The sequence below is a fragment of the Bufo bufo genome, chromosome 9 (assembly GCF_905171765.1).
Source record: "Bufo bufo chromosome 9, aBufBuf1.1, whole genome shotgun sequence".
Classification (NCBI taxonomy): domain Eukaryota; kingdom Metazoa; phylum Chordata; class Amphibia; order Anura; family Bufonidae; genus Bufo; species Bufo bufo.
This window is the reverse complement of record NC_053397.1, coordinates 226,052,176-226,103,710: the sequence shown is the minus strand read 5'-3', so window position 1 is coordinate 226,103,710 and position 51,535 is coordinate 226,052,176. Positions and strand designations below refer to the sequence as shown.

General features: G+C 51.0%; 4 protein-coding genes across 5 annotated transcripts; 2 read left to right on the top strand and 2 right to left on the bottom strand.

The window, feature by feature from the left end:
- Nucleotides 1-12,707: 12,707 nt before the first annotated feature.
- LOC120979436 (uncharacterized protein PB18E9.04c-like) lies at nt 12,708-20,662 on the top strand. The gene is made up of 5 exons (XM_040408203.1): nt 12,708-13,095; nt 18,146-18,466; nt 18,574-18,825; nt 19,118-19,281; nt 19,905-20,662. Exons 1-5 carry the CDS (start codon nt 13,023-13,025, stop codon nt 19,947-19,949), a joined length of 855 nt encoding a protein of 284 aa, XP_040264137.1. The 5' UTR covers nt 12,708-13,022; the 3' UTR covers nt 19,950-20,662.
- Nucleotides 20,663-20,750: 88 nt separating this feature from the next.
- Nucleotides 20,751-26,367, bottom strand: MMACHC (metabolism of cobalamin associated C). Its single transcript, XM_040408204.1, has 4 exons — nt 26,248-26,367; nt 24,658-24,852; nt 23,366-23,518; nt 20,751-21,999 (listed from the first exon to the last, which is right to left on the bottom strand). The coding sequence occupies exons 1-4, from the start codon at nt 26,323-26,325 to the stop codon at nt 21,688-21,690; spliced, it is 738 nt and encodes a 245-aa protein (XP_040264138.1). The 5' UTR covers nt 26,326-26,367; the 3' UTR covers nt 20,751-21,687.
- A 147-nt stretch (nt 26,368-26,514) lies between these two features.
- Nucleotides 26,515-31,040, top strand: LOC120979431. 2 transcript variants are annotated; one of them, XM_040408195.1, is made up of 11 exons: nt 26,515-26,809; nt 27,224-27,257; nt 27,605-27,753; nt 27,870-27,951; nt 28,105-28,288; nt 28,472-28,539; nt 28,612-28,688; nt 28,769-28,869; nt 29,082-29,164; nt 29,975-30,130; nt 30,377-31,040. In XM_040408195.1, exons 1-11 carry the CDS (start codon nt 26,744-26,746, stop codon nt 30,481-30,483), a joined length of 1,107 nt encoding a protein of 368 aa, XP_040264129.1. In that variant the 5' UTR covers nt 26,515-26,743; the 3' UTR covers nt 30,484-31,040. The 2 variants fall into 2 exon arrangements, with proteins under 2 accessions (XP_040264129.1, XP_040264128.1); XM_040408194.1 differs by lacking the exon at nt 30,377-31,040 and having other exon boundaries at nt 29,975-30,277.
- Nucleotides 31,041-37,483: 6,443 nt separating this feature from the next.
- PRDX1 (peroxiredoxin 1) lies at nt 37,484-47,600 on the bottom strand. Its single transcript, XM_040408210.1, has 6 exons — nt 47,496-47,600; nt 42,414-42,530; nt 41,647-41,800; nt 41,099-41,221; nt 40,753-40,883; nt 37,484-37,733 (listed from the first exon to the last, which is right to left on the bottom strand). The coding sequence occupies exons 2-6, from the start codon at nt 42,517-42,519 to the stop codon at nt 37,648-37,650; spliced, it is 600 nt and encodes a 199-aa protein (XP_040264144.1). The 5' UTR covers nt 42,520-42,530; nt 47,496-47,600; the 3' UTR covers nt 37,484-37,647.
- Between the last annotated feature and the right edge of the window lie 3,935 nt (nt 47,601-51,535).

The window sequence follows — 51,535 nt, the reverse complement described above, 5'->3', positions numbered from 1 at the left end:
CAGCTCAGCAGACTGTATCACACAGGGTAGGATTAGATACACAGCTCAGCAGACAGTATCACACAGGGTAGGATTAGATACACAGCTCAGCAGACAGTATCACACAGGATAGGATTAGATACTCAGCTCAGCAGACAGTATCACACAGGATAGGATTAGATACAGCAGACAGTATAACACAGGATAGGATTAGATACACAGCTCAGCAGACAGTATCACACAGGATAGGATTAGATACACAGCTCAGCAGGGTGTATCACACAGGATAGGATTAGATACACAGCTCAGCAGACAGTATCACACAGGAGAGGATTAGATACACAACTCAGCAGACAGTATCATACAGGACAGGATTAGATACACAGCTCAGCAGACAGTATCATACAGGATAGGATTAGATACACAGCTCAGCAGACAGTATCACACAGGATAGGATTAGATACACGGCTCAGCAGACAGTATCACACAGGATAGGATTAGATACACAGCTCAGCAGACTGTATCACACAGGGTAGGATTAGATACACAGCTCAGCAGACAGTATCACACATGACAGGATTAGATACACAGCTCAGCAGACAGTATCACACAGGATAGGATTAGATACACAGCTCAGCAGACAGTATCACACAGGATAGGATTAGATACACAGCTCAGCAGACAGTATCACACATGACAGGATTAGATACACAGCTCAGCAGACAGTATCACACAGGATAGGATTAGATACACAGCTCAGCAGACAGTATCACACAGGATTAGATACACAGCTCAGCAGACTGTATCACACAGGACAGGATTAGATACAGCAGCTCAGCAGACGGTATCACACAGGATAGGATTAGATACACAGCTCAGCAGACAGTATCACATAGGATAGGATTAGATACATCCTCTGAGCAGTATCGTGGCCTTGGCAGTTCCTCTATGACCGGGATCAGCAACCTTCGGCACTCCAGATGCTGTGATACTACAACTCCCAGCATGCAAACATGCTTGGCTGTTCTTGTACCTCCCGCAGAAGTGAATGGTGCACTCTGGGAGTTGTAGTTTCAGAACAGCTGGAGGTGAGCGGTCACTGCTCTGTGAGGTTGCGCTGACCTCTGGTGGACGTTCTTGGTATTTCCTCTGTTGCTGTTGTTGAGCTGATGCTTCGTCACATTTGACGTTCAGACTCTTTCTGTTCGTAGTTATTACAGATCGCCGTCCGGAGCCCTCGCCTCGTCGCTGAGCGCCGGCCGACACTGTGTGTGTAAAGCAATGGACTATGATGGGATTCGGTGAGAACTGGTCACACCCCGGTATTTATGCCGGATCGCTTCAACGCTCATGTGAATGTAGCCGTAAGGTTTTGGACTTCGGGACACGGTGATGCTTTTTTGTTTTTAACCCTTTTATTTTGTTGGTGTGACGTCACAGGACGCGGTGTGATATTAACGCCGCTCTAATGTCATTCTCGTGGTGCTCTCGAGCGGTGTCAGGGACCTTCTCGGCGATTCGAGATCCACATCGTTCCTTATGTTCTTCCACTTTTTTAGAATAAAAAAACATTTGGAGGGGAGTGTCCAGGGTGCACGGAGCTGCTAAGCCCCACCCTTGGTGCACTTAAACCCTAATTTGCATACTTTTAGAAAATATTTATTTCTTCTATATGTAGAAAGGTGTTAATCAGCAGGGTGCGCCCTATGAGGCCTCATGACGGCTCTAAAGGGATTCTGTCACCAGGATGTCACTTACATCAGTCTCCATGATTTATATTACAATCCCCTAGTGTTACTGCCGGGTCTTGTGATCTAGTACATAAAGCTGAGTGTGTGTCCGCCAAAGGAACCCGCACCCTCGCATTTACAATCACCATATTTGGCGCACAGGTCCATCAGGTGTCCGGGGAGGTTGTAGACCGGGTCTCAGCTCTCTAGGACCTACCGTTCCTGAGATAGTCCCAAAAAATACATCAGCCAATAGAAGCCTGGTCACATGACCCTCATCAGCCAATAGAAGCCTGGTCACATGGCCCTTATCAGCCAATAGAAGCCTGGTCACATGACCCTTATCAGCCAATAGAAGCTCTCAGGTCCTTCAGCCTCCACATACAGTTTTACTTCAGGTTTCCTTAACCCCTTAAGGACTCGGCCCTATTTCACCTTACGGACTTGGCCATTTTTTGCAAATCTGACCAGTGTCACTTTAAGTGCTGATAACTTTAAAACGCTTTGACTTATCCAGGCCGTTCTGAGATTGTTTTTTCGTCACATATTGTACTTCATGACACTGGTAAAATGGAGTCAAAAAAAATCTTTTTTATTTATAAAAAAATACCAAATTTGCCCAAAATTTGGAAAAATTAGCAAATTTCCAAGTTTCAATTTCTCTACTTCTATAATACATAGTAATACCTACAAAAATAGTTATTACTTTACATTCCCCATATGTCTACTTCATGTTTGGATCATTTTGGGAATGATATTTTATTTTTTGGGGATGTTACAAGGCTTAGAAGTTTAGAAGTAAATCTTGAAATTTCTCAGAAATATTCAAAAACCAACTTTTTAAAGACCAGTTCAGGTCTGAAGTCACTTTGCGAGGCTTACACAATAAAAACCACCCAAAAATGACCCCATTCTAGAAACTACACCCCTCAAGGTATTCAAAACTGATTTTACAAACGATGTTAACCCTTTAGGTGTTCCACAAGTATTAATGGAAAATAGAGATACAATTTCAAAATTTCACTTTTTTGGCAGATTTTCCATTTTAATATTTTTTTTTCCAGTTACAAAGCAAGGGTTAACAGCCAAACCAAACTCATTATTTATGGCCCTGATTCTGTAGTTTACAGAAACACCCCATATGTGGTCATAAACCGCTGTACGGGCACACGGCAGGGCGCAGAAGGAAAGGAATGCCATACGGTTTTTGGAAGGCAGGTTTTGCTGGACCGGTTTTAGACACCATGTCCCATTTGAAGCACCCCTAGAGTAGAGACTCCAAAAAAGTGACCCCATCTAAGAAACTACGGGATAGGGTGGCAGTTTTGTTGGTACTATTTCAGGGTACATATGATTTTTGGTTGCTCTATATTACACTTTTTGTGAGGCAAGGTAACAAGAAATAGCTTTTTTGGCACAGTTTTTTTTTGTTATATACAACATTCATCTGACAGGTTAGATCATGTGGTATTTTTATAGAGCAGGTTGTCACGGATGTGGCGATAGCTAATATGTATACAACTTTTTTATTTATGTACGTTTTACACATTGATTTCATTTTTGAAACAAAAAAAATCATGTTTTAGTGTTTCCATATTCTGAGAGCCATAGTTTTTTCAGTTTTTGGGCGATTATCTTAGGTAGGGTATGATTTTTTGTGGGATGAGATGACGGTTTGATTGGCACTATTTTGGGGTGCATATGACTTTTTGATCGCTTGCTATTAGACTTTTTGTGATGTAAGGTGACAAAAAATTGTTTATTTAGCTGTTTTTTTACGGTGTTCATCTGAGGGGTTAGGTCATGTGATATTATTATAGAGCCGGTCGATACGGACGTGGTGATACCTCATATGTATACTTTTTTTTTATTTATGTAAGTTTTACACAATAATATCATTTTTGAAACAAAAAAAATAAATCATGTTATAGTGTCTCCATAGTCTGAGACCCATATTTTTTTTATTTTTTTGGGCCGTCACAGAGCTGGAGCGCCGAAACCTCGCGATGCGCGAGCTAGCGCATGCGCAGTGTCGGCATCATGTTCATTCCCTGTGCTGGCATCAGCTCAGGGAACGAACTATGCATGCGCTAGCTCGCGCATCGCGAGATTTTGGCGCTCCAGCTCTGTGACGTCAGCCAGCAAGGAGGAGATTCGGAGGACGCGGGGCGGTGCTGGGCTCCTTTCCGCTTGACTCATCTCCGGACACAGGACTCATATCAGGTTCATTTGCATATGGATCAAAACGGTTTTTTAACACAATAAAAGCACAGAGAGCTGTGGGGACTTGGTATTGCGGATGTGCTAGCGGCCATCTAGCAGCCCATGTCCTCAGCTCTATGCACAAAATCCTGGTGACAGGTTCCCTTTAAAGTTTCTGATCCCCGCGATCAGGAACTGCAGAAAGCGCTGCAAACCGCGGCATCCTGTTCCGATTAACCCCCGCCGCAATCGCATTTTAAACCCATGACGTACCGGTACGTCATGTGTCCCTAAGGGGTTAAAGGGTTTCTACCACCAGATTTTGAAATTTTTCGCTGACTAAGACTAGCGAATCGATCTGCTAGTGTCTGCACTACCTAACACTGCTCCTGTATCACCTCTGTCTGCACTACCTAACACTGCTCCTGTATCACCTCTGTCTGCACTACCTAACACTGCTCCTGTATCACCTTTGTCTGCACTACCTAACACTGCTCCTGTATCACCTGTGTCTGCACTACCTAACACTGCTCCTGTATCACCTGTGTCTGCACTACCTAACACTGCTCTTGTATCACCTGTGTCTGCACTACCTAACACTGCTCTAGTATCACCTCTGTCTGCACTACCTAACACTGCTCCTGTATCACCTCTGTCTGTACTACCTAACACTGCTCCTGTATCACCTCTGTCTGCACTACCTAACACTGCTCCTGTATCACCTCTGTCTGCACTACCTAACACTGCTCCTGTATCACCTCTGTCTGCACTACCTAACACTGCTCCTGTATCACCTCTGTCTGCACTACCTAACACTGCTCCTGTATCACCTGTGTCTGCACTACCTAACACTGCTCTTGTATCACCTCTGTCTGCACTACCTAACACTGCTCCTGTATCACCTGTGTCTGCACTACCTAACACTGCTCTTGTATCACCTGTGTCTGCACTACCTAACACTGCTCTTGTATCACCTCTGTCTGCACTACCTAACACTGCTCCTGTATCACCTGTGTCTGCACTACCTAACACTGCTCTTGTATCACCTGTGTCTGCACTAACACTGCTCCTGTATCACCTGTGTCTGCACTACCTAACACTGCTCTTGTATCACCTCTGTCTGCACTACCTAACACTGCTCTTGTATCACCTGTGTCTGCACTACCTAACACTGCTCCTGTATCACCTGTGTCTGCACTACCTAACACTGCTCCTGTATCACCTGTGTCTGCACTACCTAACACTGCTCCTGTATCACCTCTGTCTGCACTACCTAACACTGCTCCTGTATCACCTCTGTCTGCACTACCTAACACTGCTCTTGTATCACCTGTGTCTGCACTACCTAACACTGCTCTTGTATCACCTGTGTCTGCACTACCTAACACTGCTCCTGTATCACCTCTGTCTGCACTACCTAACACTGCTCTTGTATCACCTGTGTCTGCACTACCTAACACTGCTCCTGTATCACCTGTGTCTGCACTACCTAACACTGCTCCTGTATCACCTGTGTCTGCACTACCTAACACTGCTCCTGTATCACCTGTGTCTGCACTACCTAACACTGCTCCTGTATCACCTGTGTCTGCACTACCTAACACTGCTCTAGTATCACCTGTGTCTGCACTACCTAACACTGCTCCTGTATCACCTGTGTCTGCACTACCTAACACTGCTCCTGTATCACCTGTGTCTGCACTACCTAACACTGCTCTAGTATCACCTGTGTCTGCACTACCTAACACTGCTCTAGTATCACCTGTGTCTGCACTACCTAACACTGCTCCTGTATCACCTGTGTCTGCACTACCTAACACTGCTCCTGTATCACCTGTGTCTGCACTACCTAACACTGCTCTAGTATCACCTCTGTCTGCACTACCTAACACTGCTCTTGTATCACCTGTGTCTGCACTACCTAACACTGCTCCTGTATCACCTGTGTCTGCACTACCTAACACTGCTCCTGTATCACCTGTGTCTGCACTACCTAACACTGCTCTAGTATCACCTCTGTCTGCACTACCTAACACTGCTCCTGTATCACCTGTGTCTGCACTACCTAACACTTGTACAAGAGCAGTGTTAGGTAGTGCAGACACAGGTGATACAAGAGCAGTGTTAGGTAGTGCAGACACAGGTGATACAGGAGCAGTGTTAGGTACTGCAGACAATGGTGATACAGGAGCAGTGTTAGGTAGTAGACACAGGTGATACTAGAGCAGTGTTAGGTAGTGCAGACACAGGTGATACAGGAGCAGTGTTAGGTAGTGCAGACAATGGTGATACAAGAGCAGTGTTAGGTAGTGCAGACAATGGTGATACAAGAGCAGTGTTAGGTAGTGCAGACAATGGTGATACAAGAGCAGTGTTAGGTAGTGCAGACACAGGTGATACAGGAGCAGTGTTAGGTAGTGCAGACACAGGTGATACAGGAGCAGTGTTAGGTAGTGCAGACAATGGTGATACAAGAGCAGTGTTAGGTAGTGCAGACAGAGGTGATACAAGAGCAGTGTTAGGTAGTGCAGACACAGGTGATACAGGAGCAGTGTTAGGTAGTGCAGACAGAGGTGATACAAGAGCAGTGTTAGGTAGTGCAGACAGAGGTGATACAAGAGCAGTGTTAGGTAGTGCAGACAATGGTGATACAAGAGCAGTGTTAGGTAGTGCAGACAGAGGTGATACAAGAGCAGTGTTAGGTAGTGCAGACACAGGTGATACAGGAGCAGTGTTAGGTAGTGCAGACAGAGGTGATACAAGAGCAGTGTTAGGTAGTGCAGACAGAGGTGATACAGGAGCAGTGTTAGGTAGTGCAGACACAGGTGATACAGGAGCAGTGTTAGGTAGTGCAGACAGAGGTGATACAGGAGCAGTGTTAGGTAGTGCAGACACTGGTGATACAGGAGCAGTGTTAGGTAGTGCAGACACAGGTGATACAAGAGCAGTGTTAGGTAGTGCAGACAGAGGTGATACAAGAGCAGTGTTAGGTAGTGCAGACAGAGGTGATACAGGAGCAGTGTTAGGTAGTGCAGACAGAGGTGATACAAGAGCAGTGTTAGGTAGTGCAGACAGAGGTGATACAGGAGCAGTGTTAGGTAGTGCAGACAGAGGTGATACAGGAGCAGTGTTAGGTAGTGCAGACAGAGGTGATACAAGAGCAGTGTTAGGTAGTGCAGACAGAGGTGATACAAGAGCAGTGTTAGGTAGTGCAGACAGAGGTGATACAGGAGCAGTGTTAGGTAGTGCAGACAGAGGTGATACAAGAGCAGTGTTAGGTAGTGCAGACAGAGGTGATACAAGAGCAGTGTTAGGTAGTGCAGACACAGGTGATACTAGAGCAGTGTTAGGTAGTGCAGACACAGGTGATACAGGAGCAGTGTTAGGTAGTGCAGACAGAGGTGATACAGGAGCAGTGTTAGGTAGTGCAGACACAGGTGATACTAGAGCAGTGTTAGGTAGTGCAGACACAGGTGATACAGGAGCAGTGTTAGGTAGTGCAGACAGAGGTGATACAGGAGCAGTGTTAGGTAGTGCAGACACAGGTGATACAAGAGCAGTGTTAGGTAGTGCAGACAGAGGTGATACAGGAGCAGTGTTAGGTAGTGCAGACACAGGTGATACAGGAGCAGTGTTAGGTAGTGCAGACAGAGGTGATACAGGAGCAGTGTTAGGTAGTGCAGACACAGGTGATACAGGAGCAGTGTTAGGTAGTGCAGACACTGGTGATACAAGAGCAGTGTTAGGTAGTGCAGACACAGGTGATACTAGAGCAGTGTTAGGTAGTGCAGACAGAGGTGATACAGGAGCAGTGTTAGGTAGTGCAGACACAGGTGATACAAGAGCAGTGTTAGGTAGTGCAGACACAGGTGATACAGGAGCAGTGTTAGGTAGTGCAGACACAGGTGATACAGGAGCAGTGTTAGGTAGTGCAGACACAGGTGATACAGGAGCAGTGTTAGGTAGTGCAGACACAGGTGATACAGGAGCAGTGTTAGGTAGTGCAGACAGAGGTGATACAGGAGCAGTGTTAGGTAGTGCAGACACAGGTGATACAGGAGCAGTGTTAGGCAGTGCAGACAGAGGTGATACAAGAGCAGTGTTAGGTAGTGCAGACAGAGGTGATACAGGAGCAGTGTTAGGTGGTGCAGACACTATCAGATCGCTAGTGTCAGTCAGCGAAAAATCTCAAAATCTGGTGGTAGAAACCCTTTAACAGTCCAGACATTTATCTTCACTGCTGTAGGAGAGCTTTAAAGGAAATCTGTCACCAGGATAATCACTATTGCAGTAAAGCCGTGGCCTAGTAGCACTTAGCACCTTATTTCCAGATGGGCCATTGTTCCAGCAATAGATGTTTTTATCATCTGAAAATCCAGTTTATTTGATATGCAAATGAGCCAGTAAGGTGCCCAGAGGGGCGTCACTCTTGCAGGAAGGAGCCCAGACACGCCCCCTGCCACAATGTGTCCACACTCGAAAGACTTAAAACCCCGCCCCCAGGTCCCACTAAGCCACGCCCCTGGTCCGGTTAGGTCACGCCCCCTAGCCTAAGAGGATTGAAAAAATGAAGGTAAAAATCCACTTCTATCAGCTGCAGAGGTGGGAGGGACGGTGACTTTCTCCCTGCAGCTCACACTCAGACAGCACAGTGCTGCTGTTTGAGAGTGAGCAGTTCAAAAGGACACGCCCCTGATCCAGTAAAGGCCACTGTTAAGGGGGCGGGCCCCTGTGGAGGTCACTTTCAAGGGGGTAGTATGCTGTGAAAGTTACTGTTAAAGGGAAAGGCTGCTGTAAAGTTCAAAGTGAAGGGAGTGGGCTGCTGTAGAGGTCCAATTTTAAGGAGTGGGGCACTGTGGGGGGGTCACTGTTAAGGGGCGGGGGGCTGTAGAGGTCACGGTTATAGCGGATAGTGTTGATATCTGTTAACGACACACACAAACATTAAATTAAATATACCCGAGCGAAGCCGCGTCCTTCTGCTAGTTTGTCTATAAAATTGCTTTTATTAATATGCAAATTACCTAAATAAGGAGCCCAAGTGGCTGTCCCTCTGTCCGTTGACGCCCAGCCGCGCCCCTTCTCCTTCAGCCCAGCACCGCCCCACTGCTAATTTATTCACTCCTCATCGCCGACCTCATATGCCTGGTGCCGGGTAATCTTGCGCATGCGCTGTGGAAAGACCTGTCAGCGCATGTGCAATGTGTTCTGTGAGGCCGATGCCAGGACACCGCGCGGGCGCTGACAGAGGTCGGCGATGAGGAGTGAATAAATTAGCAGTGGGGCGGTGCTGGGCTGAAGGAGAAGGGGCACGGCTGGGCGTCAACGGACAGAGGGACAGCCCCTTGGGCTCCTTATTTAGGTTATTTGCATATTAATAAAAGCGATTTTGAAGACAAATTACAAGACCCGGCAGTAACACTAGTGGATTGTAATATAAATCATGGAGACTGATGTAAGTGACATCCTGGTGACAGAATCCCTTTAATAGGGCTGATCCTACCAGTGACCAGCAGGTGGCGCTGTGAGACCAGGCGCCGGAGCCACATCCATTATATATCAGCCTGGACCATTATAACCATATGTTCTCCGGACAGAAAGGACACAGAACACCACACCCCCGGACAGCGAAGACACAGAACACCACACCCCCGGACAGCGAAGACACAGAACACCACACCCCCGGACAGCGAGGACACAGAGCACCACACCCCCGGACTGCGAGGACATAGAGCGTCGCCCCCCCCCCCCCCCCCCCCCCGGACTGCGAGGACATAGAGCGTCGCCCCCCCCCCCCCCGGACTGCGAGGACATAGAGCGTCGCCCCCCCCCCCCCCCCCGGACTGCGAGGACATAGAGCGTCGCCCCCCCCCCGGACTGCGAGGACACAGAGCACCGCCCCTCGGACTGCGAGGACATAGAGCGTCGCCCCCCCCCCCCCGGACTGCGAGGACACAGAGCACCGCCCCTCGGACTGCGAGGACACAGAGCACCGCCCCTCGGACTGCGAGGACATAGAGCGTCGCCCCCCCTGGACAGCGAGGACACAGAGCGCCGCCCCCTGGACAGCGAGGACATAGAGCGTCGCCCCCCCTGGACAGCGAGGACACAGAGCGCCGCCCCTCGGACAGCGAAGACACAGATCGCCGCTTCAGACAGCGAGGACACAGAGTGCCGCCCCCCGGACAGCGAGGACACAGAACACCACACCCCCGGACAGCGAGGACAAAGAGCGCCACTTCAAACAGCGAGGACAGAGCGCCGCCCCCCCCCCCCGACAGCGAGGACACAGAGCGCCGCCCCCCCCGACAGCGAGGACACAGAGCGCCGCCCCCCCGACAGCGAGGACACAGAGCGCCGCCCCCCCCCGACAGCGAGGACACAGGGCCCCCCCCCCCCCGACAGCGAGGACACAGAGCGCCGCCCCCCCCGACAGCGAGGACACAGAGCGCCGCCCCCCCCGACAGCGAGGACACAGAGCGCCGCCCCCCCCCGACAGCGAGGACACAGAACGTCGCCCCCCCCCCCCCCGACAGCGAGGACACAGAACGTCGCACCCCCGGACTGCGAGGACATAGAGCGTCGCCCCCCTGGACAGCGATCACACAGAGCGCACCCCCCCCCCGGACAGTGAGGACACAGAGCGGCGCCTCGGACAGCGAGGACGCTCGGAGGTCAGTCTGGGGGACGCTATGGCCGACATTATGAGGGGGGGGGGTCTTCTCCCGTATCCATGGTTGTGTATGCATCGCTCATGTATACAGATCAGGTGGTGGCCATGACACCTCCGTCCCGGTAACCATGTGGTCGCCGGGTAACTCCACGATCAGCTCTGTGGTGAGGCTTCAGGCCCGTATACCTCCTGTGACCGGGGTGAATATGGCCGCCTCTGGGAAATCAGCAGGTTAAAACGCCCCCCGCGGACAATGATCTGGTCCTGAACCGGTTAACGGACGATATTCTATAGGTTATCTCCGGTAACGCTGAGGTTTTTCTCTCGGTCATAGGGACGTTATGCTTGCTCTGGGGTTGCCATGGTGACATCAACAAAACTTCTGTTCATTGACTTCCTGTTACCTCCACTCTCCAGGATGAGCTCACGATCACATGACAGGAAGTTCACGTATTAAACCGGTTGATGTTTCCACGGTAACCCCAGAGCCAGCACAACATCCCGGGAACTGCGGCAGCAGGAGGAGGAGATGTGAGAAATGTCTACATCTGAAAATGAGGGGAAAAGAAACGGAAACCGCGGGACACAATCCATGCATATTCCTTCCGTGTTTTTTAATTGGAACGCCGAGCCCCGCTTGTGGTTTAGCCCCATTACATCCGGAGGGTGAGAGGTTGTGTCCCGTTTTGGTGCCTTCAGGCCGCCTGCACAAGTTACGGAATACGTGCGCGTTTTTTTTCCGTGCGGATTCCCGTGTAGTACAGAACCAGCAGAGAAAACGCTAATCTCACGGACACTTTGCAGATTTTTTCTGTGCGGAAATAGACCGCATCAAATCCGCAAGAAAACTTCTGTTACACTGCGGATTTTGGTGCGGATATGCTGCAGAAACGCACAGAAATCCACACGAAAATTTTTGGGCGGATCTTATGTGCGTTCACCCTCCTTAAAGGGGTTTTGCCATCACATACAATGGGGGCATATCGCTAGGATACGCCCCCATTGTCTGATAGGTGCCGGTGGTCCCACCCCTGGGACCCTCACCTAGCCAGAACAGAGCGGGGAAATAAATGGAGGGCGCACTGCGCATGCAGATTTCTCCCACCCACCGCTGGATTTTTGGCACAGAATCTTCACCAAAATGTGAGTGTCAAAATCGTGGTGTGAACAGCGCCAAAGACGCATGAAAGGTTTCTTGCTGCAGTTGCAGCTTACAGGTGGCACAACCGGAGGCCAAGGCTGCGCACACTGGGGATCGGCACTCAGGGGGTCGGGACTCCGCACGCAGGGGGTCGGGGCTCCGCACGCAGGGGGTCGGGGCTCCGCACGCAGGGGGTCGAGGCTCCGCACGCAGGGGGTCGGGGCTCCGCACGCAGGGGGTCGGGGCTCCGCACGCAGGGGGTCGGGGCTCCGCACGCAGGGGGTCGGGGCTCCGCACTCAGGGGGTCGGGGCTCCGCACGCAGGGGGTCGGGGCTCCGCACGCAGGGGGTCGGGGCTCCGCACTCAGGGGGTCGGGGCTCTGCACGCAGGGGGTCGGCACTCAGGGGGTCAGGGCTCCGCACTCAAGGGGTCAAGGCTCCGCACGCAGGGGCTTCGCACGCAGAGGATCGAGGCACCGCACTCAGGGGGTCGGGGCTCCGCACGCAGGGGGTCGGGGCTCCGCACTCAGGGGGTCGGGGCTCCGCACTCAGGGGATCAAGGCTCCGCACTCAGGGGGTCGGGGCTCCGCACTCAGGGGGTCGGGGCTCCGCACGCAGGGGATCGAGGCTCCGCACTCAGGGGGTCGGGGCTCCGCACTCAGGGGGTCGGGGCTCCGCACGCAGGGGGTCGGGGCTCCGCACTCAGGGGGTCGGGGCTCCGCACGCAGGGGGTCGGGGCTCCGCACGCAGGGGGTCGGGGCTCCGCACTCAGGGGGTCGGGGCTCCGCACGCAGGGGGTCGGGGCTCCGCACTCAGGGGGTCGGGGCTCCGCACTCAGGGGGTCGGGGATCCCTCCTCTGGGACATTCCTAAATTTCCTCTAAACCCCTAGAATAAATCCACCAATCACAAGGCCGGTTGAAGCAGAGGGCGGGGCGGACGTCGCGTCTCGCCCTATCAGCGCGCAGTGGGCGTGGCCGTTGAGTGCAGTCTTTTGTTGGCCGCCGATAAAGAAACAATAGTGTCCGATCGGAGAGAGCGGCCGTGACGTCACATGCGGGGGTCCTGCTTCATCGTGACGTCACACTCGGCTTCTCAGGTCAGGAGGAGGCAGCAGCAGGACCTGAGAGTTTCTGAGCCTCCGATATCACATGACTGAAGTACAAACTGCTCCCCGTTTAGTGACGTCATAGTAGAGGGGGGATTCCGTGACGTCACAGAACACTCTGGGACTCCGCACACTCGAGTTAGGACCTTGGCTTCGTTCACACGTGGCAACTCCGAGACTTGTCTGCTGGGATGGGAGGAGGACGGTGGGTGAGCGCCCTGCTACTGGGGCTCCTGTGCCTGCTCTCAGGGGCTCTGACTCCAGGTAAGTGCCTCTCTCTGGGATGCAAGGGGTTACACTTAGGACACAAAGGGTTAAGTGTCAGTCACAGCTCTGCACACGATTGGAGTGTATGGGGTTAATTGTAGGGGATGGGTTTGCATGTAACTGGGATACAAAGAGTTAATCGGGTGTTGACAACACCCCCCATTATTCTGTGCTTGCAGCATACAAGGGGTTAATCGGGTGACAGCTCTGGGGGGGTTCGCCGTATCTCAGCTGTGTACTGGGGGGGTTCGCCGTATCTCAGCTGTGTACTGGGGGGGTTCGCTGTATCTCAGCTGTGTACTGGGGGGGTTTGCCGTATCTCAGCTGAGTACTGGGGGGGTTTGCCGTATCTCAGCTGTGTACTGGGGGGGGTTGCCGTATCTCAGCTGTGTACTGGGGGGGTTTGCCGTATCTCAGCTGTGTACTGGGGGGGGTTGCCGTATCTCAGCTGTGTACTGGGGGGGTTTGCCGTATCTCAGCTGTGTACTGGGGGGGTTTGCCGTATCTCAGCTGTGTACTGGGGGGGTTTGCCGTATCTCAGCTGTGTACTGGGGGGGTTTGCCGTATCTCAGCTGTGTACTGGGGGGGTTTGCCGTATCTCGGCTGTGTACTGGGGGGGTTTGCCGTATCTCGGCTGTGTACTGGGGGGGTTCGCAGTATCTCAGCTGTGTACTGGGGGGTTTGCCGTATCTCAGCTGTGTACTTGGGGCTTTATGGTGACGCCCGCCTGTCACATCGGAGGACTCCCCTTATCACCGGGGTGGGTGACACTGGGTGACGTCACTGTGTACGATAGGATTAACCTCTTCACTGCTGGACGCGCCAGTCATATGCAGCTTACAGAGAATGACCCCCACCCGCCGAGTCCTCCTCTGGGGGGGAGGGGCAGACACGAGCGCCTCACTCTGCGCCAAAGTTCTGAAGTTTAGGAATAGAAACCGCAGGCTCCGCCCACCGCGGCCGTAGAGTATAGGAGGCTGCACTTAAAGGGGCAGTCCACCCTGCAGGCAGTTCAGGGGGAGTGCACGTCCCATTAACCCTTCATCTTCCTGCCCATATTTTGGAAACTTTTTTTTATTTTAGGAAAACATTTACCCCATAAAGTGGGTGATGTCTCCGGGGCGACCACCAATATGGCCGATGCGCATCGACTGCTCACCGCGCACGTACAGCGGCTGCTGGGAGTATTGGTTGTCACTCAGCTTTCCCAGAGACAGATAGGAGTCAGAAACGGTCCCGCAGCCGTCGTTCAGGCGGATGATGTAACGGGAGGGACACGCGGCGAAGGTACCCGGGCGCTGGACGGGCGGCTGCAATGTGCACATTGTCAGTAATGAGAGGGTTAACGCGGCAGAGATTAGTGGGCGCAGAGAAGCGTCCGGCGTGTGTGAACCTGCAGTGTGAGCGCTGCTCCTGAGGGAGCTGCTGCAGTGTATCACCAGAGACATGGAAGCCGATCATCATCACACTGCATTGTCTTCTGCGGGGGTCTGACCAGAGGCTCAGGCTGCTGATCTGCCCCCCATACTTTACACTACAGCTCTTCCTGCTTTGGCTGCGGTGTATAACCATGAGCTCAGCAGAAAGTCAGCACGTGAGGATCTGGGAGGAGCCTTGAAAAGGGGGAGGAGCTTCATCAGTGTGGAACTACAAGTCTCAGTATTTTGCACTCTAATACTACTAAGGCTGTGCTGGGACTTGTAGTTCTGCAGCGGCTGCACTGGGATGCAGGATTAAAGGGCTCCTAGTTGTCTCTGGGAAAGCTGGGTGACAACCCCCCCAGTATATATCTCACACATAGCTTTCTGCTGCTCCAAGCCCCGACCTGCCGGATAATCGCCTGCCGGGCGTGAAATCTGCGAGTTCCTGCGAAGCAGCGTCTCCCCCCCCCCCCCCCCATGACAGATCCAGGGGCCGGAACAACAGTTCACAACTCCCTGCTAAAGCTGCAAGAAAACACTCTTTAGAGACCGCGAGAGGAAAGGTGTCCGCAGGAAGACTGCAAGGTGGGCACTTACCTCTCCCCTGTAGATGAACCGCTGTATCTAATCCTATCCTGTGTGATACTGTCTGCTGAGCCGTGTATCTAATCCTATCCTGTGTGATACTGTCTGCTGAGCTGTGTATCTAATCCTATCCTGTGTGATACTGTCTGCTGAGCTGTGTATCTAATCCTATCCTGTGTGATACAGTCTGCTGAGCTGTGTATCTAATCCTGTGTGATACAGCCTGCTGAGCTGTGTATCTAATCCTACAGTGTGTGATACAGTCTGCTGAGCTGTGTATCTAATCCTATCCTGTGTGATACTGTCTGCTGAGCTGTGTATCTAATCCTATCCTGTGTGATACTGTCTGCTGAGCTGTGTATCTAATCCTATCCTGTGTGATACTGTCTGCTGAGCTGTGTATCCAAACCTATCCTGTGTGATACTGTCTGCTGAGCTGTGTATCTAATCCTCTCCTGTGTGATACTGTCTGCTGAGCCGTGTATCTAATCCTATCCTGTGTGATACTGTCTGCTGAGCCGTGTATCTAATCCTATCCTGTGTGATACTGACTGCTGAGCTGTGTATCTAATCCTATCCTGTGTGATACTGTCTGCTGAGCCGTGTATCTAATCCTATCCTGTGTGATACTGACTGCTGAGCTGTGTATCTAATCCTATCCTGTGTGATACTGCCTGCTGAGCTGTGTATCTAATCCTATCCTGTGTGATACTGTCTGCTGAGCTGTGTATCTAATCCCATCCTGTGTGATACAGTCTGCTGAGCCGCGGTACACTCTGGATCCCCCGGTTTCGGATACATTCTTTATCGGGTGGCGCTTCCTCTCGTTCCCTGTGGACGGTGGCGTTGACGCTCTGCGCCTCCAGCGATGACATCACAGTCCGAGGAGGTGAGATTTTTCACAGCTGTCCCACCAGTCCACCACGCGCCTCCAAATCTGGGTCATGGCACAAAGGATCCGTGTGAAATCCAGGTCACTGCAAAGCGTCATGTATGTAATTCCCTGAGATTTCATCCAAAATAAACCCGTTTAAAGGGCCAGTTCTTTTTTTCCACCTTTTGCTCTGCCTGATCTCTAGCCCCGTTCTCACTGAATGACCCCCAAACTGTACAAAACTAAAACTAACCATCCAGTGATGGGGAGAGGAATACTGCCGTGTGATAAACCAATATCAGCCGCTCCTCTTATAACGCTCCAGTACTGATATAACCTCCAGAGACATTACATCATATGTGGCTGATATCAGCCGCTCTTCTTATAACGCTCCAGTACTGATATAACCTCCAGAGACATTACATCATATGTGACTGATATCGGCCGCTCCTCTTATAATGCTCTAGGTCTAGAACGTTTATGGGGGGGTTTATACTATGACTCTCATCATCTGTCTGGTCTCTGAGCAAATGTTTATCCCATCTTCCCGCCTGCGTCGGTGCCGGAGCCGAGTGCTTCCTAATAGGGTCTGGAGCCGCTCCTGGAATCTGACTCATCTCTTCGGAGATTCCTCCCTCAATCACAGGACGACTGAGGTGTAAATTGTATAACGTGTGAAAATCCGAGCCGCAGAAACGTCCTCGCACCTCCGAGCTTCAGAGGCAGCGATACATTTATTCGTGTGGCGCTGACATATTGCACAGCACTTTACTGACATTAGCATCGCACTGTCCCCAGGAGCTCACAATCCAAGTTCCCGATCAGTCCGCCTGTGGAGTGTGGGAGGAAACACGGGGAGAACATACAAGCTCCTTGCAGATTCTGTCCTTGGTCGGATTCGAACCTAGAACCCCAGCGCTGCAGCCACCGCACGGCCCTGTATGGGGCTCGCACTGGGTCCCTGCACCCCCTCCACTCTGCTACAGGAGTGCAGTTTCATTTTTAGGGAGCACACTCCTGTCCTGAAATCCTCTGTGCTGCTGGGACCCTGCCCCTTCCAGTATGTAACGCTAATCCTCTGACCTCCACAAGATCAGCACACTCCTCTCCTGAAATCCTCTGTGCTGCTGGGACCCTGCTCCCTCCACTATGTAACTCTCAGCCTGTGACCTCCACAAGATCAGCACACTCCTCTCCTGAAATCCTCTGTGCTGCTGGGACCCTGCTCCCTCCACTATGTAACGCTAATCCTCTGACCTCCACAAGATCAGCACACTCCTCTCCTGAAATCCTCTGTGCTGCTGGGACCCTGCTCCCTCCACTATGTAACTCTCAGCCTGTGACCTCCACAAGATCAGCACACTCCTCTTCTGAAATCCTCTGTGCTGCTGGGACCCTGCCCCTTCCACTATGTAACTCTAATCCTCTGACCTCCACAAGATCAGCACACTCCTCTCCTGAAATCCTCTGTGCTGCTGGGACCCTGCCCCTTCCACTATGTAACTCGAATCCTCTGACCTCCACAAGATCAGCACACTCCTCTCCTGAAATCCTCTGTGCTGCTGGGAGGACCCTGCTTCTTCCACTATGTAACTCTCAGACTGTGACCTCCACAGGATCAGCACACTCCTCTCCTGTAATCCTCTGTGCTGCTGGGGGCCCTGCTCCTTAGAGATGAGAGGGGTTTCTGGTGTTTGGTTATTTCCTGGTCTCCTTCTCCTTGTGAGCTCCGCGCTCTCTTAAGGGGGCGGTGTTGTGGCTGGCACGGCGCCCTCCATGGCACGGGGCAGAGCTGAACGGCTGCAGTGTCTTGTGGTCGGGGGCAGGATATTGCTGTGTTTACCCGGCTGCTCTTATGAATGGCGCAGTGTGTGTGACCCCGGAGCAGAGCGTCATGGAGCTTTCCTGCAGACCCCCGCTCATAATCCTCTTTTCATGGGGGGTGGAGGAACAGGAGAGGTCATCAGGATTCTGACACCGCGCAGCCCCTTTAAATGGAGTAGCCGCTGATATGCTCTCAGACAGGGATCATGTGTCGGACCCCCGCCCATAAGTGTTCTTTCATGGGAAACCCCTTTAAGTCTGCCCTGGAACAGCTGATACCAGGGGACAATAGGCAGCCTGTCCCTCTATTCCTCCTCCTGTCATCTGTTGTATTTTCTTCCAGGAGACGCCCAGGAGGAGACGAGCCCCCCGCCCACTGCCAGCCCACCCCCTGTGAGTGTCAGCTCCAGTATCTCGGGACCCCCAGACACAACGTCCGGGCCGCCAGGTAATGACATAATCGCAGATACCGAGCGCCCGTCCGCTCCGCCCTCATCCACAGTCAGCGTGGCGGAATCTGACGGCGCAGGAAGCAGCGTTACCGCCGCATCGGGAGCTAGTGATGAGATGGCGTCTGACCCCACCGGGACCCCCCCTGTGACCGACGGCAACAGGACAACCAGTGCAGACGTCACCGAGCCGCCAGCACACAACGTGACAGCAGGTGGGGCGAGCAGCGCACTTATGGAGACCGTCAGTAAGTTGTCACTGTAGAGGAGACCGTCAGTATGCGCTCTCGCTGTCATCATTGCTTCCCCTCCTCCCCCGCAGACACCGCGACAGAGACGCCCTCGCTCCTCGCCACCCTCAGGACCTCCGCAGCAGCCGAGACGCAGCCCAGCGAGGACTCCATGTCTGTCCACTCCACCTGGATGTCCGCCATCACCATCAGCCTCTTTGTCAGCACCACAGTGACCGCCCAAGAACCGCGCAGCCCAGCCACGCAGAGCGCCACCGCGCCGCACACATCCAGGGCGGAGGTGCAGCGGGAGCCGTCAGTGCTGGAAGTGGGGGACGAGAAAGGTCAGTATGAACGGAATATCGAGGGGTTGTTACAATGTATCGGTGCAGATAAAAGTTCAGCCTGGGGTTCAGAAGAGGAAGAATTGTTTACAATGTTGCACTGGAAACAGTCAGCAAGCAATGATGCACTGGAGACCCTGAACCAGCAGAAATGCTGGAAGATTTCAGCTCTGAAGCTGCAGAATTGCTACTAATGTATCGACTGCTGTTTATCCTTTATGGATATTGTATATGTGGTCGAGGGGCTGTTGACGGATCCTGTCATCTGATGCCATGTTCCCTTCTGTTGCAGATCTGACTGGTTATCCCTCCGGGAACAGCTCCAACCCCCTGTTTGTGATGATCGTCTCCGTCTTCACCATCATGGTGGTGATGGTGGTGGTTGTAGTTGGTTTCCATCGATACAAGAAAAGGAACAGCCGCACCGAGTTCAGACGCCTGCAGGATCTGCCAATGGTGAGACCCGGAGAACAGCGCGCGGCCTCCGCCATTACTGTCCCAGCATGCGACTGGAAACCATCAACAAGTGGGCTGCTGCTGATGGATCTTATATTGCCCACCTGGGACACTCCAAGTGCTAAATGGAAAAACAGAAACAACGGATCCATCAACAGCAGCTCGTTGACAGATTCCAGTTGGCAACAAAAAAAAAAGTGAAAACCACAACAATGTTCGGACCGATCCCTTTAAAGATCCCGCCCCCGCTGGCTGACCACTGAGGCAATCATTTAATTCTCCGATTTTACTTGGTGGTGGGGGATGGGTTCATAGTATATGATATCTGTAGGGGGCCCCCACACAGTTTTGCGGGTCTCTATAGCTTTCTAATAATAATTTATGTTTCAGTTATTCACTTTTTTCCCAGACCTCTGCTTGCTGTCAGTGAGTGGAATTGCTGGCCTCGTCCCGCTCGCACAGCTGCAGGTTGTCACACTGTATAGGGTCCTGCACGCTGTACCCTGTACTGATACATTGTAACTACACCTCAGATGTGTGAGGATTAGATCAGGGATTGTTTCTATTCACTGACAACAAGCAGAGCTGACCAGCTGTTGCTGAATTCTCTCTTTCCTTTGCAGGATGACATGATGGAGGACACCCCGCTCTCCCTGTACAGCTACTAGCGGGGCGGGCAGCGCGGCGCACTCTCCGTGCCGTCGCTCAGATGCACTTTTGGGGGGGACTTTTGCGGACACTATGTGATACAAACACGATCCAGACACTACTGAAGATCCCTCCACGCCGCGGCGCGCCCCCTCGGTGTCTGCGCTGGTCTGTCAGCTGCCCTCCGCTCTGCGAATGACGCCGCCATCAAAAACGCCAGAGCACGGTGACATTATTATTTATGTTAAGATTAGTGCCGGAGAAGCTAAAACCTGGGGGGCACCCCCCCCTCCCCCAATAAAACGACGGACCTGGAGAGGCTGCCACAGATTTCCACATTCCTAAATAACGTCCCATCCAGCGCCTTGCCCGCGAAATCTCCAATTAAGACAATCAATCCGGAAATATTGTAAATTGCGTTATCAGTCGGGGTGTGTTCACCATCACATGGTCGTTTCCGTAGACGCCGCACTCGTAGATTACTAACCCCTCGTCTGCACTCAGGGTAACAAGTCTGGTGGGGGCGTGGCCCTGCCTCACCGGATAGACGCCATAGCACAGGGTATCGCCCTACAGGACCCGGCTGGAGTCACCGCCATACTGCGCCATTGTTGAACAGAAGGAGCAGGAAGTTTCCCGCTTGTCAGGCGAATCCAACCGTGGTGAGAATTGTACGGAAATAGTTTTCTTGTTCATTTTATTAATTGAGGAATAAAGTTTTATTTTCCCCATTTTCCTGTCTTTTTTTTTTTTTGCGCCGTCCCAGATACGGTGGTAGCATCCGTGGGGCCGATCGCAAGTCGTCTCATATAGAGTCATGTAGCTGCACATAAAACCCGTGAGATCTACTCTAGTCACACCCAAAGCTGCATTCACAGTTCTGCTGGCTTCTTGTTAACAGAGAGCAGTGGCTGGTGGGAGATCAGATGAGTTTGCCATAGTTAAAGCTTTTCTGAGTGGAGCTAAACCATTCATTGCTATCTGCAGAATTTTGAAAGCAGCTCTGGATGTGAATGGAGAAAACACCTCCACACTGCTGTTTGTAAACAGTAAAGCAAAAAGTATCTACAAAGTAACTAAACCGAAATGTAGCTACATTTATTTACATGAAAATTCCTTAAAGGGGCCACATCCTTCCATCCTCCCCTATTAGTCACCTCTGGTGGCCCCGGGCCATGCATACGTTATAAACTGCACATCAGGTTTAGATTTTGTTAGGATCTAATTATAAAAATAAAAGTTTCCATCGTTTAATAAAATCTCCAGATAATAAATAAATCACAAAATAACTTAAAATCAGAAATCACTTAAATATGGAATCCCAGAAGCTTTAAGTGCATACAGTATCTTATTATTGTGATATCCCTCTGTTATTCCTTCTGGAAATCTGGATGTTATGAGGAGTGTACCCTACATGGTCAGCACTGATTGGACTGTGCAGGGACCCCCCCCCCCCCCCCCCCTATTTGGCAAATTAGTCATACATTCCCAGGAGGAATAACAGAGGGAAGTTATTTCTATAACAGAGGGGAAGATGTCAGGGGGGGGGGGGGGGCGCTCTTTTTCCTGTAAAACACACCGTATGTTCCTGCGTTCGGGGGCGCCATAAAAAAAAAAATGTAAGTGCGCTACTAAAAATTGCGCTTATTAATTGTGGAGCACAGAAGTGACGGGGACGGTCCTTTTTAGATCAGTGACCACCGGAAGCTCCAGCTGAGACAACTCCTGATGATACAGAGCAGAGGAGCCGTCACAGTCTCAGCAGGGGGGGATGGGGTGTATCTGACCCCAGAGTTCCAGCAGCTTCAGTCTCTCCGCAGGTGGAGTAGCAAAGTACAGAGTCTGCTCAGCCGAATACTTCTCCTCTGCCGGCAGCACGTCCCGGTACCTCCCGTCCCTCCAGTTACAGTTGAAGTTCTCCAGGAGGCTGATCCTGTCCTCCCTGCTGGGCACACAGTCTATGGGCCGGGTCTGCTCCAACCCCGGGGCCTGGACATCGGCAAACACCAGCACCGCGCGGATGGCGAACCAGCCCCCGAAGCGTGGGTGAATGCAGACCCCGAACATCTTCTGCAGGAGCAAGAGACACAGAGGAAAGCAGCATTAGGAATAGGTGCTGGTACTATACTGCCACCCGGTGGCCATGACGGGGAACTGCAAGACTGGATGAAAAGAAGGGGAGAGGGGCGATTCACTAGGTCTAAACGTTACCCCAATGTGGGCGACAACTGCTACACAGTCTCCTATAGCAGTTGTCACCCAGCTGAATGACCGTGGATGTTTTTAGATCTCCACTTTTTTTCAGGTATCAGTATCCACTGTAGTTCTAGCATTCTATTCCTGAACCAGGTGGCTCAGGATGAACAGAATCCAGGCACGCACAGTCTCCTGACAGATGAAGAAGCAGAAACTCCGACCCGTGGACTCTGCCCCCGGCTTCTCCACTAATCTTCAGGAGGAGGATGGGGGGAGTAATCCGATAAACCTGCACAAGACGGCTGAGACTCACCCAGGGGTCCCCTCATCACCTCAGACCTTCCCCCATCCTGACAGAAACTTCCCATGTCCAAGATGTTCTGCAGCAGCTGGGGCAGCACAGCTTATGACTCACCCGTCAGCTGCTGCAGAACCTCCGCCCAGTTCCCTGTCCTCTCAGTGACTGATGTGATCCCTTCCCTCCTATTTAAAGAGGTTCTGCAGCAGCTGAGTAATAACAGTCACACTGTATATGACGATGCAGTCCACCAAGCCGCACACAGATCCGAGCAGGGGCCCCTCCCCCACGTGCCTGTGGAGTACCCCTTTAATAATTTCCGGGGCCCCCTGTACTGTCACGCCTGGCAGGTGCTGATCCCTCATCGCCTCCTCCTGTCACAGCCAGACAGCTGAGAAGCGCTGACAGGAGCTTCTCAGATCCTCCTCCTTGAATTTCTTTGTTTTGGTTTAGTTTCTCATCTCGTTAGTCTATCTCAGCTGTCATGCAGTTGGACTGATTGCTACCCTTTAAGTTCCTCCCCATAATGCAGTAGTGTGCGGCTGATACAACCTCCTGGAGTGTGTGTGTGCATGCAGTCCCCAGTCCCCAGTCCCCAGTCCCCAGTCCCCTGCAAGATAAGTGCTGTTTATGTATTTATGATTTTGTCTTTTCTGGATCCAGGTGACCCTGACTCCCTCCGTGTCAGTGTAGGGAGCCGGTGGTCGTGTCCCTTCACTATTGTAGGGTCTTCAGGTAATAGATAGCCGAGGAACGTGGATATGCGGCCATCCACCCTTGGGGTGTTCGCATAGGCTGAGCAGTGAGGGAGAGCGGCAGGTCTATTGCAGGGGACTCCCTTTGTTCCTTAGCTGTGGATCCAGAGAGACATTGTTTATATGGTATTGTCTTGTTTCCTGTACACCATCCGTGACACCTCCTGGCAGCCAGTGTTGCTCTCACCTTTCCCCCCCAGGGATCGCTTTCCACGTCTTTCCTCTGGTAGTAGTACGCCGCTCCGGACACGTGCGCCGCCGTCTGCATCAGAGCCTTTGGCCGCCGATTGGGATGAAGCTCGTAGTCGTAGATGACGTCAATCCTGTGCGAGGAAAATCTCTGCGGAAGAAACCAGGGACCAATCAGATCGCTGTGCCATGTGAGGTCACTGTCAGACTGGCCCGCCCACCTATTCAGGACCCACCCATGCACAACTGTCTACCTCCAAGCCCAACCCCTTCCAGACCCTGCCCATGCAGAACAGTCTGCCTCAAGCCCAACTCCTTCCTCCAGACCTCACCCATGCCTAACTGTCTACCTCCAACCCCTTCTTCCAGAACCCGCCCATGCAGAACGGTCTACCTCAAGCCCAAACCCTTCCTCCAGACCCCGCCCATGACCAACTGTCTACCTCCAAGCCCAACCCCTCCCTCCAGCCCCCGCCCATGCAGAACTGTCTACCTCAAGCCCAACCCCTCCCTCCAGCCCCCGCAGAACTGTCTACCTCAAGCCCAACCCCTCCCTCCAGCCCATGCAGAACTGTCTACCTCAAGCCCAACCCCTTCTTCCAGACCCTGCCCATGCAGAACTGTCTACCTCAAGCCCAACCCCTTCTTCCAGACCCTGCCCATGCAGAACTGTCTACCTCAAGCCCAACCCCTCCCTCCAGCCCATGCAGAACTGTCTACCTCAAGCCCAACCCCTTCTTCCAGACCCTGCCCATGCAGAACTGTCTACCTCAAGTGCAACCCTTCCTCCAGACCCCGTCCATGACCAACTGTCTACCTCAAAGCCCAACCCCTCCCATGCAGAACTGTCTACCTCAAGCCCAATCCCTCCCTCCAGCCCATGCAGAACTGTCTACCTCAAGCCCAACCCCTTCTTCCAGACCCTGCCCATGCAGAACTGTCTACCTCAAGCCCAACCCTTCCTCCAGACCCCGTCCATGACCAACTGTCTACCTCCAACCCCTTCTTCCAGAACCCGCCCATGCAGAACGGTCTACCTCAAGCCCAAACCCTTCCTCCAGACCCCGCCCATGACCAACTGTCTACCTCCAAGCCCAACCCCTCCCTCCAGCCCCCGCAGAACTGTCTACCTCAAGCCCAACCCCTCCCTCCAGCCCCCGCAGAACTGTCTACCTCAAGCTCAACCCCTCCCTCCAGCCTATGCAGAACTGTCTACCTCAAGCCCAACCCCTTCTTCCAGACCCTGCCCATGCAGACCTGTCTACCTCCAAGCTCGGCTGCCCCCCTCACCTCCTGTGCCAGCGTCATATAGTGTGACACGCACTGGTCGATCGGGTCCTGGAGACTCTGCAGCTTTTGCTGAGCAAGGAAAGGCTTAAATGACTTCTCAAACATGGCGGGCGCGCTCAGCACGACAAACGCCAGTGTGTCAGGAGGGTAAGAGAGATGGAAGACGGGCTCCAGGACGCCATTGTACCAACCGACCTGCAGCCGAAACATGGGGGAGGGGGTACAAATCCAGAATGTGGGGTCAGCTGTATTATAATGGCTCAGTACAGAGTGCTCTGCAGTCTCTTACCCACTGAGCCACATCCTCAGGTGCATCCAGCTGTCATAACTGCTTTCCAGTCTCTTAACTTCTGAGTCTCTGATATCATGCTTGTTCTACATGGTCTTATCCACTGAACCTAGACCTAAGAGACCCTCCACCTCTGACATATACCTTTCTCAGACATTTACTCACTGATCCACCAAAACAGCCATACACGTTCTGTGTTCTCCTACCCACTGAGTATCCACCTCAGACATACACCATCCTCGGTCTCTTACCCACTGAGCCACATCCTCAATCATTTATGTCTATTCCTTCTGTAATAAATGCTTTCCAGCCTCAACTTACGTCATGCTTGCTCTACAATCTCTTACCCTCTGACCCTCCACAACAGCCATATACCTTTGTCTCTTACCTACTAAGCCTCATCCTTGGTCTTTTTGAATGCGCATTCCTTCTTTGCATCCACCTGTCATATATGCTTACACGTCTCTTAATTACTGAGCCTCTTATGTTATGCTTGTTCTACAGTCTCTAATACACGTATATATCCTCCGCCTCCTGTGGTCTCTTACCCACTGATCCTCCGCCTCCTGTGGTCTCTTACCCACTGATCCTCCGCCTCCTGTGGTCTCTTACCCACTGATCCTCCGCCTCCTGTGGTCTCTTACCCACTGATCCTCCGCCTCCTGTGGTCTCTTACCCACTGATCCTCCGCCTCCTGTGGTCTCTTACCCACTGATCCTCCGCCTCCTGTGGTCTCTTACCCACTGATCCTCCGCCTCCGGGGGTCTCTTACCCACTGATCCTCCGCCTCCGGGGGTCTCTTACCCACTGATCCTCCGCCTCCTGTGGTCTCTTAACCACTGATCCTCCGCCTCCTGTGGTCTCTTAACCACTGATCCTCCGCCTCCTGTGGTCTCTTAACCACTGATCCTCCACCTCCTGTGGTCTCTTACCCACTGATCCTCCACCTCCTGTGGTCTCTTACCCACTGATCCTCCACCTCCTGTGGTCTCTTACCCACTGATCCTCCTCCTCCTGGGGTCTCTTACCCACTGATCCTCCACCTCCTGTGGTCTCTTCCCCACTGATCCTCCGCCTCCTGTGGTCTCTTACCCACTGAGCCCCCTGGTATCTCTATTGCTGATGGCTCCCTGTACCGAGCCTCTTACTCACTGCACCACAGTCTGGCCATGATTAGCCTCCAGCTGTCATCCAGGCTGCCCAGACTCACTCACTTTGCCACCTTCAGGCTCTTACACACTGAACTTCCTGTCGGGTCAGTCATATCCACCAGGTGACTCTCCTGATGCCGGGCCGGTTACCTGGAAAGGGTGCACCTCGAACCCCTGCGGCTGTAGCGCCCCCCGCAGCTTCTCCAGGATCTCCACGTGTGATCCCATGACACCGCCACCAGTCACCTCTAGCCGCGGCGCCTCCTGGGACTTGTAGTACGGGGGCGGGGCTGATGACGTCTACAAACAATACGGCGCGGTGATCCTTGGGACTTGTAGTCTCCATCTGCCGGCGCTGTAGTCCACACTAAGCAAAGAGAACTACACATCCCGGCGTCCTCCGCGGCATCTGCCGTTACCGAGAGCTGGACGCTGCTGGTGCCCGGGAGACGGTTTGAATGATCAGCGGAGGTGAGAGGAGCCGGGGCCCCGCTCTATGTGTGGTCTGTACCCCCCAGCTGAAGCTTTGTTACAGTGTATCAGTGCAGATAGTGCTCCGATTATCTGGACCGGGTACACTGTAACGACCCCTCAGCTCCTCACGTTCTCTCCTGTTTCCATCGTTCACTCCTGAGGATCTGCCGCCATGAACTGGGACTCTAAGCTGGAGCAGGTCCTCACGGCCGCCGACGACAGCATGGCGAAGATCAAGGTGAGGACTATGTGGCCCCCGAGCTACGGGCCCCTGGATGTAACGAGGTGGGGGGCCAGTCTGCCACAGATCCTTGTATAATGGAAGCTCTGGAACTTCCTAATAGCCTTTGTGTTCCTCTGCTTGCTGTCAGTGGATGGGAACATTGCTGAGAACCAGTTCACAGCAGAGGGTTTGTTACAACTGTATTCAGACTGATACATGTAACAAACTCTGTACAGAGCCTCCTGTCTGCACTGTAACAAACCCTCAGCTGTGAGAAGGATGTTTTCATTCGCTGACAGCATGCAGGGGTCTTGCAGTATCGGGCAGCACTACCTGACATAACTGATGTCGGCCATGTAACGTCCAAGGGCCCGGGGCCCCCCATTGCGGTTGGTGTTTTGCGCCCGCCTGATGCTCTGTTCTTTGCAGGAGCGGCTGAACACCCGGGGAGACCTCGCCAAAGGTAAGACCACAGCGTAGTTAAAGGGGCGGCGCCCCCCCCCCCCCCCCCAATATGACGAAAAGTTATGCAACGCTCTAATAAATCTTTGATTTCTTCTTAGATCTCTGCTTGCTGTCAGTAAGTCAGAACTTCCTTATTTTACATCTGGTAGCTGAGGGTTCGTTCCTGTGTATCAGTGTGGACCTTTCTCCCTGATCTCTCTCCTGTCCTGGACTCCAGTAATTACATTGTCACTATTCCTTGACAGCAAGCAGAGATATTGAAGAATTCAGAGTCTGTAAGAGCCATTTCCGACACGCGGATGGTCCGTGTATTATGATGGTGATTTTATTTTATATTTTTTTCAGATTTCCGCTTTGATTTTCCTCCTGTCAGGCGAGCGCTGTACGTCGACACAGCGGCCATTAAAGCCGCGGCACCGTGCCCGCCGCCCCCCGCGCTGGCGTCCTCGGAAGACATGGTGAATCTGAGCAGTCAGCTGCTGTCACAGGCCAAGGTGTGATGTCATCGGCTCGCGAGCTCCGGAGTGGGTGACCCCCCCCCCCCACATTGATGACCCCGGGGGGCCCTTGTTTTTCATTCTCCTGATCTCCGTCTCCTCTTTACCGCCAGATGATAACCTCCTTGCATCACGCCATTGGACGCCTGGAGCGGGACCGCGACCTTCATGTCCAGCGCATTCAGAGCCTGGAAGGTAATACGCTTATAATCACCGGATAATCGGATCGGTAACGACCTTCCCGCCATAGAAATCCGAAGTCCCCGTTCTGGGATTAGTCTGCGCCCCGGCGTGATGTGGGTGTCGTGCGTCCGTTCGCGCCCCAGTAATGTTTCACATGTTGCACAGATGAGGTGCGGCGGCTCGGCGCCTCGCGTGGACTGGACGCGTCGGAGTCTCTGCTGGAGAGGAAGATGGAAGGACTGCGGCAGGAACTGTCCGGCGAACTGCGCCACCTGGAGGACAGAGTGAGGGATTCCGCCAGCCCCTCGCTGCGCTCTGCCGCCAGCATCTTACAGGAGGTGAACGAAACGTGAGTGAAGGCGACTCGCCGCCGTCCGCGTTAATTTCACACAATTCAGCTCGCGGTTCTGACTGGTCCAAGTAACAGAATTATGAATGCAGCTCTGGAGTGGAAGCGAAGATGGTCGATGCCGCAGAGCAGTAGTGAGATTTCAGCTCCGCAGGTTGTCTTTTATATTTCTGTCACTTGCAGGAAGCGGTTAATATGGAAAGAGTACGAGAGTCTGCGGCGAGACACCGACTACATGCACCAGCGGCTACGTGAGTGTCTCCTGCGGGGGAGGGGGTCATGTCCTGGAACCCCCCGTCACCATGATTGCCTCTTTCCTATAGGCCGACAAGAGGACGACTTACTGCGGCAAATCTCAGGTGGGCAGGAACTGAAGCGGGCGCAAGAGAAAAACGCCACGGTAGGTGGGAGAGGGGCAGGATCCGGTGGCGGCTGCGCCGCTGATCGCTGCCGCTCGTGTGACGTCTATGATCTCCCCAGGAGCTGGAGAGGATACGGAGCAGCCATCAGGCGCAGACCCAGGAGCTGGACCGGGTGCGGTCAGACGCGCAGGGAATGCAGCGAGATCTGCTGCAGATCAGGTACCGTATGTCTCCAACACGCCGGGCTCCGCCTCCACCGCGGTAATTAGCGCTGACAGCCCGCGTTCTGCTGAGCTGTACCGCCATATAGTGTCCCCCTAACTATAACCTCTCCTGATAACCTGGGAGGTCCGGCACCAGATTATCAGATGAGGGGTCCGCACCCCCCCCCCTAATGGAAACTGTGATCGTTTATTGAGAATCCTCCGCAGATCAGCGATTGGAGACCTGAAAGAGAACGTGCGGATCCTGGAGGGGGAAGTGTCAGCCCCCAGAGCGAGGAGCGAGCGGCCCGGTGCGTGTGATATATCTGGAGAGCAGTGATGTCACCTCCTGTATAATATAACTGATATCTGGAGAGCGGTGATGTCACCTCCTGTATAATATAACTGATATCCGGAGAGCGGTGATGTCACTTCCTGTATAATATAACCGATATCTGGAGAGCGGTGATGTCACCTCCTGTATAATATAACTGATATCTGGAGGGTGGTGATGTCACCTCCTGTATAATATAACTGATATCTGGAGAGCGGTGATGTCACCTCCTGTATAATATAACTGATATCTGCAGAGCGGTGATGTCACCTCCTGTATAATATAACTGATATCTGCAGAGCGGTGATGTCACCTCCTGTATAATATAACTGATATCTGCAGAGCGGTGATGTCACCTCCTGTACAATATAACTGATATCAGGAGAGCGGTGATGTCACTTCCTGTATAATATAACTGATATCTGGAGGGTGGTGATGTCACCTCCTGTATAATATAACTGATATCTGGAGAGCGGTGATGTCACCTCCTGTATAATATAACTGATATCTGGAGAGCGGTGATGTCACCTCCTGTATAATATAACTGATATCTGGAGAGCGGTGATGTCACCTCCTGTATAATATAACTGATATCTGTACAGCGGTGATGTCACCTCCTGTATAATATAACTGATATCTGGAGGGCGGTGATGTCACCTCCTGTATAATATAACTGATATCTGGAGAGCGGTGATGTCACTTCCTGTATAATATAACTGATATCTGGAGGGCGGTGATGTCACTTCCTGTATAGTATAACCGCTGTACCTCTCTTGACTCTCCACAGCCCATAGACGATCTGGGCGCAGACAGGAGCTCAGCCGCTCGGCCTCCTCTTCCTCCGCGGAGGACGCGCGCTCGTGGATCAGTCTGGCCGACATCAGCTCTGAGGACTCGTCGTCGTACAGCCTTAGCGCTGCTGCTGCTGCGGAGGTCTCCAGAGGTATCTGCCCCCCCCAAATGATCACTGCCAGAAAGCAATCTTCCCCTCAGGATACACTGGCACATTGTAACAAGCTCCCCCCTCTGGGCGCAGTTCTCGGTTTCCATTTACAGCCATGAAGAGGAGAACTGACCCCCTCTAGGGGGAGCACCATTGGAGCTGGATGTAGAGCTCCCCCTAGTGGTGGCACAGTAGTAGTAGCTTCCATTGCCTGTTCTCACATTATTTATTTTTTTCCTCCTGCAGCGTCCAGAGAAAAGTCCAGCGCAAGCGGCGATGGGAGGAGCCAGCACAACCATGACCTGGACGACCTTTCAGACAGCGCCCCGGAGCTCAATTTCAGTGACCTCTGAATGTTGGGGGGGGGGGGGGGGGGGGTCATCGGCTAAAATAATCAGGACCGGAGGAGTCATTGAAAAATGCTCGACTGGGAGAGTTGTTTTTTTTTTTTTCGGTATCTTGTAACATTTCAGCTGCTGCTCGGGGGCAGGGCCGCCATCTTATCACAATTATGAACTTAAAGAACACGGACGATGATTGCAGCGCCGTTCTGTGCGCCTTAGCCATGATGCTACAGCCCAAAGACTTATATACAAGCTGAAGTACTCTGTGCTGCTCTGTAATTTGCTGCTATGCTCAGATTTTATTGTATTTTATTTTTTTAACTGTTTCTTGACTTTAGAGAACAATTTGTCTTCATGAGATGTTAAATTTTTTATTTTATTTTTTGAGGGGGGGGGGGGGGGACACTGAATGTATCCTGACATACTCAGGACTGTGCTAATTTAAAGGGCCATACAGCGTGATGATTGTCAGTGTGAACTGATTTGCTAACTTTACGGTTCGTTTCGTGACAGTTTTTTTTTTATTTTTATATAGAAATGTTGAGAGATGTCGTCATTTTATAATATACACCTTATTTCTACTTCTCCTTGTCCAGTTCTGTGACTACAGCCTGCAGTGTAAAGTATGGAGGTTCTCTCGCTGGTAACCATGCTACATTCAGCCCGATAATCTTTATTTATTTTTTGTCCTGGCCTATGGTGTAGATAACCTAGATTGAGCAGAGCTGACCCTGCAGGGTAACGTATAGTAGGAATCCTGATGTCCTCTGCTGCGTATCCCACGCTGCCATTGATCAGTATATACTCCAATCACATCCAGAGCTGGTTTCCCGTTGCATCCCTGTTCGGCCCCGGGTCTGTAGGTGCCGTTATCAGAGGATTTCACCGATTATCCTTCATAAAACATAACCTTCATGATGATCTACATTGATAATAACAGCCAGACAGTTTATCGCGGTCCATTACGGTACGGTCCGCCGTCTTGTAGGTAGGGCGATGATGAGATCTATCTCGGGCACTGTCCCTACGACGGAATAGTCTCTCCGCTAGGGGTGATCCCGTATCAGGAACCCCCGAATTACCCTAGAAAGGCCCTAATTCGGGATGGTCTTCTTGTGGAGATGACCTGTCATAATAAACAAGAATGTGCAATTGTGAGAAGTGACCGCAGTGTATACGAAGAAAACCGCAACTCAAGCTACAATGGTAAAACCGCGCAGTGCGAGCCGTCCGTCCGTAGTGATGAGGGTTGTTGGTGAGATGATATCATTTATTCAGATACAAAATTCTCTTCCTATATGGTCCCGAAGCGTTTTTAGGTCCTCGGATATAAGGAGATGTGAGGAACTTGAACCCAGTGATCTTGGCTTTACTGGATGAGAGAGAACGCCCAGGGGGACAGCGCCCGTTCACTAACCTCAGGGACAAAAGCAACAAAATGCCCCCCAAAACATTGGGGGAGGAGAATATTAATTGAGATCTAGACGTCAGAAAGCCAGAGCGCTGTAATCTGGCGATGCGCGAGCTAGCGCATGCGCAGTGTCCTCAGTGTTCCTTCCCTGTGCTGGCATCAGCCTCAGGGAAGGAACTGCGCATGCGCATCACAAGATTACGGCGCTCTGGCTTTCTGACGTCGGGGAGGCGATTCGGCGGTGCTGGACTCATCTCAGGGTAATCTGCATATGGATCAAATCAGTGTTTTTTTACAGAATAAAAGCACACAGAGCTATGGGGACTGGGTATTGCGGATGTGCTAGCGGCCATCTAGCAGCCCATGTCCTCAGCTCTATGCACAAAATCCCGGTGACAGGTTCCCTTTAAATCTTCAATATAAAAAATAAAAGTGTTAATCATTATTATCGGATTCAAAAAGTTATGGATTACTTAAATGGGACATTTTTACAAGAACTGGCCCAGATCCGAGGGGAGACTCATTGACCATAAGGAGTAGGATTTTGTGCTACCTTTTACGGTCTTCCCAAGATTCATACAGGGACGGACCCCTCAAGGGCCGACCTATAGTATCGGGCACAGGGAGCCTCACCCCGGGCGCCGGCTCGTATATCGGACCCTTCGTCCCTTTGTGCCGGCTCTACCGTCCCTCCTGCGAGACACCACTGACTTACTGAGGCGGCTGGAGGATAGAACCATTGAACCCAACACGTGGCTAGCCTCAACTGATGTGGAGGAGGCCCCCACACTGCGATGCCCCGTGGCAAAGGCCTGGCAGCGGTGAAGTGTGTCTTCTACTAGATCCATCCAATCATTTTGTGATCCTCCTTTACCCTTTCGTACTTCCTTTGTATTTGACGGTTGTTTTTACCACCAGCTCAGGGGCACCGCGATGGGCAGCCCATGTGCGCCCACCTATGCCAATCTGCTGGGGGGAAGACAACGTCGTGCTGTCGGAGTCTATGACCACTGGACCAAATACAAGGTTTATGGACGATGTTATTGTGGTCCGGAACGGAGGAAGAATTTGCATTGTTTATGGAGGCGTTAAATGGGAACCGTAAAGCTTTATCTTTTACTTTTGATCAATTTTCTTGATACACGGATTCAAAGGGGCGACAACTGTATTAAAACGACCCTATACCGTAAAAAAAAAACGTCGACGAACATCCTACTAGGATGGGGGAGTTTGCACCCAAACCCGAAAGGGCAGTTTCTCAGAATTCGGAGAAACGGCTCTGATGGTAATGATTCCACCGATACAAAGAGGGGGTCCGGGCTCGTGTCTCTGCGAGGCGTGCGGAAACGCTAACATCCTAGATGGAGGCCGACGACTCCAACCCAAAGACAAGGAGAAGCAAACCGAGGTGGTTCGAATAATAGGGACTTTTGATACGACATCCCATCAAATCCGGGAAATTCTTGGCCGGTATTGGTCCCTGTAAAAACGGATCCAGATCTGGAGGAAGTTCCCGGCCATCACCTTTAGACGTGGATGGAGTATAGGGGATACAATAGTGCAGAGTCGCCTTGAAACCCTCCAAAAGTTCTTGGTTGACCAAAAGAAAACTTGGTACATTTAAAGGTGGTAACGGTAAAGCCTCCCAATATATCCATACGGCGATACCTTCACGGACAGCAAACCAAGCTCTTCGGGGGCCGCAACACGAGTGCTGGCGCTTATCTGGCCCAGTGTGACTGTGGGCAAAACTAGCAGAATATTCAAGAAAAGGATTTTGGAACATATAGGAGATATCCGGAATAAACGCGATAAGCCATTTTCCAGACATGTGGTACTTTGCCATTCGGGTGACCCCAAAACAGTACGTTTTTCAATGATTGAGACCATCAGACCATCTATAAGAGGGGGCTGCTAAAACAAAGAGTCTAAATGGACCTTTCCCCTTAATACGGTCACCGCTTCAGGCCTCAATGAGAAGATGGATTTTTCTTGCTTCCTGTGATAAACCGGACGATTTATTCTCTTTCTTTTTATATTGAAACTAATATTAATGTACTGCTAATCTATGCAATAAAATCTCCACTTCATATCTTGTAAACTTCCACCATCTTCAAATAACCGAACAATTAGAGAACTTTACAGTCCATTATGGATGTGATAAATAATATCAATAGGAAAACTAGAGGAATGGTCAGAAATCTGGCAACTAAAATGTAATGTTGATAAGTGCAAGATAATGCACCTGGGACGTAAAAACCCAAGAGCAGAATATACAATCAGTGATACAGTCCTGACCTCAGTATCTGAGGAAAGGGATTTAGGGGTTATTATTTCAGAAGACTTAAAGGTAGGCAGACCATGTCATAGAGCAGCAGGAGATGCCAGCAGAATGCTTGGGTGTATAGGGAGAGGCATTACCAGTAGACAGAGGGGGGCGCTCATGCCGCTCTACAGAGCACTAGTGAGACCTCATCTGGAGTATTGTGCGCAGTACTGGAGACCATATCTCCAGAAGGATACTGATACTTTGGAGAGAGTTAAGAGAAGAGCTACTAAACTGGTACATGGATTGCAGGACAAAACTTACCAGTAAAGATTAAAGGACCTTAACATGTAGAGCTTGGAAGAAAGACGAGACAGAGGGGAGATGAGAGAAACTGCTAAATACATAAAGGGAATCAACAAGGTAAAAGGGGAGAGAAGATTTAAAAGAAGAAAAACTGCTACAAGAGGACATAGTTTTAAACTAGAGGGGCAAAGGTTTAAAAGTAATATCAGGAAGTATTACTTTACTGAGAGAGTAGTGGATGCATGGAATAGCCTTCCTGCAGAAGTGGTAGCTGCAAATACAGTGAAGGAGGTTAAGCATGCATGGGATAGGCATAAGGCCATCCTTCATATAAGATAGGGCCAGGGGCTATCCATAGTATTCAGTATATTGGGCAGACTAGATGGGCCAAATGGTTCTTATCTGCCGACACATTCCAGGTTTCTAATATATAACAGATGTGCCGGCTGATTTTACCCTCCTCCGATTCGCCCTCCAATAATATGATTCGAACTGGATACCTTATCTCCTATATGATGTCATGGTTGCCATGACGCCAACTCTCCGGTCTTGTGACCACTGGTCACCAGATCAAGAAGTCTCGCGGCACTTGGCCCGCTCAATGGCGGGTCATGTGATTTTGGTTTGTGCATTGGCACTAATCAGCCCCGCCCTCCATTCGATCCTACATGCGGGTAGCACCGCGACTCTGGGGTCCTCATGAGGGACTTCCGCTGTAAAGTCTCCCGCTGTTACAACATGGATTCCTCTCTGGCGGCACGCAAGTAATCTGCCGTGTTTGGCCGAAATGAGCATCATCTGCATAAATAGCATTGTCTATTGCTCACAGTTTGGGCCCAGGCCATTATTACACAGCGTATCTACTACTCATGTGATATATCTGCGCGGTATTACAGCAGGCGTCTGTGTAAGGCGTATATCTGCCAATACGGGGTTGTATCTGTGAGGCGACACCCCATGATCCTTCCGTTTGTGTATCATCCCTGGACATTCAGCACTTGCCTTCGTGTCTTTACCGGACCCGGCTTCGATTCCTTCATTCGGAGGAGGTCGGATATTTATGTGACAAACGTGATGCTTATAATCAGAGCTCATTAGATCTTATACAGTCACTTCGTCAATCATTGGAGGACAAAGTGTATATATATATATATTCTATACCGCCGGGAGCGGCGTTCTAGTCCTGTAACTTTTACTGATCACAAATATGTAATCCGGTTACGGAGAAGACACCGGGTGTAGGTGATTAAGGCTCGGTCTACACTGCAACATTGGTCATGCAAATATTTTTATAATGGCCGTCTATGGTGTCGCACTGCATCTCTAACGGATTTTCTGCGACTGTTGCGTTGTGACACCATAGACTGCCATTATAAAAATTGTCGCGCGACAAATGACGTCTAGACCTAGCCTTAGGCTACTTTCACACGCGCGTTCAGTGCGGATCCATCTTGTATCTGCACAGACGGATCGGCACCGATAATGCAAACACTTATATCAGTTCAGAACGGATCAGTTTGAATTATTCTTTCAAGAAAAAGTCTAAGTCAAAACGGATCCGTTCTGACTTTCAATGTAAGTCAATGGGGGACGGATCCGTTTTTAATTGCACCATATTGTGTCAGTACAGATCAACTCGCACTGTGCGGTTTTACCATTGTAGATTGAGTTGCGGTTTTCTTCGTATACACTGCGGTCACTTTTGACTTCTCACAATTGCACATTGTTTATTATTTTACGTATCTGAGTGACCGGTCATCTCCACAAGAGGACCATCCCAAATAAGGGCCTTCTTAGACTATTTCGGAAGTTCCCGATACAGGATCGCCCCTAGCGGGGCGGCTATTCCATCATAGGCAGGGTGCACAGTTGTAGAGACAGTGCCCGAGATATCATCATCTTCACTCTACCTACAAGACGGCAGACCGTACCGTAATGGACCGCGATAAACTGTGGCTGTTATTTTTATCAATGTAGATCATCCTAAAGGTTATGTTTTATGAGGGATAATCCGTGAATTCTGATTCCTGTATTACCTCATTATTTATACCTTTTGACGAGTAATTGTTCTAGCTGTGAATTCTGAGCTGTTTGGGAGCAAAGGCCAAAATACCATCATGTAGAATTATAAATGCAGCTTTGGCTGTGACTGGAGCAGGCATAAGCAAACCTCAGCACTCCAGCTGCTGTGAAACTACAACTCCCAGCATGCACACCTACTCAGCTGTTCTTGAAACACCCAAAGAATTAAAAAAGGAAGATTCTGGGAGATGTAGAACAGCTGGAGTGCTGATCCCTGGCCAAGAGTATAACACTTAGGCCTCACGCACACAGCCGGTGTTCTGGTCCGCATCCGAGCCGCAGTTTTTGCAGCTTTGATATGGACCCATTCACCTCAATGGGGCCGCAAAAGATGTGGACAGCACTCCGTGTACTGTCCGCAGCCGTTGCTCAATAAAAAAATAAAAATAATATAACCTGTCCTATTCTTGTCCGTTTCGCAGACAATAGGCAGTTATATCAATGGCTGTCCGTGCTGTTCCGCAAATTGCGGAATCCACACAGACGCCATCCGTGTTTTGTGGATCTGCAAAACACACAACAGTCGTGTGCACGAGGCCTTAGGCTCCATTCACACTTCCGCAATGGTGCGGACCCATCCATTCTATATGGAGACGGAATAGATGCGGACAGCACACAGTGTCAAAAAATAGAGCATGTCCTATTCTTGTCGGCAATTGCGGACAATAGGCAGTTCTATGGGGGTGCCGGCCGGGTGCACTACGGACGCGTGAATGGACCCTTAACAGAATGGGAGGTGCAGCTTCGGACGCCATGATTTGTGCGGCCATGTGCTCACACGGGCAGTGTCCCCAGCGGGCAGGACATGCAATCATCACAGGGGAACTCATTTTTGGCTGCACTGTTCGGAGACAGCTTTTCTCAAATTGGAAGGACACAACGGCGGCCATAGTGAGAGCCCCACTCCGCCGGTCACGTGACGTCACAATGAGCGCAGACACCAGGTCATTCCTGAAAGAACTTTATTGGTCTTTACAAAAAGCGTCAGCCAGCAGGAATGCACCGCCGCGGCAGCGGGCGCCATGTTCTACATTAGAAAATGCTCCTTAAATACATTAAACCTTCTATACAGAGACGACGACTACGACGACACCAGCGGATCCGGCCCCTACTTCTGCTTGGAGAAATACTCCTTGCTCTTCTGAACGTCGGGTTTGATGGTGTCACTTCCGGGCTTCCATCCCGCCGGGCAGACTGCAACAGACAAGAGCGGACGGAACGTTAAGAAACTGTCTAACAGGCTGTGATTCACTTCCTCTGCTTGCTGTCAGTTATCCTACATACCCAAGGCTGAAAACCTGCACTGACCTAATACATATTACAGCTGAGGGTTTGTTACAGTCATCTGATCTGGATTCTAGACACACTGTTACACTGTATCAGGACATTTATTGCGCTCAGGCTGGATAAGGATACATTCACACCAGCGAGAGCTTTCTGAATGGAGAGCGATCTGTCCGTATGCATCAGGACGTTTTCTGCTCTGTCCCTTTTACGGTATTTGACCGGCCAAAATCCTGGAACAATACCGCACTTGCCGGATCCGGCACCAATTTCCATAGAGATTTATTAATGCCGGATCCGGTACCAAGGTTTGTGGAAATCGCTGCATAGCCGGATGCGATTTTTCCAGTCTGCTCATGCACCGGGATATAGGAGGAGCTATTTTCGCTTATGATCTTTGGAAAAATTTATACCGGATCAGTTATTCCGGATGAGACAGATCCAGAAAACAAGGGTATCAGTTTGCATACAGTTTGCCGGATCCGGCAGGTAGTTCCTACAGCAAAACTGCCTGCTGGATTCTAACAACGCTGGTGAGAACGTCGCCTCACACGTCGGCTGGTGGTAAAAGGTGAATTGCGTTATGGATTCCGTTACCACGCACCATAACGCAATTCTGACAATGCCTTGAGAAGCATTCCGTTATTTATTACGACATAATAGAAGTCTATGGGCTGCAAAATGGATCCGTCCAGTTTCCGTTAGGCCGGAGAGGACTCTGGATCAGGAGAGGACTCCCCTGCCTAACGGAAACTGGACGGATCGTTATGCAGCCCATAGACTTCTATTATGTCGGAATGAATAACGGAATGGCTCTAAAGGCATTGTCAGGATTGCGTTATGGTGCGTGGTAACGGAATCCTAACGCAATTCACCTTTTACCACCAAACGAAGCGTGAACGAATTTCATAAGCGGAATACAACGAGAACTTGTTTAACACCGAGACATTCCGTGTGAAGAACTTTTAATAGAGTCTCCGGAGGGTTTCAAATGGTCACCATTTTCAAGATCTCTGCTTACTGCAAGTGAATGACCGTTTACACCGAGAGGCAGTAAACCTGTACTGGTCCAGTTCAGCTCTCAGCTGAGGGTTTGTTACACTTGTATTCAGTCTAGACAAATGATGTGCCAGGTAAACAGCCTGGATTCCAGAGCGATACATTGTAGCAAAGTAACATCTGTACAACTGCTGCGTTCAGATCACAGAGCATTGTACATACTGGATGCAACTGTTCCAAACCCTCAGCTGTGAGAGCAGGACCCTGTACAGGTTTCGGCCTCTGAATGTTCTTGTTCACTGACAGCAAGCATCATAAATAGAACTGAAAGTCCATTAGTTGTGTTCATAGTTACTTTCACAAGGGGCTCAGCAGCCATGGACCCCCCAGTGCATGTCCGGTGGGGGGAGGGGGCGCGTTACTAGCACCTCTCTAGTTTAGATCAGCAGTTGTTACCCTTCAGCTTCTGCTGCAGAACCTCCCATTCATTGGGGCGATAAGCGCATGGATTTCTACAAGCATTATTGAGGTGAAGGGAACGGCTTTTCAGTGTGAACACGCGCTAAGGCCGCCTGCGCACGGGGTTTGGTGAACGCACAAAATTCACTTGCATTTCAATGCAGATTTATGTGCGTTTCTGTAGCATATCCGCCCCAAAATCCACAATTTCTAACCAGATTTTGGTGCGGATTTGCCACAGATCGCACCCGGCCATTGAACAGGATGGAATGCACGGACCGACAAGCTGCAGACTGAGGTCCACACGGCCGGTCCGTGTCTGCAGAGAACGTGGGACTTGTGGAATCTAACACTTTGCTGGTACTGTACTACCCGCACCATGGAATCTACGCGAGAAAACCGCGCGTATTCTGCAATGTGTGCAGGTGGCGGCGCGGTCGTGTTGCTTCTGAGGTCTGCAATTGAACTAATGAGACCACTGTCTGTCCCCCCTAACACAGCCCCTATGACCGTACAGTACGCAAAGCGCTGCGCAGCAGTGTCACGGCCATGATGACACCACATCATATGGTCACACCCTTACGCCTCCTGCACACAAACGCTTTTTTTTCTCCCCCGTTTACATTCCGTTTTTTTTGCTTACTGCATACAGAACCATTCATTTCAATGGATCCGCAAAAACAACGGAAGGTACTCCGCATGCATTCCATTTCCATTAAAAGATAGGACATGTCCTATTATTGCCCGCAAATCACGTTCCATTCAAATCAATGGTTCCGCAAAAAAAACTGAATGCATCCGTATGTCTTCCGTATCCGTTTCTTGCAGAACCATCTATTGAAAATGTTATGTCCAGCCCAATTTTTTTTATGTACCTACTGTTTAAACATTATTGTACGCTTCCGTTACTGATCTGCAAAAAATAGATCACAAACGGAACGGAAACGCTACTGAAACAAAAAAAGGGAACGGATCCGTTTAAAACTGACCGCAAAACCATACGGTCGTGTGCGAGAGGCCTTAGAGAGATTCTGGCAAATCCAGAGTATAGGTCCTATTCTTAACGTCCGTACTGTGCCCTATCACCCATTCACGCCCATCACACCTACTCTTATGTAAATAAAGCAGGAAAAGCGCTGACACATTGTAACAGCTCCGCTCACACAGCGAGTCAAGAAGCAGAGAATTCTCAACTGGGAATTGGAAGATACAATGATTAGACCCCCTTATTCTGAGAATTCTGGGGGACGGCATCACTCAGTCTATCATTGTACGGACTCCAACTTCCTCCCCCCCCCCCCAAGAGACAAGGGGAGCAACAGAAGTGTAAAGCATGGTGAGTTCTGGAATAAAACCCCTGAAGAACACAGCGGGCTTAATATTAACCAAACCATTCCATTCCGGCATGAGGTACATGGAACCTCAAACTTCGGAAGTGAAGCCTGTCCGGTCCCCTGCACAGACCACTCACCTTCGCCATACTTGTCCGTGTGCTGGAAGGCCTGGACCAGCCGCAGGGTCTCGTCCACGGAGCGGCCGACGGGCAGGTCGTTAATGGTGATCTGACGCAGGATTCCTTTGTCGTCCACGATGAAGAGGCCTCTGAACCAAGAAAACATGGAGACGTCAGCAAGCGGATAGGAAACAGAGCTCACACTTTGTTCTGGGGCCCTTTAAATTAACCCTTTTTATGAGTGAAAGATTTACCACACTAGGGCCCCTTATCCCCTGGGGCCACACTCCTCTTGCTGCCATTGTGTACAATGGCTGCCCACTAAGTGACGGTCACAGCTGCTGCAGAACACTGGTCCCCTCACCTGAAGGCGATCCCCTCGTCCTCCTTGAGGACACCGTAGTCTGTAGAGATTGTGCGCAGAGTGTCGGCCACCAGGGGGATTTTCATGGAGCCCAAGCCGCCATCTTTCCGGGGACTGCTGGTCCTGAGCAGCAGAGACATAGAAGGGTTAAGAGTGGAATCCACAGTAATCGGACATAGCAGAGCTGATCCAGCGCAAGACAAACGTGCAGCAAGAACAAATCCAAGCCCCCTGCTCAAACCCTGAATATTCCGCCTCTGACATGTAGCGGTCTTTGCCTGCAGTCAGTGAATGAAAGCGTAGTTTCTATTCAGTGGGTGGAAGCCCTGCGTCGTACAGTGCAGACAGGATAGTCTGTACCTGCACTGACACATTGTAACCAACCAGGTATGTGAGCAAAACTAGGCAAGGATCATTTACTGACAGAAAGCAGAGATCTTGGTGAAGGTGGAGACAAACGGAAACTCGACTGCGCTCCGATGTCTCCAGCGCCTCGGACATTCCCAAATCCTGGACTCTAGCACCCGACGCTGCAGCAAGGGACCTACCAGGCCAAGTGGCAGAAGTGAGAGTCCACGGACGCCGCGATGACCTCACAGTTTAGTTTCTTGAACTCCTCCGCGCGGTCACTGAAGGCGATGATCTCCGTGGGGCAAACAAAGGTGAAGTCCAAGGGGTAGAAGAAGAAGACGACGTACTTCCCTGCAGGTGGAAGGCGACACAATGGTCCGACAGATCAGCTCTTGCCCCATTCACAGGTGAATAATGGAGTGAGGCGTCCCCGACAGAAGCCCCATTGTGGAGGACACCACTATCTTCATGGGTGCTGCGCACCGCCAGATAACGGAGACTGGGTCCATTAGTGGGGGCTAGTGACCATGGACAATTCTAGGCAGCGAGGCGAGAAGTGATGGATTTAGGGTCTGTTCACACGGCGCAGTCACATCGCAGTTTATTCAGATGAAGGTCTGTGCTAATAACCTGCAGTTTGACTGCTTTGTGTGAACAGACCTCAAAGCTTGCCGTCTAATGTATATGGCGACTACCAACCCTCCCCTAGTTGTAGACTTTAGGGAAGATGTGGATCAGGCAGAGCGATCTCAACATGTCTGATCCTGTTCTCAGAAGAGGAGTGGAAACAGAGGCATTGCCACAGGTGACCACCCGCTCCCCATTGAGATATGTACGTTCAGCCTGCGCGTGTAATGGGGGTCCGGGAGAGTGGCTGGGAAAACGCTCTGCTATATCAAATGTATGGCCGGGGGGGTCCTACGACTTCACAAACCTCCGCATTAACACTTCATGAGCCACACACCTCTATAGTCTGAGAGCGTCAGGTCCTTGAACTGTCCATCGGGCATCACAGCCTTTGCGGTGAAGTCAGGAGCGAGTTTACCGATCTTGGCGTTTCCGGCAGACATGATGATTTAGTCTAAAAAAAAAAGGATAAGAAAAGCGTCCGCCATTAATTCCCATTCATTCCATCAGCACAGAATTAGATGCCACGATTTTACTAAACTGATAGGAAACATGTGACAGTGGCGGTGAGGACGCGAGGAAACCGCGCAGCTCTCAATGATCGGAACCTGGAGTTACAAGACTTAAAGGGGCGCTCCACCTCCCTGGAGACGTCCCGCATAGAGCGATACATTGTATCTGAGCAGCCAGGACGTCTCTAAGGGAGACCCAAAGGTTTCATTCAAGCGTGTGACCCCCTGCAGGTTCTTGAGGAGATCCAGTGGCGTCAGCCGGGTCACATGATTCATTACAGAACCTAAGACCCAAATAATTCTTTGTTATTTTGTGCTGATCATCTTATATCATGTCTTATACTCCAGTTACAGCCAAAGCTGCAACTAAGTAAATGAGGTTTCTCTTTTGTGACTAGTGTATGGACCTATGAAGATTGGGGAATGGGGGCGGGGGGTCACAGCTCTGTAGTCAGCAGGGACCCCTTCTGTCTCCTGATATCTCAGTCCAGCACTGAAGGGACCAAGGTACAATGTGGAGCGCCGTGACCGCCTCATACAACCGTACAAATGGATCCGCATCCGTTCAATGGGGCCACATCCGTTGTTACGTTCTGCGGCCCCGCAAAAAATATGGAGCATGCCCTATTCTTGTCCGGACAAGAACAGGCATTATCTATATAGCGCCGGCCATGTGCGGTCCGCAAAATGCGGAACGCACACGGCCGGTATCAGTGTTTTGCAGATCCGCAGTCGTGTGAACGCACCCTTAGATGGATGGGTTAGCCAAACACAGGAAGTGAGCGCAGACCCTGCAACAATGTAACAAACAATAACTAACAGACTGTCACAATCCCCACAACATAAGAGCTCAGTTCTCAGGGGCTTTAAAGGCACAGCGCTTTAAGACAGGCGATTACAGACTACCCAGGAGTCTCCGGCGCCGTCTGCAAACGTGCAGATACTGGTGGGTTATGTATATATGTGCCCCCCTCCTTCACGTACATACGTCTCACAGCTGTCACACGGGGTCCCCACCGACTCCTCTCCCCCAGTCTGCACTCAGCCCTCACTTTCCCAGGACCAGAAAGAACGAGGATCCTGGGAAAGGCACAGCGAGCGGCGCAGACCCCTCCAGAAGACCATGCGTTTTACAAGAGGTGGAGGCCACCAAGGTCAAGATGGTAGATGGGAAGCGGCAGCGTTTGCAATTTCTGCCGCTCACACATCTTATGCCGCACTTGAAGTCATTCATTAACTTTTGGTCAAGGTTCACGTCTTCCACCTCTATACATCCAAGCATCAAGTAGTTTTCTGGATTCCAAAGGGCAACATGTAAAGAAAGACCCTGACCTATAGTGGGGGGGGGGGGTCACTGCAGCACAGAGGAATCGCCATGAAGTCACCAAACTCATTGACCCCAACGAGCACCATGGGATAGAATTTAAAAAGGGAGTTTCCCCTTGGATGTAAATGCGGCTTTATCCTCCTTGCAGGACACGTTCTGCAACTTTCTAATAACGTGCGCTTCACTTCCTCATCACATTCAAGATCCGATTGCTGGCAGTGAATTACACCTCCCAGTCAAGTGTATGGGAGTCACCCAGCCGTGTAGGAGGCATCTGATGGACACCGGTAAAAGGTCCGCGGTCAGAACCGTCCTCGGAGTCCTGCAGCTGTGTGAGCGGGACCGCGTCCGGACGGACCCTCAGGCCTCGTGCACACCTTGCAGGTTTCATCAGTATTACCAAGTCAAAAATCACAAGAGGAAACAAGATCTCCTTCCATTTCCTGCGCTAGTATCAAATCCGCCCGCATGTGAATGAGCCCTACAATGTAAACCACAAGTGTTCCCATTTCCTGACAGCAAGCAGATGTAAGGACACGTATTATGCCACCTATGAGGTGCAAACAGAACTAATGGATGGAACAAGCCTCCAACAGAATTCTATAGAGCGACAAAAATTAAATGCCCCCCCAAAAAAAATCTGTGAAAGGAGCCGCCAAGCACAACGTAAACTGAAAATACCGTGAGGAACGCAGCGTCTGAGGCAAAGCGTAAACCCATAATCCTCCTCCAAGAATCACATCGTTACAGGCTCCAGATTCAACTACAAAATCAGTTTACTAAAAGGAAATAATCCAGGAGATCCCGATACAACGCAACAGTCCTGCATACACCCCGATACAACGCAACAGTCCCGCATACACCCCAGATACAACGCAACAGTCCCGCATACACCCCAGATACAACGCAACAGTCCCGCATACACCCCAGATACAACGCAACAGTCCCGCATACACCCCAGATACAACGTAACAGTCCCGCATACACCCCGATACAACGTAACAGTCCTGCATACACCCCGATACAACGTAACAGTCCTGCATACACCCCGATACAACGTAACAGTCCTGCATACACCCCGATACAACGTAACAGTCCTGCATACACCCCGATACAACGTAACAGTCCTGCATACACCCCGATACAACGTAACAGTCCTGCATACACCCCGATACAACGTAACAGTCCTGCATACATCCCCGATACAACGTAACAGTCCTGCATACATCCCCGATACAACGTAACAGTCCTGCATACATCCCGATGCAACGTAACGGCTAAGAACAGTCGATCTCTGATGCCAGACATAATCCTACATACAATGGGACACGTGACTGCGGCGGATACTAGGTACAGCCCGAGTGGCGGTCTATAGGTGACCCGATATACAACTGGTACAATGTAACGAGGCTGACAGCAGCCTGTACACAACCAGATACAATGTAACACTTGTCTACACTCCGGCCAGCGATAACCTGATACACTGTAACGCTCCGATGACCCGGCTGCTGCCAGAAATTCCACAATCCACGGCTCCTGCCAAATCCAGTGTCATCAGCATCAAATCCAGAGCCGATACTGGAGCATCCTCGCTGGATGGAGCGGCCGGGCCCCTGCTGTCCAGAGGGGCCCCCCTAATACAGGCAGATTACAGCCCGACTGCATGTTACGTATAACCAGGAGCATCCCACATAATTCACCCCGATGATGGGATCAGATACAGTTATCTATTATTGATCAGGGCGTGAGGACTTTGACAATGACCCCGGCTGCAGGCGACCCATCCCCCACCTCTCTGGAAGCCTCTAGAAGCGACAGATATCCGGCTGCAGAGTCTTCCTGGTTAGAAGTGCCCAAAAGTTACTGGAGGCCCCCAGGCACTACAACCCCCAGCATGCTCCAACAGCTACATACAGGGAGCCGCAGCGCCAAAACATATAGAACCAAGATACAAAGTATACAGGACCCCCATAGGAGACAGGGGACTGCTGTGTATAGGGGGGCACACAGGATACAGGACCCCCATAGGAGACAGGTGACTGCTGTGTATAGGGGGGCACACAGGATACAGGACCCCCATAGGAGACAGGTGACTGCTGTGTATAGGGGGGCACACAGGATACAGGACCCCCATAGGAGACAGGTGACTGCTGTGTATAGGGGGGCACACAGGATACAGGACCCCCATAGGAGACAGGTGACTGCTGTGTATAGGGGGGCACACAGGATACAGGACCCCCATAGGAGACAGGTGACTGCTGTGTATAGGGGGGCACACAGGATACAGGACCCCCATAGGAGACAGATGACTGTGTATAGGGGGGCACACAGGATACAGGGCCCCCATAGGAGACAGAGGACTGCTGTGTATAGGGGGGCACACAGGATACAGGACCCCCATAGGAGACAGATGACTGTGTATAGGGGGGCACACAGGATACAGGGCCCCCATAGGAGACAGATGACTGCTGTGTATAGGGGGGCACACAGGATACAGGACCCCCATAGGAGACAGGTGACTGCTGTGTATAGGGGGGCACACAGGATACAGGACCCCCATAGGAGACAGGTGACTGCTGTGTATAGGGGGGCACACAGGATACAGGACCCCCATAGGAGACAGAGGACTGCTGTGTATAGGGGGCACACAGGATACAGGACCCCCATAGGAGACAGAGGACTGCTGTGTATAGGGGGGGTACACAAGATACAGGACCCCCATAGGAGACAGAGGACTGCTGTGTATAGGGGGGCACACAGGATACAGGACCCCCATAGGAGACAGATGACTGCTGTGTATAGGGGGGGGGCACACGATACAGGACCCCCATAGGAGACAGATGACTGCTGTGTATAGGGGGCACACAGGATACAGGACCCCCATAGGAGACAGATGACTGCTGTGTATAGGGGGGGGGCACACGATACAGGACCCCCATAGGAGACAGAGGACTGCTGTGTATAGGGGGCACACAGGATACAGGACCCCCATAGGAGACAGGTGACTGCTGTGTATAGGGGGGCACACAGGATACAGGACCCCCATAGGAGACAGATGACTGCTGTGTATAGGGGGGGGGCACACGATACAGGACCCCCATAGGAGACAGAGGACTGCTGTGTATAGGGGGCACACAGGATACAGGACCCCCATAGGAGACAGGACAGTACCATGTATAGGGGGTGAGGGGGCACACACAGGATACAGGACCCCCGTACCAGACAGGACCATGTATAGGGGGCACACAGGACCCCGCAATTAGTATATAGGGGTGGGGTCACGTGCTCCCCCCCCTGATCTCTGGGGCTGTAGGTTATGAAAGAGGAAGCCACAAATCTCGCCTCTCCTCCGGCTGCGGTACACGGGGGGATGGGGCCCCGGACAGGAGCGCCTGGTGCGGACATTATTCCCCTCCCCCCTTTATCCTGCGCCAGGACAGGTGCAAATAAGGCGCAGACTGCGACCGGGGGGATTACCGGCCACGGGAAGGTCACAGTCACGTGGTTCAAGTTCAAGGGCGCCAAACCCCCCCAGCAGGCTCCATCCCCTGTGCTGTGGCCCCCCAGTGTTAACACTTACAGTGCTGGTCTCAGATCGCTCGGTCGGTGCAGCAGGCGGGAAGAGAAGCCGCGGGAGCTGCCTTATATCCTGCTGATGTCTGGCCACGCCCCTCCTGCCCCTCCCCTTTTGCAGAGCATCACTCCCTCTCATCTTACTTTCCGGGTATCTCACTCTAGTCCTCCTGTCAGAGAGCATCTCAGGCTCCTCCACCTGCTGCAGAACATCTCATCTCCCGACTCCACCTGCTGCAGAACATCTCATCTCCCTCCTCCACCTGCTGAAGAACATCTCATCTCCCTCCTCCACCTGCTGAAGAACATCTCACCCTTGTCTTCTTGCAGAGCATCTCACCCTCGTCCACCTGCAGTACATCTCATCTTCCTCCTCCACCTGCTACAGAACATCTCACCTTTGTCTTGCAGAGCATCTCACTAAATGATTATTATTTAAAGCCCTCCACCCCCCCCCCCCCCCCCCACAGCAGAACATTTGTCAGTTGTCTTATGTCTGCAGATCATCTCACCTATGCCCATTATAAACCCTTCTGCACCGTGTCCGTGTTACACCGCGTGTTTTTTCGGATCCATTATAGCAATGCCCGTCCGTGTCCACAAAACGGAGAAGAATAGGACATGTTCTATTTTTTACGGAACAGACTTGTGGACATACGGATACAGAATGCAGACAAAGTCGTTTCCGTTTTTTTCTTGGTCCCTATGAAATGAATGGTTCCACATACGGGCCGCAAAAAAAAAAAAAACAGAACTGACACAGACAAAATAATCCGTCCGTGTGTATGAGCCCTAAACACCAGAACGCCACTGCTGCTTTATGGGGGGGGGGGGGGGGGGGGGGGCAGCTCTTGTCTTAGAATCGGCTAATGAGAACATCCCTAGAGGTCCAGGGTAGAGAAGGGGTTAATATGGTCCTTCCTGGTGGTATAGGGTGCTAAAAGAGTTAATTAGAAATCCGAGTGGTCTAGGATAGCAGAAGAATTAATGCCGTCATGCCTGGTGGTCTAGGGTAGTGAAGGAGTTAATGTGAACACCCATGGTGATCTAGGGTAGTGAAGGAGTTAATGTGAACACCCATGGTGATCTAGGCTAGTGAAGGAGTTAATGTGAACACCCATGGTGGTATAGGGTGCTAAAAGAGTTAATCAGAAATCCGAGTGGTCTAGGGTAGTGAAGGAGTTAATGTAAACACCCATGGTGGTCTAGGGTAGTGAAGGAGTTAATGTGAACACCCATGGTGATCTAGGGTAGTGAAGGAGTTAATGTGAACACCCATGGTGATCTAGGGTAGTGAAGGAGTTAATGTGAACACCCATGGTGGTCTAGGGTAGTGAAGGAGTTAATGTGAACAGCCATGGTGGTCTAGGGTAGTGAAGGAGTTAATGTGAACACCCATGGTGGTCTAGGGTAGTGAAGGAGTTAATGTGAACAGCCATGGTGGTCTAGGGTAGTGAAGGAGTTAATGTAAACAGCCATGGTGATCTAGGGTAGTGAAGGAGTTAATGTGAACAGCCATGGTGGTCTAGGGTAGTGAAGGAGTTAATGTGAACAGCCATGGTGGTCTAGGGTAGTGAAGGAGTTAATGTAAACAGCCATGGTGATCTAGGGTAGTGAAGGAGTTAATGTGAACAGCCATGGTGGTCTAGGGTAGTGAAGGAGTTAATGTAAACAGCCATGGTGATCTAGGGTAGTGAAGGAGTTAATGTAAACAGCCATGGTGATCTAGGGTAGTGAAGGAGTTAATGTGAACAGCCATGGTGGTCTAGGGTAGTGAAGGAGTTAATGTAAACAGCCATGGTGATCTAGGGTAGTGAAGGAGTTAAAGTAGATATCTCTGGTGGTCGCGAAAAAACGGATACAACTGGTTTTGCAGACAAGTTCAATCAGTTTTGTCTGCAATTGCGTTCAGTTTGTGCGTTTTTTCCGTCCAGGTTGCCTGCGTATTTCATGCGCGTGAAGAAAAACGGAAGAATAACAATCTACTAATAACTATCGGTGAAAAACTCATTGCACCCGATGTCTTCTGATTTTCACCCAGCACCGTTCACTTCTATGGGGCCAGAGCTGCGTGAAAAACGAAAACGCTGCGATTTATCCTGAAGATGAGATGATGCGTGAAAAACGACGCTCATGGACACAGACCCAGTGAAATCAATCAGGTTCACTACATGCATCACGTCCGGATGGAGAACTCACCTGTGTGAAAGAGTCCTTAATATGGTGGTCCGGGGTAGTGAGGGAGCTCGTTCAGTGCGCCGCCCCGTTCTGACCTCTGCTAGGATCGGACGGCATTATGATGATTTATAATGCTGTGTGACCCTGGGAGTCCTTAATGTGGACCTCCCTGGTGGTCTAAAGTAGTGAATGAGTTAATGAGAAAACCTCTGTGGTCTAGGATAGTGAAGGAGCTAGTGCGGACATCTCTGATGGTCCATTGTAGTGAATCTTGGATAGTGAAAGTGCTGATGAGAACTTACCTGGTGGTCTAGGGTAGTGAAGGGGTCAATGAGACTATCCCTGTGGTCCAGGGTAATTATTTAGTTAATGCAAAAATCACTGGTGGTCCATTGCACGTGGATTTCATTTATTGTTCTCTGTTATCAGCCATGTCAGGCGGAATGTAATGTCCATCAATGGGAGGAAGTGTAGACCCCTCCCGGCCCCCCATGATTACATCTCCAGTGATAAGAGCCTTCTATATGTGACTGATATCAGCCGCTCCTCTTATAACGCTCCAGCACTGATATAACCTCCAGAGACATTACATCATATGTGACTGATATCAGCCGCTCCTCTTATAACGCTCCAGCGCTGATATAACCTCCAGAGACATTACATCATATGTGACTGATATCAGCCGCTCCTCTTATAACGCTCTAGTACTGATATAACCTCCAGAGACATTACATCATATGTGACTGATATCAGCCGCTCCTCTTATAACGCTCTAGTACTGATATAACCTCCAGAGACATTACATCATATGTGACTGATATCAGCCGCTCCTCTTATAACGCTCCAGCACTGATATAACCTCCAGAGACATTACATCACATGTGACCGATATCAGCTCCTCTTATAACGCTCCAGCACTGATATAACCTCCAGAGACATTACATCACATGTGACTGATATCAGCCGCTCCTCTTATAACGCTCCAGCGCTGATATAACCTCCAGAGACATTACATCACATGTGACTGATATCAGCCGCTCCTCTTATAACGCTCCAGTACTGATATAACCTCCAGAGACATTACATCATGTGACTGATATCAGCCGCTCCTCTTATAACGCTCCAGCGCTGATATAACCTCCAGAGACATTACATCACATGTGACTGATATCAGCCGCTCCTCTTATAACGCTCCAGCGCTGATATAACCTCCAGAGACATTACATCATGTTAATGATATCAGCCGCTCCTCTTATAACGCTCCAGCGCTGATATAACCTCCAGAGACATTACATCATGTGACTGATATCAGCCGCTCCTCTTATAACGCTCCAGCACTGATATAACCTCCAGACATTACATCACATGTGACTGATATCAGCCGCTCCTCTTATAATGCTCCAGCGCTGATATAACCTCCAGAGACATTACATCACATGTGACTGATATCGGCCGCTCCTCTTATAACGCTCCAGCGCTGATATAACCTCCAGAGACATTACATCACATGTGACTGATATCAGCCGCTCCTCTTATAATGCTCCAGCACTGATATAACCTCCAGACATTACATCATATGTGACTGATATCAGCCGCTCCTCTTATAATGCTCCAGTACTGATATAACCTCCAGAGACATTACATCACATGTGACTGATATCAGCCGCTCCTATTATAACGCTCCAGCACTGATATAACCTCCAGAGACATTACTTCATATGTGACTGATATCAGCCGCCCCTCTTATAACGCTCCAGTACTGATATAACCTCCAGAGACATTACTTCATATGTGACTGATATCAGCCGCTCCTCTTATAACGCTCCAGCACTGATATAACCTCCAGACATTACATCACATGTGACTGAT

Bases quoted from the DNA above. Each gene is read 5' to 3' on its own strand.
- PRDX1 (XM_040408210.1), bottom strand. From the start codon at position 42,519: ATGTCTGCCGGAAACGCCAAGATCGGTAAACTCGCTCCTGACTTCACC. The intron at 41,801-42,413 runs GTGTGTGGCTCA...TTCCACCTGCAG, and splicing joins GACGCTCTCAGACTATAGAG to GGAAGTACGTCGTCTTCTTC. The intron at 40,884-41,098 runs GTGAGGGGACCA...TTCTTGGTTCAG, and splicing joins GACGAGGGGATCGCCTTCAG to AGGCCTCTTCATCGTGGACG.
- MMACHC (XM_040408204.1), bottom strand. From the start codon at position 26,325: ATGGGATCACACGTGGAGATCCTGGAGAAGCTGCGGGGGGCGCTACAG. The intron at 24,853-26,247 runs GTAACCGGCCCG...TTTCGGCTGCAG, and splicing joins TCGAGGTGCACCCTTTCCAG to GTCGGTTGGTACAATGGCGT. The intron at 23,519-24,657 runs GTGAGGGGGGCA...TTTCTTCCGCAG, and splicing joins ATATGACGCTGGCACAGGAG to AGATTTTCCTCGCACAGGAT.
- LOC120979431 (XM_040408194.1), top strand. From the start codon at position 26,744: ATGAACTGGGACTCTAAGCTGGAGCAGGTCCTCACGGCCGCCGACGAC. The intron at 26,810-27,223 runs GTGAGGACTATG...TGTTCTTTGCAG, and splicing joins ACAGCATGGCGAAGATCAAG to GAGCGGCTGAACACCCGGGG. The intron at 28,870-29,081 runs GTACCGTATGTC...AATCCTCCGCAG, and splicing joins CGAGATCTGCTGCAGATCAG to ATCAGCGATTGGAGACCTGA.
- LOC120979436 (XM_040408203.1), top strand. From the start codon at position 13,023: ATGGGAGGAGGACGGTGGGTGAGCGCCCTGCTACTGGGGCTCCTGTGC. The intron at 18,467-18,573 runs GTGGGGCGAGCA...CCTCCCCCGCAG, and splicing joins AGCACACAACGTGACAGCAG to ACACCGCGACAGAGACGCCC. The intron at 18,826-19,117 runs GTCAGTATGAAC...CTTCTGTTGCAG, and splicing joins GGAAGTGGGGGACGAGAAAG to ATCTGACTGGTTATCCCTCC.